We start from the raw sequence: 72,089 nt of genomic DNA, 5'->3' as shown, positions 1-72,089 counted from the left end.
CACATATAATTAGCGGGTCCGCAGCACAGTGACTTCATTGTGCTGCGGACCAGCGAAGAGGACACATCGGGGTGAGTATAGAGCTCTCCCCACCCCCTCCCCAGCACTGCACCCATCCCAGTAAGGAAGGGGGGTCACTTAACCCCTTCCTTGCTGGAATGGGAGCAATCTGACATCAGTCTGGCCCCCAAGGGGTTAAGGGGGATGCAATACATCCTCCCTTAACCCCTTGGGGGCCAGACTGTAAGCAGCGATCTGTAAAGATGCTGCATACTGTAAGGAGCACAACACCGCTCACAATGATGGGTGTTGTGCTCCTGTTTGTGTGTTTTTTGTGTGTTTCTCCCTTTTTGTTTTTCAGATATCGGTATCCTGTGGATTACGTCGGATTCGGTGGACTACGTCGATGACCAGCGGTTGTTTGGTGTGTTTTTTTTTATAAAATGGTCAATGAGATCCTTGCTTAACGCGGATCTGAAGATTTTTACTAAATTACTGGCAAATAGACTGGGGGCCCTCCTGCCGACTCTCATTCATAAAGACCAAGTGGGCTTTGTGTCCTCGAGGCAAGCAGGAGATAATACCAGGCGCACCATCGACCTTGTAGAGGTCCTTCACTAATCTAGATCATCGGGCCTCCTTTTAGGACTTGATGCAGAAAAGGCCTTCAACAGGCTGAGTTGGCCTTTTCTGCGAGCTACCTTGACAGCCTTTGGTATATCAGGGTCGTTTTTTACGGCCATTACTGCATTGTACTCTGACCCTGAGACGATGGTGCGTCTCCCACATGCGGTCTCTAATAGGTTACCCATCAGAAATGGGACTCGGCAGGGGTGCCCCCTCTCTCCCCTCCTTTTTGATTTATGCATAGAGCCCTTGGCAGCTCAGATTAGGTTATGCGCTGATGTACAAGGCATCCTAGTGCAAGATAGGGAATTTAAAATATCCCTGTTTGGTGACGATATACTCCTGACCCTGCGTAACCCCCATGTTTCCCTCCCAAACCTCTATAGGATTCTTGACAGCTATGGGAAATTGTCGGGATATAAGGTTAACCAGACAAAGACTGAAGCCCTCCCTATTAACCTACCTAAGGCAGTTGTAGAGACCCTTAAACGAACGTACCCCTTCACGTGGCGAGATAAGTCGCTTAGATACTTAGGGACAAATATCACACCTTCTTTTTCTACTTTATTCAAGGCCAACTTCCTCCCTCTTTTTAAGGAAGTCACAGGCCTTGTTACTAAATGGGCATCCTTACCTCTCTCTTTCTTTGGTAGGATTACGGCGGTGAAGATGTCCATTTTACCCAAGATACTGTATCTCATGGAGACCCTTCCGATTCCTATTGCTAGATCTGCCCTTAGGAGCGTCCAGTCCACCCTGTTCAGATTTATATGGAATAAGGGCCGTCATAGGATCCCTAACTCAGTAATGCTCTCTAAAACCACTAGAGGGGGTTTGGGAGTCCCTGACTTGTACCGGTATTATTTGGCTACTCACTTGCGTAGAATCCCATCCTGGACAACCCTCCAGGCCTTCTCGAGGTGGTTTGAAATAGAAAAACTTTGGATAGCTCCAACCCACCCCTGTGCTTTACTTTGGTCTCCCCTAACAGGAGGTTCTGGTCCTGCTCTTTTAGGCCCTATGAAGCACACTAGAGATGTGTAGGTTTCCGCTGGGCGGCTTTTCCCGTTGAGATCCTCCAGGACACCACTAGTCCCTATCCTCTATAACCCTAATATCCCTGATAGTATGCGGGGGGACATGATTGGACCCTGGCAAACAGCTAAGCTTTTCCACCTGGCGGACGTCGTGGACATATTTCAAAGAAAACTGTTACCTTTTGCAAATTTATGTGATAGATACCTTCTTCCACCACAGGTATACCCCTATTATGCCGTATTAGCTCGGTGGCTGGAGGATCTCCACGGGACAGAGCCGGTCTCCAAGCCTACCCCGTTTCAGTGGTTATGTAAATGTACGAAGTCTACTAGGGGTTTGATCTCAGACATATATGATCTTTTGACACCCTCTGCAGACGCTCCCTCTTCTAAACATGCATATATGACCAAGTGGGAATCCTATCTGGGCAGGGAGCTGTCCCCTGAGATCTGGAGTATTATTTGGTCTCGAGCAGCCAAATCGTCCTCCTGTGTGTCCCATAAGGAAAATCAGTTCAAAATTTTAATGTACTGGTACCATACCCCAGACTTACTACACCGCATTTTTTCTCAGGTGTCCATGACGTGCTGGCGTTGCTCTCGGGGCCGGGGGACCCTACCCCATATATTTTGGGACTGTGCTATCTTACAGACTTACTGGAGGTCAGTTAAGGAGGTTGTTCAATCGGTCCTATCTATAGATTTGCCGCTTGACCCGTTTCATTATATTCTTAATGTTCCTCCTAAGCACTTAAAGGGAACCAATCACCGGAAAAACGCATATAGAGCTTTTGAAATGTGCTGTTAGAGCACACAGCACATTTGCCACACGTGTTTCCATAGCCTCCGTGCCTTCCCCGTGTAAGCCGCAAAGTAACTTTATAAAACTGGCGCCCTGTATGCTAATTACATGAGGTAGTCACCTGGGCGGTGTTCGGCTAGCAGGTAGTCACTGTCCCCTGGGCGTTCTTCCGCTGTAATCACGCCCCTCTGGGCGTGATTCAAATGGCCGAGTAGCTGTGACATTCTGATGCCTGACGCCGCGGCACATGCGCAGTGCAGCCGCTTCCATTCCGGCGGTACTGCGCCTGTGCAGAATAGCCTCGAATAGCCTGTTAGCCGGAGTTCGAGGCTATTCTGCACAGGCGCAGTCCAACCGGAATGGAAGCGGCTGCACTGCGCATGAGCGGCGGCGTCCGGCATCAGTGCGTAAGCGCGCCGACGTTGGGCACGGCGCGCTCCCGAATGACGCCACAGCCACTCTGCCATTTGAATCACGCCCAGAGGGGCGTGATTACAGCGGAAGAACGCCCAGGGGACAGTGACTACCTGCTAGCCGAACACCGCCCAGGTGACTACCTCAGGTAATTAGCATACAGGGCGCCAGTTTTATAAAGTTACTTTGCGGCTTACAGGGGGGAGGCAGGGAGGCTATGGAAACACGTGTGGCAAGTGTGCTGTGTGCTCTAACAGCACATTTCAAAAGCTCTATATGCGTTTTTCCAGTGATTGGTTCCCTTTAAGCAAATTTGCGGCTAAGTTGCTGTTGCATATCCTTACGGCTGCCAAATGTTTAATAGCAAGTTGCTGGAAATCAACGGTCCCCCCGTCCCGAGAGCGATTGTTGGCTAAAATTGCAGATGTTCGCCGCATGGAATACCTGACTGCTCTTAACGAGTCTAGAATGGAGAAGTTTGAGAAGATATGGGACCCCTGGGATAGGGCCTTTCCTCTACCTATATAGTCTGGTGAGGTGTGAGCTCTTCCTACCCCCTTCCCCCCTCCTTATGTGTCCCCCCCTTGTCTTGTTTGGTTTATATGTTGTTGGTATGTACGGTTTTGATTGAGCTTTAGGCTCGAGTTGAGAATCCCTGTTCTTATGTTTTCTGATGTTCGTGTTATACATCAGTTACAGACGATTAACATGCTAGAGTCCCTCTTTCCTGGCAACATGTGGTTCATAGTGCATTGTTGGCGATATGTGATATGTGACTCATGTTTGAGTTGATTTTCTGTGATTACTCCATGCCTGTATGTTATGTGATTGGAAAATGGTAAAATTTTTTGAAAATAAACAGTTTAAAAAAAAAATGGTCAATGAGGGGTGTGGGGGTGTTTTTATTTGAATAAAAAAAAAATTCACTTGTGTGTTGTCTTTATTTCTTTACTTTATAGACTTAGTAGTGGAAGCCGTCTAATAGACGGAATCCATTACTAAGTCGGGGCCTAGTGTTAGCCGGTATAAAATGGCTAACACTAACCCCCCATTATTACCCCAGTACCCAATGCCACCAGGGGTACTGGGAAGAGCCGGGTGCCAGTGGTCCCGGAGCGTCAAAATTGGCGCTCCTGGACTGGGGCGGCAGCAGGCTGGTAAGACTTAGGCTGGGGAGGGCCTAAACCAATGGCTCTTCCCACCCTGGTGTTACCAGGCTGCTGTCGCTTGGTTTTTAACCCGGCTGGTTATAAAAATAGAGGGGACCTTATGCGTTTTTATTTATTATTATTTATTTATTTAAAAAAAACCGCATAGGGTCCCCCCTATTTTTATAACCAGCCGGGTTAAAAACCAAGCAAAACCAAGGTAAAAAGAAGAGGAGAGGAGTTGCCAGAGGAGCCCCTTGCCCAGTGTAGATCCTGTACTCTGCCGGAACTGTAGTGTAGATATATAGGTAGTGAAGGGATACTCATACTCATGTTTAGGCCTATATATGACCGCCTTTTGCCCCCTTGCTTCGTAGAATCTGTTCTAGGTGGGCAGCAAAAGCACGAGTTGTTGGTTACCTGGGTGTAGCAAGGTGCCCAAATTTTTCCAGTCGACCTGCACTGCGTAGTAGGATACAAAGACCTTTTGAATACTGGTAGCTCCATCCTACTGGGGTCGATTCCTTTGTTAACAGGATATCGCCTTCAATGAACTACATCATAGAACTAGTTAACAAGATATCGCCCTCATTGCATCATAGAACTAGTGTTTGTTTGTCTGAAGAAAGTAATCTTTAACTGACCTGATCTCTCACACATCTGTCCTCACGGACCTCCAACGACTAACTCTCTGCACTTCCTCCCACTTGGAGCTAAATCCTCCTACAGGGGGTGAGTGTGTGTGTGTGTGTGTGTGTGAGAGAGATAGAAAGAACAAGATAGGATAGAGAAGAAAGAGCATCTCCTAGTGATCAGCACAAAACACATGACACATAACAGTTAACCCATTACCCCCAGTTGTGCATAACAAAGATATATAAAAACAACAGTGACAACAGGGAAACAAAATACTACATCCACCACTGTAACCATGACTTACCGGGCATACATAACAACAACCATGGTGAGACACCACACCTGTATGTTTCTTTAATGGGTAGATGGGACCCAGTAGGGATTGTGTGTTGGATCACTTCTACTTTCTAAAAATCAATTGGGTGTTTGCTAAACGCAGCTTCATGTTCTTTAGCAACCTTCAGGACCCTGTCCTTCCACTCTGCAGGGGTACTTTGATCCTCAATGTTCAGTTGTTCCCACCAGGAAACCTCTGGACAGACTTCAGTTTGGCTGGTAGTGGCTGGATAGTCACACTGACCAATATCACAATTTTCAATATACATTAATTTAGCAACAGTCTGGCATTTGTTTAGCTGAACAGGTTTGTCACTAATATTTAGCATACGGATTGGCACCCTCCAATGCTTTACAGTGACTACACTGCGAGCAGGTATTCTTTGCCCCCCCCCCCACCAAGGGCCTGGTAAGACTTCCCACGTGATCCCATGCATGCTTTACAATTCCAGGCGGTACTCCTCTGCATGGATTACAACCCAGTACTAGTGTGCACCACAGAACAACACAATGCAAGGTAACCCTTAAAAGTATAATAAAGTAAGATAGTGATGACCTTCCATTATAGCGAATGTCTGCAAATGTCCATGATCAAAGGTACCCTTACTCCTGGGCACTACGGTGGCCTAGTGCAAGATCGCCAAGCAGATAGATGCTGGGGGTAGATAAGGGATCAATTTTTTTTCCCCTCTTGTGACAGTGTGGTGTCCCACCACTGGTGCAGTCCTGACTGGTAAGTCCTTCTCTCAGGGTAACAAAGTGAGAGATGTAGTATTGTATTTTCCCCATGAGGTGTCACCACTGTTTTTATGTCTTTTATGCACAGCTGAAGAGTTAAGGGTTAACTGTCTTATACCATGTGTGTATATGCTGACCAGTCACAGGTGCTCTTTCCTCTTATCCTATCCTATCCTTCTTCTCTCTCACCCACACTCAGCCCCACCACTCACAGGAGAGTTTAGATTTACCCCTGTAGGAGGAGTTAGTTCGGTGTGGGAGCGGGAAGTACGGGGAGTCAGTTGTTGAAGACCCAAGCAGAGAGGCGTATGGGACACTAGCTCGTTACAATGTTATCCTGCTATACACTAAGTTTATTATGCAGTGCTAAGTTCACGTTAGGGGAATGAAGCCACCTAGGATAACCCTTGCCCATGCCAGGAACCCTTCTAAAATGTGCAGGGCAGTCCCCTGATACCATAGGAACTGACCCCAGTAGGACAAAGCTACCAAGGAAAAGGTCTACGTATCCTACTGGGCGACTGGGAAGTCTCTGGAACTTGCTACACCCACATAACCGATGACTGGGGCTTGTGCTACCCACCTAAGACGGGTTCTATGCAACTAGGGGGCATAGGCGGTTCAGAGCCACAAGTGAGCATCCGTGAGTAGGAGTATCACTTATCTCTTCTTTTCCACACTCCTGTTACGGCAGGGCACTTATTTTACATTGGGCAGGCCTCCTCTGGCAACTCCTCTCCTCTTCTTTCTCTTTGCAAAGCACTTACTACTATAAAGAACCTACTTCAACAAAGTACTAGTTTTACCTTACTGTCAGCAACTACATTTCAGAGTCAAGATTTGCACTAACTGCACCTCAAGCCTTGCTCAGTAAAGTGTTATATTTATCTACTAAACGCACAGGACTCTGTCTTGTCTATCTGCACCTGCACCCACGCACACCACTGAACTGAAAGTTATTTTTCCCCTTTCTGTGAGTGGCGGTACCAACTACTTGGGTGGGTCTGTTACCACTACAAGTTACTGTGACAAGTGACCCTCAACACTCCCAGAGGTTACTGACCATTTGAGGACAGCAAACAGGTATCAACACAACACCTGTATACACCTACACTTGAGACACTAGAGTAACATAGGGGTGGCAACAGTACATTTGTATCTTGTCTCCTCAGTGAGGCAGTGGAATAGACAAGTCATGTGGGACATAGGCTTGTTTATTTTATTATGGACTTCTGCTTTTCCATGCTTGCTTTGGATTGGCGCATACACTTTTCTGTGGTGACTTCCCCTGCTATGTGAAACATCCATTAAGACAGCTCTATTGTCGCAGAGCAGTCCAGCACCTTCAAGGCATAAAGGGCAAAACCTGTCCAGTTTAGCCACCCAGAAGTTGAGCGGGGAACACCCATGGCTTGTTACCTGGAGAGTTGTGTACACATACTCGTCCAGGATCCTATAGGTTCCTACTCTGCCTCCCGCTAAAAGCGTCCTTATCACATGCAGTACATGGATGTTGTTAAGTACTCATAAGGGTGTTCCTCCCTTTCAAGTTTGTGCTGTTGCCCCAGCTGCTGTTTTTCCACTTCCTCCACCTGGACTTTGTGCCTCCACAGAGCCCTCGCTGTCAAACCTAAGGGACAATACAGCAGGATGGGCACCCAGTAATCAGCACTGCTGATAATGTGGGCAACTATGTGGTCATTGCGCAGGCACTACTGCATGTAGTCCCTGGGGTGAACCAGACGACAAGATGTCCTTTGTGTGAAATCTCTCCTCTGGGTCCACTGCATCCCCCTGAGCCACATTAAAGTCTGTTAGCTGATTTGGGTGCCATCCTGCTGTGAGGACAAATCCTCCTCCTCCTTTGCCTAATTCATCTAACACAGTCCCCTGGCTGGACAGGGATGTACATGCAACCCACCCTTCAAACCATGTAATTGTGGAAAAAGGTACCAATGGCCGTGTTCTGGGTCCTGCTGCTGTTTGCACACTTGCTTCAGCATTTTGTGTAAATCACATGAGTGGTGGGTGGGAAGGTCCAAGTTAGGCTGCAGTGCAGACAGGTGAGCAGCGGCAGTGTGAAAATATTTAAAATGTGTGCACACGCCAGGAACTTTATGCAGCAGCTTTACCATGTCAGCTCTCCATCACCAGCTTCTGAAAATGCTGCATGCAAGGGATGTGCGTCAAACAGGCTCGGCCCACTGCTGGTCTGAAGTCTCCCCCATTATCGCACTACCTTGCCTGCATTGAATTGAGCGATAGCAACCGATCATCTGTTAGCTTCACCGAGGTGTGTGGTTCGTCCCTCAGACAGATGAGTTTCAGAACAGCCTGCAGACACTCATCCACAACTGTGCTGAAGTTGGGGGTAGTACATCAGATATACTGAGAGCATGAGGAGGTGGCAGAGGATTGGTGTAAGGATTAATCTGCACACACACCTAACTATATAACTATACAAAAAAAAATTGAATATCGGCTGCAGAAAACTGACATGTCAGTTTCTTGCCACGCCGCTAGGGATCCCAGACGGGCTGTATACTATGTGTACCCGGGATTCCATGGAAGGCAGCACTACGTAAACGTAGTAATCACAGCCGTTGTTGCAAATCTGCAACAAGGGCCGTGATTCTTACGTAGCTTATGTAGTGTGAACATAGCCATGGACTGTATCCATGTTTTCTCAGAAACCCTGGGGCTGCATCCAACGTCTTCAGCCACCATTATTCAAATGCCACAAGCTTGGACTCGAGTATGCTCAAGTTGCGTCCATCTCTATTTGCCTGCAATTGTAATACAGGACTAGGTCCGATGACAATGCCCAACTCCTGCACTTGAATTAATTGAGCTGCTAAAGAGAAAGCATCTAAAGAACTTTTTTTTAGTCCAGTGAAACCCCTTAAAATGATTACTTATGGGGTAAAAGTCACTAGCTACTATACATTATATGGCAAAAGCATATGGACACCTCTTATTGAGGTGCATAAAATCAAGCACATAATAATGCAATTTCCATAGATGAACACTGGTAGTGCTGACGAGTTAATTGACATAGATATGGCTTTCCTTTGCAGTTCTGTTATGCATTGTGGAGGAATTTATCTAAGCATTGTGGCCAGTTTTTAGCAAAGCAATTGCCACTTTTTACCCATTTTAATTAAAGGGGTACTCCAGCGGGGGGGGGGGGGAATTTTTTTGCTAGGAGGTGGCTGAGGGAAACAACGTCCACTCACCTCCCCGGCTCCAGCAGCAGGTCCCGCATCTCGGCGCCCCAGCCTCTTCCTGGTGTCTGACTCGGGCCCGAGACGTGACGTCTCAGGTCCGCTCAGCCAGTCAGTGACGGACGCGGGATCCGTTTCAAGTCCGCTTAGATCCCGCCCCTGTCACTGACTGGATGAGTGGACCTGAGACGTATCGTCTCGGGCCCGCGTCAGACACCAGGAAGCGGCCAGAAACGCGATGCGGGACCCGCCGCTGGAATCGGGGAGGTGAGTGGACGTTGTTTCCCTCAGCCACCTCCTCCCTGGTCTCAGGAAAAAAATGCCCCCCCCCCCGCCTCACAACTCTTGTCACTCATCATGCATCTCTTACATTTGCACATCTAACTCCTATGTATTTTTACGCAGGAGCCCAATTTGACTGAGGTAGGTGAATATGTATATCATTTTTAGAATGTTTTAAAATGTTTGTCTATTTTTTATGCTTAGATATAAAGTTGTTATATTTATAATTTTATTTTATTTTTTTATTTTTATTAAGATTTAAAAATGACAATATATAAGCAACCCAGAGAAAGAGAGAAAATAACATTGTAACTTAAAGGGACCTCTGTAGAGTTATTTCACTGACATTGACAACATATAGTTTTTTGTTTTGTTTTTTACTTAGGTAAGATACATAAGACTGGTACACCATCCTTTTTTATTTTTAACAAAATGAAAACATTGGGGAAGATTCAAAATGTATTGTACAAGCTGATTTACACAAAAGTTTTGACTTTTTTACCCTTCTGTGCACCAGTTAACTTATGTGGGAAACGTTTTACTAAAGTTAAAGAGTCACTGTCGTTTTATTTTAATTTTTTTTGCAGAAATCAATAGTCCAGGCGATTTTAAGAAACTTAATTAGGTTTATTAGCCAAATCTGCCATTATCTGCATGTAAAAAGCCTTTTCCCAGGTCCCCCCCTCCTTCCTCTTTTTCATCCACTCTGAAAAATCTGAAAATTGTGACTTGTTGCAGGAGTCGTCCCCTGTCTGTTCTAGGGAGAGGGGAGGGGGGAGGAGGAAGGAGGGAGTTAGCCGCAGCAGAAAGCAGATAACAGAGGATTACAGGCACGGAGCTGGGTGACAGCTGTAATCCGAGCTCAGACAGGTCACTGGTGACTGTCACAGGAGATATCCCGTGAGGGATTTGTAGATTAACTCTTTGTTGTCCTGTTTTGGTCTTTTCTTTAGCTCTCTCCATAGGAGAACAATGAAGACAGGGGGGAGAGCTTCAAACTGCTTTATCATGATAAAAATGCATTTTTCGGATAATAAACCCAATTACAAAGTTTCTTAAAATCGCCTGGACTATTGATTTCTGCAAAAAAAAATTCACGACAGTGACACTTTAAAGCTTGGGTGCAAATGGGTCTTTCAAATGGTCAATGACTCGAAGTATACTATATTGATTACAAAGTGGCTTAAAGAGGTTGTCCAGGGAAAATTAAGTTGTCCCCTATCCACAGGATAAGGTACAAGTTAGAGATCACCAGGGTCCAACCTCCGAAGCCCCCGACGATCTCCGTGTTGGGCCCCCGGCTTCTTTGTTTTGAATAGAGCCACAGGTATGGCTTGTGACCCGTGGCTCTATTCATTCCTAAGGAGTCGCCAGAAAGAACTGAGTAACACCCATTTCTTTCCAGCGGCTCCATAGGAATAAATAGAGCAGCAGGTCACGTGTCGTACCCATGGCTCTATTGAAAACAAAGAAGCCGGGGGCCCAATATGGAGGAGACAATTTAATTTTCCCTAGACAACCTATTTAAAAATAACAAAGTCAATGTTTTGGAGTTGCCATCACAAAGCCCTGATCTCACTCCTATTGAGAATTTATGGGCAAAGCTGAAAAGGCAGATGTGATTAAGGTGGCCTAATAACATAGCTCAGTTACACCACTTCTGTCAGGAGGAAGCTTGTGGAAGGACATCCCAAAAGTTTGACCCAGGTCATACAGTTTGAGGACAATGGTACCAAATACTAATAAAATATGTGTATATATGCAGAAAAGAATAAAAATACCTTTAAAAATGATCTCTCATTATTCTGGCATTTGGCAAATATAAATAATTTTGGTAGTCCTAATGGACTAGTCCTTCATGTCAGATAGTGAGAAAAACATGCATATGTATCTTCTGGTTTACACTGTATGCGTGGCCTTAAAGGGATTATACAAGATGAGGAAAACATTGCAGCTTTCTGCAAAAACAGCACCACACTAGAGATGAGCTAACCTCCAGCATACTTGGGTTCATCTGAACCTAAACGCTCTGCATTTGCCAGTGGATGAAAAAGTTGGATGCAGCCCTAGTGAATGTGTGAATACCCCCGTAGGCCTGTATCCAACTTATTCAGCCACCGGTAATCATTTGCAGCGTGTGCTCAAGGTTCCCTTTTCTCTACACCACACCTGTCCTCGGATTGTGTGTGGTATAACAACTTGGCTCCATTCATTTCAATGGAATTGAGCTGTACTATCACACACTGAGTGCCATTGTTTCTGAAAGAAAGCAGCTGGTTTCCTAGCACTTAAAGGGGTAGTGCGGTGTTCAACATTTATTCACTAAATAACACACATTACAAAGTTATACAACTTTGTAATGTGTGTTATTTAAGTGAATGGCCCCCCTCCCTGTGTGCCCCCCACCCCGGAAGTGTGATGCCGTATACTCACCGAATCACTGTCGACCCCGGCAGCCATCTTGGGTCGAACAAGTCATCTTTAGGAGGCCGGCCAGACCGCTTCAGCCCTTCCTCATGCTGGCCCCCCCTCCAGCGCGCCATCAGCTGCTCAGCAGCGATTGGCTGAGCATAATTATGCTCAGCCAATCGCGGCTTCATCCCTCTCAATCTCTCTCCAGCATTTTATACATGGTACATAGTGTTTAAGGGGCCCTGTTAAAAATTTTGAAAGTTACACCTCTCTCAGGGACCCCCACAGGGACCCCACCCCATTAAAACTATCAAAGGAATTAATCCCTTACAAAAATGTAACATATGATCTGTACAGACAACACATCAGTAAGAGAAAAGAACAAAGGTATTTAAGTTTAGGAAAGTGGGAAAAAGACAGCTAAAACATGAAGACTGAGGACCCCATTACACGGGACGATTATTGTTCAAAAAATCGTTAGATTGTTCAAATTTAAATCATTATCTTTTCGTGTAATAGCAGGCAACGATTAAACGACCAACGAGAAATCATTAATCGTTTAATAGAATATGGACCTATTTTTATCATTGATGGTCCACAAATCGTTCGAACATCGTTCGGTGTAATAACACGTCGTTTGCTCTTTCCCTAGTCTTTCAGCCAGGAATGGACGAGCACAAGAACGACCATAAGTAACGACCATTGTCCTGTGTAATAGGGTGAACAATTAAGATTGTTCATCATAGTGGTCATTTGAGATCGTTAATCGCCAATAAATCGTCCCAGGTAATGCCACTCTAAGAAGTCCCTTCCTACCCAAATTTACTAAAAATGTCATTTTTTCTGATATAAATATTATTATAGACAATTGGCATAATATTACTGACCAATATTCCGTGAAATACACCCCACCAGAGGCAGCAGTGCTGTTTATCGAACTTCCAACTGAGGATGCCTAAATATGAAAGAAATAAGGGATTTCTTCACCATTAAGAATGTGTGTGAGATGTGTGTGATACAGATAAGAGTCAGCAGACATGAAGCTTAATATTACAGTATAACTAACGCCACCACTAATAGATGGAGCCATCTAGGATAAGCGGAGTGATCTCACAGGAGGTAGAGATCTGAGGAAAGGGTTAACAGCAAGGCACCCTTAGGATGTAATTAGAGGGACCTTGTTATAAAGAGGAGGAGGAGGAGGGGGCAGAGGCCAAGAAAAAGGAAACAAAAGGAAAGAGAAAAGGAAGGAAAGGGGGGGTACAGAGGGAAGGGAGGAGGGAGAAGGTGGCTAGAATAGGCAGAGGAGGGGAGGGAGGGTTTCTATTGTATTAATCTTGTTTATCCTTCTTCAGGGTTAACCCCCATCCCCAGGAGCATTCCATGCAAACAAGAAGGTATGCGAGGGGAGGGGAGATGAGCAGATTCAGGAAAAGATGGATGAGAGGAGGGGAGATGAAGGATTAGGGGAAAGCAATAAAAAGAACAGCCCCCCTTCCTCTCTCTCCTGTTAGCAGTCTCCAGAGTAGAGGGGGCTGGAGATACCAGGTCTGGATACAGAGGATGCAACAACAGCAGCATCATCATCCCCACCAGCACCAGTACCACCACAGTGCCTGGGTACCACAGCACCTCTCCTTCCCATACAGAGCTCAATGACTCCAATCTAGCTCTGCCACCAACCAAGCCTCTGAATAAGACATTCATAGATAGACAGCCAGGTTAGGCTTTTAATTGTACCTTAGCAAATGAAGGCATAGGGGGTGGCATAGCAATAGACTCCTACTACTGCACCCTATAGCTCATTGCTGTGGCGATGGAAATGCAAGTGTTGTGACATAGTTTTAGAATTGTATAGCTTTTGTTCATTTTCATACATTTCTTACAATTTTAAGCAAGGTCTAGTCGACCCTAGGAGAGCCCAACTTTGTTGGGATGGATCACTGGGGTGGTACATCATATCTATCTATCTCCTATCTATCTATTATCTATCTATCTGATATCTATCTCCTATCTATCTATCTATCTATCTATCTATCTATCTACTATCTATCTATTATCTATCTATCTGATATCTATCTCCTATCTATCTATCTATCTATCTATCTACTTATCTCCTATCTATCTATCTATCTATCTATCTCCTATGTATTTATCTATCTATCTCCTATCTATCTATCTATCTATCTATCTATCTATCTATCTATCTATCTATCTATCTATCCATCCCATTATCTATCTATCTATCTATCTATCTATCTATCTATCTATCTATCTATCTATCTATCTCTATCTATCTATCTATCTATCTATCTATCTATCTATCTATCTATCATCTATCTATCTATCTATCTATCTATCTCCTATCTATCTATCTATCTATCTAATCTATAGTCTATCTGTTTATCCTATATCTATCTCTTACAATTATTGCATATTCTCTCTATCTTCTGTTCTCTCTCCCTATCATGTATCAACTGTCAATTCTCTCTCGTCTATTGCTCATTATCATATATATATATATATATATATATATATATATATATATATATATATATATATATATTATAGTCTACTGCCTATTCTGTTGTCTACCACCTATTCTGTCCCTCATTTATCTCCTACTATCTCTCTATACAACCTATCTATCTCCTATCTATTATCCATCTATCTATCTACCTACCTCCTGGCTGTCACGTCTATCTACTGCCTATTCTCTTTGGTTATCCTTCTATCCATCTCTGTATTGTATATAATACATAGCCTGGGCAATATCAATCACAGCCACACAAGTGTGAGAATTGTGAGTTGCTGATCACGCCTATGTGCTGGTGTAATACAGAGTTGTGCTTTATCATGGACATTCTTCAAACAGCGATCACGTGGTGTTGGTGATAAACTAGCACTTGTACCACTTAATAAATTTAAATGTCTCTCTTGTTCGGTTTGGGGGCGCTAAGGCCATTGTTTGGTTAAAAAAATGGAGCGGCAGAGCTGAGAACAGAAAGGGGTTAAAACCTGCTACCATTCAATTTTGTACAGAGCCTCAATGGTTAAGCATCTAAGAGTCTGTGGCTTGCTTGATTGGCAGCTCGGTTACAGTCAGCCAATTGGAGAAAAACAAGCGAGGCCCACGTGGGCTGAGATGAACGATGATTGGTTGGAGGTGGCTTGGGCAGCCTGCAGGAGCCTGGACCCACGTGGAGCTGGCGGCTGCTGATTGAGCTGGAGGGAGGGGCAGCACCGAGCACCGGGAGACTGGGCCCGACCAGACGCCGGCTCCTCCTACCTCGGGGCCCGGTGAGAGCGGGGAAATCTGGGGGGCGAGGGGTCGCTGTTAGTGCGTGTGGCTAGGATACATAGGGAGAGAGAGGCCTGTGGTGGTCGAGGGAGGGATCTGCTGGAGAGGAGGACGCAGGGAATGGGATGAGAGGTAATGTGGGGAGAGGAGGCTGAGGTGGGCTCCTGTGGGGTGTATGGGGCATCACGGACCGGACCATAGTGGGGCAGGAAAGGACGGCACATAGCCGGGTGCACGAGAGGAAACGCATCCGGTCCGTAGTGTGGGGGTGGGCTGGGGGCTCCCCGGAGGCTGCATGTGGGGGGCTGGCTGAGAGCTGTGTGTGTGATCCCCGCCTGCTTGTAAGACCTCACCTCCTGCCGGGAGAACTATCTGTCTGTAATACATGACCCCCTCTATATACCATAATACTGTGCCCATACATGACCCCCATCTATATACCATAATACTGTGCCCATACATGACCCCCTCTATATACCATAATACTGTGCCCATACATGACCCCCATCTATATACCATAATACTGTGCCCATACATGACCCCCATCTATATACCATAATACTGTGCCCATACATGACCCCCCTCTATATACCATAATACTGTGCTCATACATGACCCCCTCTATATACCATAATACTGTGCCCATACATGACCCCCTCTATATACCATAATACTGTGCTCATACCTTACCCCATCTATATACCATAATACTGTGCTCATACATGACCCCCCTCTATATACCATAATACTGTGCTCATACATGACCCCCTCTATATACCATAATACTGTGCCCATACATGACCCCCTCTATATACCATAATACTGTGCTCATACCTTACCCCATCTATATACCATAATACTGTGCCCATACATGACCCCCATCTATATACCATAATACTGTGCCCATACATGACCCCCATCTATATACCATAATACTGTGCCCATACATGACCCCCCTCTATATACCATAATACTGTGCTCATACATGACCCCCTCTATATACCATAATACTGTGCTCATACATGACCCCCTCTATATACCATAATACTGTGCCCATACATGACCCCCATCTATATACCATAATACTGTGCCCATACATGACCCCCTCTATATACCATAATACTGTGCCCATACATGACCCCCTCTATATACCATAATACTGTGCCCATACATGACCCCCATCTATATACCATAATACTGTGCCCATACATGACCCCCATCTATATACCATAATACTGTGCCCATACATGACCCCCTCTATATACCATAATACTGTGCCCATACATGACCCCCTCTATATACCATAATACTGTGCTCATACATGACCCCCCTCTATATACCATAATACTGTGCTCATACATGACCCCCATCTATATACCATAATACTGTGCCCATACATGACCCCCATCTATATACCATAATACTGTGCCCATACATGACCCCCCTCTATATACCATAATACTGTGCTCATACATGACCCCCTCTATATACCATAATACTGTGCTCATACATGACCCCCTCTATATACCATAATACTGTGCCCATACATGACCCCCATCTATATACCATAATACTGTGCCCATACATGACCCCCTCTATATACCATAATACTGTGCCCATACATGACCCCCTCTATATACCATAATACTGTGCCCATACATGACCCCCATCTATATACCATAATACTGTGCCCATACATGACCCCCATCTATATACCATAATACTGTGCCCATACATGACCCCCTCTATATACCATAATACTGTGCCCATACATGACCCCCTCTATATACCATAATACTGTGCTCATACATGACCCCCATCTATATACCATAATACTGTGCCCATACATGACCCCCATCTATATACCATAATACTGTGCTCATACATGACCCCCATCTATATACCATAATACTGTGCCCATACATGACCCCCATCTATATACCATAATACTGTGCCCATACATGACCCCATCTATATACCATAATACTGTGCCCATACATGACCCCCTCTATATACCATAATACTGAGCTCATACATGACCCCCATCTATATATCATAATACTGTGCCCATACATGACCCCCATCTATATATCATAATACTGTGCCCATACATGACCCCCTCTATATACCATAATACTGTGCCCATACATGACCCCCTCTATATACCATAATACTGTGCCCATACATGACCCCCTCTATATACCATAATACTGTGCCCATACATGACCCCCTCTATATACCATAATACTGTGCCCATACATGACCCCCTCTATATACCATAATACTGTGCCCATACATGACCCCCTCTATATACCATAATACTGTGCCCATACATGACCCCCTCTATATACCATAATACTGTGCCCATACATGACCCCCTCTATATACCATAATACTGTGCCCATACATGACCCCCTCTATATACCATAATACTGTGCCCATACATGACCCCCCTCTATATACCAGAATACTGTGCCCATACATGACCCCCCCTATATACCATAATATATTGCCCATACATGACTCCCCTTTATTTACCATAATATAATGCTCATACATGACCCCCTCTATATACCATAATATAATGCCCATACATGACCCCCATCTATATACCATAATATAATGCCCATACATGACCCCCTCTATATACCATAATATAATGCCCATACATGACCCCCATCTATATACCATAATATAATGCCCATACATGACCCCCTCTATATACCATAATACTGTGCCCATACATGACCCCCTCTATATACCATGAGGCTGGGTTCACACTACGTATATTTCAGTCAGTATTGTGGTCCTCATATTGCAACCAAAACCAGGAGTGGATTAAAAACACAGAAAGGATCTGTTCACACAATTGTGAAATTGAGTGGATGGCCGACATTTATTGGCAAATATTTGCTGTTATTTTAAAACAACGGCTGTTATATTGAAATAATGGCCGTTATTTACTGTTATATGGCGGCCATCCACTCAATTTCACCATTGTGTGAACAGATCCTTTCTGTGTTTTTAATCCACTCCTGGTTTTGGTTGCAATACTGACTGAAATATACTGACTGAAATATACGTAGTGTGAACTCAGCCTTATACTGTGCCCATACATGACCCCCTCTATATACCATAATACTGTGCTCATACATGACCCCCTATATATACCATAATACTGTGCTCATACATGACCCCCTCTATATACCATAATACTGTGCTCATACATGACCCCCATCTATATACCATAATACTGTGCTCATACCTTACCCCATCTATATACCATAATATAATGCCCATACATGACCCCAATTTTTATGATAATACTGTGCTCATACATGACCCCCATCTTTATAATACTACTGTGCACATACATGACCCCTATCTGCATATGATGACACTTTGCTCATACATGACCCCCATCTCTATACCATCATACTGTGGTCATACATGACCCCCATCTTTATATAATACTGTAGTCATACATGAACCTATACATGATCTTATATATGATATTATGCTTGGTATACATGACCTCCACTTTGCATGATATTCTGCTTAAAGGACACCTGTCACCCCCCGTGCCGGGGTGACAGGCTCCCGACCCCTGTTAGATCCCCCTATACTCACGTGATCCCGCCGGGTCCCGCTTCCTGAGCCGGTCGGGTCACGGAGATATCAGCGCCCGAAGCCCGAGTCAGACGCCCATAGAGAATGAATGGGGAGTCCGATGCTCTGTCATTCTCTATGGGCAATGGACTCGTCTCTCAGCGCGCGCTTCGGGCGCTGAAATCTCCGTGACCCGACCGGCTCAGGAAGCGGGATCACGTGAGTATAGGGGGATCTAACAGGGGGTCGGGAGCCTGTCACCCCAGGACGGGGGGTGAAAGGTCCTCTTTAAATAGTTATGAACCTTTCATATGACCCCCAATCTTTTTATGAAAATTCTCTGCCCACACATGACCCTCTCCCTGCATAGTGATATTATGCTAAAACATACATGACTCCAATAGAATCTGATAATAATGTGATATAATCTGATAATTATATGATCATGTATTTATTGTACATGACTCTGACTTGATGCTATTATTATAAATGATGTTCTCCGTATCATACTTGACCTTTTACCTGACATTGTATTACTGTACATAACTCCCACCTTACATGAAGATACGTTGTCTAAAATACATGACCTTCATTTTAGATGTTGATATTCTGCTCAATGTACATGACCGTAATCCTGCCAGTTTGTGATATTTGGCCTATTGGACATGACCCTTACTTATCATGTTGGGGAGCTGTTTAAAGTGCATGACACCCCCCTTTAATTGACAATATTCTTGTCCTACGTGATCCTCATACATTGCAATATTGTGCTGCTTCCCTCACAAATTATACTAAATGTCAGAATTATACTATAGACAATGACTTATTTTAGCTTTTCTTTAATCACATTGCTGGTAACTGAGAAGTTTTACATATATGTGTTTAGTATTTGGTAGCATTGTCTTATTTGGGTCAAACCTTTTGGGTGGGCTTCCTCCTCAAACTTCTCACAATTCCTTCCAACATAACTGTTGTACTGTCACCAAAGAAAAGTTTGACATGTCAGGGACATGTGAAAGGTTTTTATCAGTTGGGGCTGTGTGTTCAGACTGTGTCCTATCTAGGGAACTAGCGGAAAGAGACATGCACTGCCCGGCGCCCCCTTCCTGTGTCCCTATGTCTATGTGATCAAGACAACCCCTAGATTACATTTTGCAGCTGTCTCTTGTCACGTGATACTGCGCCAGGAGAGTCTCTAACCCTTTAAAAACTTTTGATGTGATTGACATATCAAGTTTTTTTGTTTTGTGACAGTGGCAGTTTAAATTTTCTTTTGGATTGAGGTCACCTTTACTCAGGTGTCCATAAAGTCCAAGTGTCCAAGCTTGCATGGTTTAGTGATGTTAAAGGGGCATTCTCATCTCAAGTAACATGCCTGAAAAGGAATTGCCAGTTTTAATTTACGTTCCAAACTGCTAACACTGCTGTTAGTAGTTAAAGGGATGGGCCGGGGCATAATACTCTACCTTACCATCCCTGGCCCCCCATAGTGCAGCGTCACTGCTCAAGGTCCCCAGCTGGGCTCACATACAAGGAAACATATGGTACTTGTGTATGGTATCATGTATTTATTATACATGATATTCTCTGTATCATACATGACCCTTTACCTGACATTGTATTACTGTACATAACCCCCACCTTACATGAAGATACATTGCCTAAAATACATGACCTTCATCTTAGATGTTGATATTCTGCTCAATCTACATGACCGTAATCTTTCTGTTTCCAAGATGTAGAAACATGCTTTTTATTCAGTGTCACAAAGTGTCAGATGCTTTCCCAAGCTCCTGAATAGATGTAAGCTGGAATGCCTCCTCTCTCCCCCTCCCTGCTTGGTTGCCACCTGGAAGCTGAGCCCCAAGCAGGGTCAGGTATGGGGGGGGGGGGGGGGGAGTAGGTGTTTCACCTCGCAGCACTTCAAGAGCTCAGGAAACCTCTCTGACTCCTTGTACTATGTGGAAAAAAAGCATTTTACACGTTCTGATAACACGTGTCTCTGACCTAACGGCTATCTAACAGTGTCAGCACTTTGGAATGTAAATTGCAAGTGTCAGATTCACTTTAAGTTTGTAGAACACTTTAAAGAGGTTGTCCACCTTAAAGTGTACCTGTTTGTAAAAACCTTTGTTGTGTCAAAAGTTTTGATCGGTACGGATCTGAGTGTTCGGGACTTGTACCGATCAGGATAATGAGCTGGAGAGGTCCACCCCCGCTCTGTTAGTAGTTGGGCTCATAATGTAAGTCTGTGGAGCCCGACTGCAGCGCGGTCCTCTCCCCACTCGTTCTTCCGATCAGTTTGGGTCTTAACATTCAGACCTCGACCAATCAAAACTTTTTACATGTCTCTGACATGTCAAAAGTATTAAAAAAAAGGACAAGTACACTTTAAACTAACTTGTCTCCTATGTACAGGATATGGGACAAGTAGGAGATCGCAGACGGCTACTTTGTTTTGAGTAGAGCCGCAGGTACGGCATGTTAACTGCGGCTCCGTTCATTCCTATGGAGCAACCAGAAAGAGCCGAGTGCTATACTCTGCTCCCTCTGGCGACTCCATAGAGTATGAATAGAGCGGCTGGTCACATGCCATACCTACGGCTCTATTCAAAACAAAGTAGCCGTCTGCGATCTCCTACTTGTCCTATATCCTTCGGAGGTAAAGGGGTTATCCAGCGCTACAAAAACATGACCACTTTCTTCCAGAGACAGCCCCACTCTTGTCTCCAGTTTGAATAGTGTTTTGCAACTCCATTCCATTGAAGTCAATAGAGCTTAATAGCAAACCACACCTGAACTGGAGACGAGTCGCGTTCTCTGGAAGAAAGTAGCCATGTTTTTGTAGCTCTGGATAACCCTTTTAATTTAAGGTGGACAAGATCTTTAAGTTAAATATGTTTGCAAATACATTAATTTAGTCCTGTACTCAAACCTGGAATTCCTTTTCCTTATCTGGCCAATCGCTGGACAGCGCCTACTTCTAACAGGTTGGCACTGGGCTGGGGGGAGTTACAGTACACAAGGACATATAGTTGGGCATTTGGTTAGGACAGCAGTGACCATGTTGCCACAACTTTGGAATTCTGCTTGATACAGAACATGTTTTACTCTTCTAGATATTTTTGTACCTGTTTCCTCCAGCATGCTCACAAGGTTGTTTGCTGCCATTCTTGAACTGATTTGTGTTCTAGGAAACAGAATGGGGGATATTTATCAAACTGGTGTAAAGTAGAATTCTTAGTTACCCCTAGCAACCAATCAGATTCCACTTTTTATTCCTCACAGGTTCTTTGAAAAATGAAAGGTGGAATCTGATTGGTTGCTAGGGGCAACTAAGACAATTCTACTTTACACCATTGTTTTATAAATCTCGCCCAATGTGTCTTCCTCTTGAATGGACTAAGGCATAGTTGTCAAACTCAGGCCCTCCAGCTGTTCAAAAACTACAATTCCCATCATGCCTGGACAGTTAAAGCTTTGGCTTTCCAGACATGATGGGAATTGTAGATTTGCAGCAGCTCTAGGGCCTGAGTTTGATACACATGGTGTAAGGGCTTCATGGTCCTATGAAGTTTGAAACTTCTTTATTATTGTTTGAACAGATGAACATAGAACCTTCAGGCATCTGGATATTGTTCCCAATGATGTCCCAGACACCACAAATTCACACAGCAGAATCCATGCTGTTTTGGCACGTGTGAACATTCTCTAATATTGTGTAGAATATTTTTCATGTGCTGTATTCATACTATGGCTTAGACTCCTGTGGTAGAAACCTGTATTGTATACACAAGTTCTACACTGTATGATGATTTTGCTTCAAGAATTTTTTACCATGGCTCTGCAGCCTAACTGGGCTGTTGCCACCATGGTTTTGTGCTCCTGCCAGGCTCTGGTGTATCATTCCCAGCGGATCAGTCAGAACTTCTCCCCAAATCAATGGTTCCACCAGAGGGTAGCCTGTCATTAGTGATAAGCGAATGTCAGGAAATCATCCTTGTTTGTCCACGTGGCTGAACTCCAACAATCTGAATTTAACTCCAGAGAGGTTGGGTGCCGCCCTAGGGAGGCCTGGAAAATATGGATACAGCCATAGGTTATGTCCATATTTTTCTAGCAGCTTTTTTGATGTTCGCTCATCATTTCCTGTCCTATCTTCTCCCTACCTCCCAGGGTGCTTGCAGCTCCCTTCAATCACACACCTCTTTGTGTACCTGCACATGTGCACTCTACCCTTTGTTTCTGTACCTCTACATTTGCATTGATGTAGTTTTATGTGATGTGTCATTTGTATCAGCTGAATGTATGTTCTGACAGTTACTTTTTGTGTGCAGGAGAGGTCCTTCATTCACTCTGAGACAAGTCTTACTACCTCTTTTGAAGATGTTTCCACAGAACAGACCCCCAGTAAGTACATCAAGGCATACTTTGGTTATTCTTGGAGGAATCTTAGCTACCCTTGGTTACATGTGGATGGAACTACCTGCTGCTTTAGAAATCTTGGTATTATGTGTTTGGTAGAACTGTTCTGGCCAAAGGTCTCTAGAGTGATGACAGCAATGACACAGTGATCACTAGAAGAATATTTCTAGAAAGTGTTATTGAAAAGAATTGCATTGGATGAACAGGTTTAGTCACAAATGACATAAACATTCTGGATGTTTAGAAATTTCCATTAAGACCTTTCTTCTTTTCTGAATTAAATTCTCCACCTACCTTGGATGCAACCAGATCTTTTACTTATTCAGATTCTCCATGAAGATCATTGCATCGAAGAGAGAATACCACTCTAGAGCAGTGCAAGATTGAGGAGCAGAATGTTTATTGGACGCCATGTGTTGCCACACTGGATCTGTGCATCTGGCTTTGCAGTGTACATGGGGTTGAGGGCAATTATCCCACTAGTGTGTTTGAACTCTTATTGGCCCCATAAAAACGGTACTGGTTCTCAGATAGAGGCAGACTGCAGCGGGTTGTCTTACCGACTCAAAAGCTAACAAAAACTGGCATTATAGTTGGTTCACAACCAATGGTTCCAGTACCAAATTTAGGCACTCTCTATGTCTGTAGGGGTACTTTCACTGTGATTTTAACATGTAGCCCAGACTATGACCATAGGTTAGAGCAGTGATTGACAACCTTTTCAGCTTTCTGCAAAAAACCAAGCATAACTTGGGTGGTGTCACTTCGACAAAAAAAAATAATTGCTGTATTTATAGTTTAAATAACAAAAATGTACACCCCTAGTCCCCATCCCTTCACCAGCATACACCTCCAGTGCCCCCTCATCCCTTCACCAGCAACCTCTCTCTGCCATCCAATGAGAGGAGAACACCAGGAGCTTGCATCGGACGGGAGGTGGGGTATGTGGGGCGGGCCAGGCCTGGGAGCCCTGCCAAACCCTGGCTAATATAAATTTAGTGCTGCCAGAGCTGTTCAGGGCTTCTGTGAAGTCCTTGTCGCCACACCGCTGCATACCTCTCTGTATGTGGCTGTATGTCAGCTCAGCTTGGCTACACGTGTCAGTGCTGACAAACGTGTCATAGGTTCGCCATCACAGGGTTAGAGGATTCCTGAGATTTAATTAATAGGGGGTCACTAGGCTTAGGACATTGAGAAACACTGCCCTATAGCATCCTACCTACTGTAGGATTTGCAGTAAGGGGATGCTACATACTTGGGCTATTTGCTTTGGCATGTCATCAGCTTTGAAACAAAGTGTTTGTTGTGTTTACTATATGTTAACCTGTTTAATGTAATGTTTACCTGCCATCTAAATGTTTTATAGTTTTTATTGAGCTTTTTAACTTTCTTAGATGGATCCCTTTATTCCTGTGACCTATGGTTGCAGCAGTGCATCATGGTTTATAAAGTGATATTTTCCTAACCAGATAGTTGCGGCCCTGCCCAGTAGTGTGGGTGAGAGCTGATCATATTAGCTATGTCTTTGCCATTTATAATTGTTAATGCTGAGACCTACACTGTTAGATATGTCATTAGAACCAAAATGGAAAGACCTTCAGCATTATAACATCAGTATTTTAGTAATAGTTGTTCAGGGTCTCTGAAGCTGATAGCACATGAAATGTAAGTAAATGTAGATTTAACTACTTTTCCCAAATTGCCTTGAAATCTTAGTCGGAATACTGGCAGGGGTTCATGGAAAATACAATATAGGGGAGCCTTCGTGTTCTTAAGCTGCTAGGAGTAGAACAAGGCTTGTATCTTCAACCTGCAATTTTCAAGCATTAAATATTTCCATCCTTGTGTTCATAGTATTGATACCCTTATTTATATGTGTAGGCTTTTTGGAATTGGTCAATGTTTGCCATTGTACATTTTAAAGTGGATCTGTACTCCAGAGCTGTAAGCACTCTGTCATGCCTTAGTTGCGAGGCCTCTATAGGAGAGTATCTCCAGGTATATAGCATGTAGTACAGTCATGGCCAAAAGTTTTGAGAATGAAACAAATATTATATTTTTCACATGATCAGCTGCCCTCTGGTTTTTATGTGTGTTTGTGAGATGTTTTTATCACATAGAGAAATATAATTGCAATCCTATTATGAGTAACAAAAGCTTATATTGACAGTTAAAATGAGTTAATGCAGCAAGTCAATATTTGCAGTGTTGACCCTTCTTCAGGACCTCTGCAATTCTCCCTGGCATGCTCTCAATCAACTTCTGGACCAAATCCTGACTGATAGCAGTCCATTCTTGCACAATCAATGCTTGCATTTTGTCAGAATTTGTTGGTTTTTGTTTGTCCACCCGTCTTTTGATGATTGACCACAAGTTCTCGATGGGATTAAGTTTCCAGGCCATGGACCCAAAATCTCAATGTTTTGTTCCCTGAGACATTTAGTTATCACCTTTGCTTTATGGCAAGGTGCTCTATCATGCTGGAAAAGGCATTGTTGATGGCCAAACTGCTCTTGGACGGTTGGGAGAAGTTGCTCTTGGAGGACATTCTGGTACCATTTTTATTCATGGCTGTGTTTTTAGGCAAGACTGTGAGAGAGCCGATTCCCTTGGCTGAGAAGCAACCCCACACATGAATGGTTTCAGGATGCTTTACAGTTGGCATGAGACAAGACTGGTGGTAGCGCTCACCTTGTCTTCTCCGAATAAGCTGTTTTCCAGATGACCCAAACAATCGGAAAGGGGATTCATCAGAGAAAAGGACTTTACCCCAGTCCTCAGCCGTCCACTCCCTGTACCCTTTGCAGAATATCAGTCTGTCCCTGGTGTTTTTTCTGGAGAGAAGTGGCTTCTTTGCTGCCCTCCTTGAGACCAGGCCTTGCTCCAAGAGTCTGCATCTCACAGTGCGTGTAGATGCACTCACACCTGCCTGCTGCCATTCCTGAACAAGCTCTGCACTGCTGGTAGCCCGATCCCGCAGCTGAAACACTTTTAAGAGACTGTTCTGGCGCTTGCTGGTCTTTCTTGGGTGTCCTGGAGCCTTTTTGGCAACAATGGAACCTCTCTCCTTGAAGTTCTTGATGATGCGATAGATGTGCAATCTTTCTAGCTGCAATACTCTTCCCTGTTAGGCCATGTTTGTGCAGTGCAATGATGACTGCACATGTTTCTTTAGAAAAAAAAAACCATGGTTAACAGAAGAGAAACAATGATACCAAGCACCAGCCTCCTTTTAAAGTGTCCAGTGGTGTCATTCTTACTTAATCATGACAGATTGATCTCCAGCCCTGTCCTCATCAACAACCACACCTCTGTTAATGGAGCAATCACTGAAACAATGTTATCTGGTCCTTTTAAGGCAGGGCTGCAATGATATTGAAATATGTTTTGGGGGCTAAAGTTTATTTTCTAGGCAAATATTGACTTTGCAAGTAATTGCTGTTAAGCTGATCACTCTTTATAACATTCTGGAGTATATGCAAATTGCCATTTTAAAAACGGAAGCAGTAGACTTCGTAAAAATTAATATTTGTATCATTCTCAAAACTTTTGGCCATGACTGTAGAGCGTGCCATGTTTTTTTTTCTTCTATGACTCATTGATTGTGTGGAGTTTGATATGGTGATGTCCATGATCCCTTATATAAGTGGTAGATCCTGTTGAATTTGCCAGCATTTGTTTTTAAGGGTGCCTTCACACCTACCGGATCCACAGCGGATCTCACTTCTGCGGATTCAAAGCAAGAACCGCTGTGGATCCGGTATCAATTCACCCCTATCATAGCACATATTCGCAGCAGGATTGACATCACGCTGTGAATATGTGCTTTAACTCCCTGGTGCCCGCAGCCCCGCCGCCGCCTGTATCCCGCCGCCGCCAGCATACATTACCTGATCTGAGCGGGACCGGAGCCGGCAGCCTCACTGCAGCTGCGCCGCAGAGCAGGTACTGTATGCTCTCGGCGGCGGGATGCGGGCGGCAGCGGGCTGGGGATGGGCTGATGGGGGGATGTGCCGGCGGGGCTGCGGGCACCAGGGAGTTAAAGCACATATTCACAGCTTCGAATACGCAGAAGTGAGATCTGCTGTGGATCCGGTAGGTGTGAAGGCACCCTTAATATCTGTTACGTATGGCTAGCTTTTGGGCCGAGCTATAGAAATTCTTTCCCCCATATGGGACTGATTCTCCTCAGTTGTGGAACAAGTCAGGTTTTATATGGTTTATATGTAGATGTTTTTTTTAACAAGCCTGAAAGAGAGTGCCAATACAAAATCACTTTCAAATATTACAGATGAAGCTGCATTTCCTTTTAAATGCTCAGCGTGTCCACAAATCTATAGGGTATTCCCGTCTCAGAAAATAATGGCTTATCACTAGGATACTGTGGACCCCCACTGATCGTGAGAATGTGGGAGATGCAGAGCTGTTGTAGCACTGTATCTCCCATACGTAGGTTCCTTTGGAGGAAAGTAGAGACATGATCGAAGCCTTTAAATATGTTAAGGGTGCGTTCACACGTACAGGATCCGCGGCGGATTTGATGGTGCACATTTGATGCTGTGTTCAGTTATTTAGATAAAATCTGCTGCAGATCCGCAGCAGAAAATCTGCTGCAGATCCTGTACGTGCAAAGGTTCAGGAGGGAAGTGTTTTTAGAGAAAAATTTAACTCAAGAACAACATGACACAGTGAGAGGTTAGCTGGGGAAAGATCAGAAGCACAGTGAGAAAATTTTACTTTACTGAAAGAGTAGTAGATGCTTAGAACAAACTTCCAGCTGATGTCCTTGGTAAATCTACAATAACAGAATTTAAGCATGCCTGGGATAAACACATATCTATCCTAAGATAATAAGAAGGGAGATACTAAAAGGGCAGACTAGATGGACTCAGTGGTCTTTCCGCCAACAATCTTCTATGTTCTGTTGGACACCAACTACTCAACCATCCGGCTGCAGCACGGCCCTGTTTCAGTGTATGGAGTTGGCTGCAGTTTCCTGCATAGTGTACACTCACCGGCCACTTTATTAGGTACACCTGTCCAACTGCACGTTACCACTTAATTTCTAATCAGCCAATCACATGGCGGCAACTCAGTGCATTTAGGCATGTAGACATGGTCAAGACAATCTGCAGTTCAAACCGAGCATCAGTATGGGGAAGAAAGGTGATTCGAGTGCCTTTGAACGTGGCATGGTTGTTGGTGCCAGAAGGGCTGGTCTGAGTATTTCAGAAACTGCTGATCTACTGGGATTTTCACGCACAACCATCTCTAGGGTTTACAGAGAATGGTCTGAAAAAGAAAAAACATCCAGTGAGCGGCAGTTCTGTGGGCGGAAATGCCTTGTTGATGCCAGAGGTCAGAGGAGAATGGGCAGACTGGTTCGAGCTGATAGAAAGGCAACAGTGACTCAAATAGCCAACCGTTACAACCAAGGTAGGCAGAAGAGCATCTCTGAACGCACAGTACATCCAACTTTGAGGCAGATGGGCTACAGCAGCAGAAAACCACACCGGGTGCCACTCCTTTCAGCTAAGAACAGGAAACTGAGGCTACAATTTACACAAGCTCATCGAAATTGGACAGTAGAAGATTGGAAAAACGTTGCCTGGTCTGATGAGTCTCGATTTCTGCTGCGACATTCGGATGGTAGGGTCAGAATTTGGCGTCAACAACATAAAAGCATGGATCCATCCTGCCTTGTATCAACGGTTCAGGCTGGTGGTGGTGGTGTCATGGTGTGGGGAATATTTTCTTGGCACTCTTTGGGCCCCTTGGTACCAATTGAGCATTGTTGCAACGCCACAGCCTACCTGAGTATTGTTGCTGACCATGTCCATCCCTTTATGACCACAATGTACCCAACATCTGATGGCTACTTTCAGCAGGATAATGCGCCATGTCATAAAGCTAGAATCATCTCAGACTGGTTTCTTGAACATGACAATGAGTTCACTGTACTCAAATGGCCTCCACAGTCACCAGATCTCAATCCAATAGAGCATCTTTGGGATGTGGTGGAACGGGAGATTCACATAAATGGATGTGCAGCCGACAAATTTGCGGCAACTGTGTGATGCCATCATGTCAATATGGACCAAAATCTCTGAGGAATGCTTCCAGCACCTTGTTGAATCTATGCCACAAAGAATTGAGGCAGTTCTGAAGGCAAAAGGGGGTCCAACCCGTTAATAGCATGGTGTACCTAATAAAGTGGCCGGTGAGTGTATGTCCTGGCAACAAGTCGTAAGGAGCTCTTAACCCCACTGATCATAAAGTGATGGCATATCCCAGTTATATGCCCTTACTTAAAAATTTGGAAAACCCCTTTGAGGCAAGCCGCTATAAATACATATCCTTTTTTCCCTGCATGAATGAATTTGATTTACTGGGAATATAAATAGCGTAGGGGTCATCTCTATTCAGAAACAAAAAAACAACCTTTATGAAGGTCTGTCTTCTTTCCCTCCTGATCCTGTAGACCATGACCCCTCTCGCTACATCCACTATCCCTTTGACTGATCTACTTTATCTAGCTTGATAGCATCTAGTGTAGCTGTCCCCACAGGGGCTAGCAGTTACAGAAAGTGGAGCAGAATATCAAGTGCTGGTGCTGCAGTGGTTATGGGTGACTGGTCATAGTTCACTGTCCCTGGTGAAGCATTGCCTGACATCGCTTGGCGGGCAGCCAGTAACTGAGTGGTGACACGTGAGATGGTTGATGGTCTCTTAGACAACATTAAAACTCCTGTCGCTCTAGTGATGTGAATGTGTTGAAGTCTCAGTCATAAGGCATTACAACCTCATGCCATACTCCTAATAGTAAGACCTCGTATTTCCGGTTTTCCATTTTGGCAGTGTTACGTATTATGATGCCCCTGTTCTTGCCCTGTTTATTGTATGTGCATAGTTGTTGACAGCCCCATTCCTGGTAGGGATGAAGATTTGCTACTGTGGTGAATTGTATTGGCTCACTTTAGAGAGGTGTAGCTAACAGAAGACTGCTATTATCCCAAAAGTGTCTATATAATAGTCATATATGATAACTGTCAGCTGAAAGCTGATTCACCTCTTTACCCTTTAAAGGCTGTACTACATAGAGCACCCCCTAAAGGAGATCAGGCACTACAGTAAACTGCCACAAAGCAGACTGCATTTAGTTGTTCACAGGTATCTCTCTTGGTGTGAGTACATGTTTATTGTGAGCTCTATAGTTTATTGAATTCTTGCAAATTATTTAGGTGCCTGTTTTTGTCATTCTGTGTCAGAGTAATGCCACAATATGGAAAATGTGTGCATGCCCTCATTGCCAGAATAAAAATGGAGTTATGTCACAGACCCTGGCAGGGAGATTAGTGCCCCTGTGAGGGAGTTTTTTTTTTATTGTCTATTGCCACTGAATTGAATGTGTCATCTAGAGTGGACTGTTTTAAAGTTGTACAGTGTTTTGTAATTCTCTGCTGTAGCTTTTGTTCGCTTATTGTGAGGGTCCTGTAGATCAAGCTGGTGATGGTTATTTGGTGATGCAAGTCATGGCTTCCTCTTCTCTTCTGTCTTTGCTTTCTGAAGGTTGTGGCCATCTTGTGATCCCCTGAATGTCATCCCTTTTATAATCACAATGGCACCTTGTAAAGCTCCAATTTTCATAAACTTTGTTGTGCTCCTTTCTAATGTGTTTTAGTTCCAAACATTTTCAGTCACTGACAAGAAGCAGAGCTAGAGACTTGTAGCCAGTGCCCTACAAATTTGCAGCTCGTCCTAGCTGGCTTTCTTTTGCCATCTGTGAAAGGCCATGATGCACGCTGACCCGATCGGCATGCAGTCCATTCTGCCACTGAAAATCTGGGTATCCATGGGTACCACCACACCAGGTCTGTTCTGTGCACAAGCCCTATTGGATCAGAACTGGACATGAGCACAGTACAGACCTGGCTTTATCATATCCAAGGATACACAAACTTCCAGTGGCAGAATCTGCTGTGCGCTGATTGGGTCAGTGTTAATGTCTGGCATCTGGAATGCAGGAATTCACCTTCCCTCTTTTTTAGGCATATAACTATAAGCAGTGTATATAGAATGTGTGTGTTCTCTTCTCCAGACACACTTGCAAGCAGCTGGAGCAGCTTCAGGCCAGCCTCAAAGCCTGAAACTCACTTATCCTGAGACATTGGATCGTATAAAGGAAGAGTTTCAATTCCTGCAAAGTCAGTACCACAGGTAAGGTACAGCATCAATAATAGTTTCTATTCAGCATTCCAAAAGTACTGTCCCAACTATATAGTTTTGTATACCTGTTGTGCTGTAAACTAGCAGAATTCTGAATCCAGGATGAGGCCGTGTTCACACACTGTATTCGGCTTTTAAACAATGGCCGTTGTTGCAGAGTGCAAAAAACGGCCATTGTTTAATAGCACTGCTCAATTGCAAAGCAGTGTATGGTACAACGGCTGTAGTCTATACACCCTGTATACTCTGTGGGCGAGATTTATCAAACATGGTCTAAAGTGAAACTGGCTCAGTTGCCCCTAGCAACCAATCAGATTCCACCTTTCATTTTCCAAAGAGTCTGTAAGGAATGAAAAGTGGAATCTGATTTTTTTTTTTACAGTGTTTGAAAAATCTCCCCCTATGGCTGTAGTGTCTATTGAGAGGTCTATTTTGTACGGTCGGTATTCAGTGAGCAGCAGCCGTACAAAATAGCCTGTGCTCACAGTGTAAAGCAGGCTCTCGGCTCTTTTTTGCCACATCTGCCTTTTTTGACAGATAATCATTGTGTGTAATGGGACCCTTATAAGGTCAACTAACCCCCACCGACTTTAGCGGGTTTGGCCAGCTTTAATATAAAGTTTATAAACACCTTTTAGACCGTAACAGACTGGTTTCGGATGGCTAAGATATGGTAATAGTCACAATCTATAAATGCTCATTACCGATGAGTCTGCTGTTCTCTGATTGTGTGCAGTCTAAAGATGGAGTGCGAGAAGCTAGCCACAGAGAAGACTGAGATCCAGAGACACTACGTTATGGTGAGTTATCATGAGGATGCAGAATGTAAATGAGGTGTAATGCAGGCCTTATAGGCTTTACAGCAAGATAGTGGGTAGCACAGGGGCATTGCTAGGGTTTAAAAAGATCTAGGGCATGTTTTGCACCCTCACCCAAAAACAAAAATGTGTATATATTGAGGACTGTGAAAACAGTCATACCTACAACAGTCACTATTTTCTTCCTAAATGTTACCTTATATGAAACTTTGTACTGATAGCTGTCAGCCCTGCCCCCAAATTTTTGTGTGTGTGTTTAGGAAATTTGGCAGAACACAGCCACTGTGATTTCTCTGTAAAGGGAATGGAGAGAATGTGTATCGCTTGACTTTGCACTGCAGCCTGTATTGTGAAGCACAGGCCAAAGTTCTCTAGGAATGACTAAGCAGCTGAAGATGAGAAAGCAAATCCCAGCATGTCTCCTTTCACACTTGCAGTGTTACAGCTTGCTGTCTAACCCCCCCAATTTATTATTATTTTTTTCTGCCAGGGATACACACAAATATATAAAATGCATAGAATTACGGGTGTCCAGTAATAGTCTTTATTGCTGTTTTCTCAGTATGATGACTTTGTAAGCACAATTTTACTCACCAAATAGCTTTTCAAATGCAACCTATGTAATCTTATTCTCACTGAGCCCTCTGGCCATTCTTAAAGGCTGGAGGAATTGTCAGGGTGTGTGCCCCCCTGCAGCTCTAGCTACTTTGAATGACGTATCCTGTCTTTAAGGAGTTGCTGTTTCTAGGTTGCTGATAGCAGTTTAGTTATCCACTAGATCAGCTTTGTGAGATTGTTTGTCTTCGAGATGTGAAGATTAATAATGGTGCATATGTTTTTTTAGGCTAGGGATACACAGAGGCTTTGGTCACTTAAAGAAGATGCAGATTGTCAGTGTGGTTGACTGCGAACGCAACCACATGTTGCCCTAGTCTAAAGCTGAAATGCTGGACAGCACTGAGCTGTTGCTGGTTACTTTACTATTAATGCTTTAACGCTTCCTTTTTATTTCCCACAGTACTATGAAATGTCATACGGGCTGAATATTGAAATGCACAAACAGGTAAGCCCCAAATCACCATAAAATGACTTCAGTCAGTTATGAAGTTGTGGCTTGAGACTTTTTTTTTTTTTTTGCCTGTTTTATTCTGCTATCCTCCATTTGTACCTGCCGTTTCCCTTGCTGTGAACCACACCTGTTTGTTTGTGTTGTTTCTTCCGCCCACTCTTCCTCCTTCATGTTCTCCTTTCCTCGCTGTGGTAGCAGCTTACTCATACCTCATGCTGGGTGAGTTAAAGTAGCAGTAAATTGCACATTAATGAGCGAGGCCCTCCTCGCTCTGCAAGAAAGTACAATCCATCACAGCCCCTCGAGGCAGCTTCTTCCCTGCCGTACTCACTCAGTCCTGGCAGCGGTGCCATTAAGACAACAGGGAAGACGTTTGTGTCTTGTGGTGTCCTCTCTTGTGTCCTTCACATAATGCATCCCTCACCCGGTTAGGTGTCCCCCACCCCTCCTCTTTCCCTTTCTCACATGAAAATGCTGCTGTGATCTGGATGAGTCTTTGTGATTAGTGCTTTAATGTTGAGATTAATATGCACAGTATGGCACCAGGCTTTACCTATTATGTGCAGCATTGTCTATCTCTGTATACCTTCTATCCATGCAGACTGATAAGATCAGGTTGTTTAGATCACATCTTGGTTTTTATATTTCTTGTATAACAGAGATTTAAATTTTATACACCCTATATCTACTTTTTTGGGATGACTTATTTTAGTGTCTTCATTATTTAAAAGTGGCATCCACTGTGCTGTCCATACTACCGATAAAGCCATCCGGAAGCTCCCCACTGATCTTATCTTGAGCAGCCACAGAATTAGAATAGAGGCTGGGTGCCCAACGTATAGTATAGGGTATACACGCTTATATACACTGTGGTACATGTTAGGGGATGGCAGTTTTTATATACAGCAATGAGGCATCTGGGTGCATATGAACTGTGTTTACTGTTTATGGTTTATGAATTAGTATTCTAGGAGTGTCATTTTTATTAGTATTCTCATTGGCTAATTTAATATGCCTTGTTATGCTTTCTACATTAGCACTAACATTCTAGTTTACTCCAGGTTATGAGGCTGTATTATAGATCAGTATTATATTCTCTTCTAGACTGAAATTGCCAAACGCCTGAATGTTATTTGTGCCCAGTTGGTGCCATTTCTTTCTCAAGAGGTAAGGTTTTTTGTTTGTTTTCTGGTCAAAAATGTGTTTTTGTGTTGGGATGGCTATTCTCCCATAAGCTATTCTCCCATAAGCTAACTTGTCATTTTAAGCCACACTGGGCAGTTTTTGAGAAAACAGCCCCAAAACAGTGTAAATAAAAGCCCATTTAATTATATCCGTAGTTATGGGCATAACATTAAATAAAAGGGACCTCCTGTGGGCCATTTACTGGCAGTATTTTACGATTTTACTTTTTTCTAAACAGCCTGGAAAAAAAACAAATGGAAAAGAGCTCAAGTCTTCACATGTTGTTTTTTTTAGACTTAGTTTTTTTCAGGCTAAAAAATGTCCATTTTTACAGGCAAAACTAAGTGGGAACATAGTCTTATACTTGTTTTTCCTAAAATCCAGCATCAACAGCAAGTTGTCCAGGCAGTTGAGCGAGCTAAACAGGTGACGATGGGGGAGCTGAATGCAGCCATTGGGGTACGTTTTATCTCTGCTTTAATATGATTTTCCTGCTAGTCCCAAAGCATGCTTGTTAAAGAGAACCTATCATCTAAATTTGACTGTCCCTATTATAAAAGTTTATTTTTCCCTAAGTCTATTTATGAAGATACAGACTGCAGTATCTTATATTTTACCTAATCCTCTGTTTCGTTGCAGTAAGGCCAGGCGTCGCTATCTTGATTACATCACTCCAGCACTGGAACGCCAGTGACGTCCTCAAGATTGCAGTCTATATCTTCATGAATAGATAAGAAAAGGGACACTAGAAAATACACAGCGATCTCGCGATGTATAGCACGAGATCACTGTGTATTGACGGAGCGGCTGGCAAAGGGTCATGGGAACCTATCTTGCCGCTCTGCATGATGGAAGTTTCCCGTCTCGCACCGTCTATTTTGAAAAGAGCCAGCGCGAGTTGGAAGGAAGGGCGAAAAAAATAAAATCGCAGCCACAGTTAATTGATTATATTTACAAATGTTAATAAAAAGACATTTAAAGAGGTACTCCGGCCGTGCAGTATAATCTTTGTACGGCCAGGGAGGGGGTTGAAATAGAAGTTGGCGGTGACTTACCTCCCTGGTTCCAGCAGCGGCTCCCGGATCACGCCGCCCTGTACCCCCGTCCCGTGGCCGCTTCCTGATTCGAGCTGCGGCATGAGACGTCACGTCTCAAGCCGCAGCTCTAACCAGGAAGCAAGACGGGGCGTCTGGAGTGGCCGCTGGAACCACTGAGGTAAGTCACCGCCGGCTTCTATTTCAACCCCCTCCCCGGCCGTGCACAGATTATACTGCAGGGCAGGAGTACCCCTTTAAATTCAATGGAGTAATAAAAAAAATAAAAATCGTCCATGATTGGTTCTTTTTAAGTGCCTGCGGGCTGGCTGGTAGTTAAAGGTCCTTAAAGAAGTATTCCCTCCTCAACTAATAGTTAAACTTGTAGGGGTTGTCAAGTTACACATTTTAGTACATACATTCAGCAGATTGTTCGTTGGCTAGGTTAACCACCACTCGGTGGTGCTCAGTGGTTTGGCTGATAGTATACATAGTTGTGTATATATACACTATACATCTACATATATATTGTCAGCAGAGTGGTGGTCAATAACCTAGACAACAAGCTGCCAACAATTGGAGGGAAAGAATTGTCATATCGGGAGAAGTAGGCAAGTTTACTAAATGTGCCTGCAATAATATATACTTGCAAATCCTACAAGCCTAACTGTTGAGATGGGAATACCCCTTTAACCATAGTTGAGTTTTTAGAGGATCTAATGGAAATTAACCTTTTACATTTTACAAACCTTTTACATTCCAAAAGTAAGATTAAGATGTATCTGCTCTGTTTTTTTTTTTGTCTCTATATTTTCTTTGTGTCACATTATCTCTTCTTTTCATGTGAAAACCACTGACTGAATAACAGCACCAGTTACAAGCTCAGCACCTCTCGCACCACGCTCCTCCTATTCCACTAACACCTCACCCGTCTAGTTTGCAGCCTCCCAACCTGGCTGCTGCCACCAGTGCCTCCAGTCTGCTGGCCCTTTCTGGTGTCCTCGGCCTGCAGTCTCAGCTGGCCGCAAAAGAAGGGCTGATTGAGTCCGAGCACAGAGGTAATTCTAGATGACTCCCTTAATACCTATACACTACCGTATGCACCATGCTTAAACTGGGATAGCGGTTTGAGTGTTCATACTCTCACCAGTCAGATACTTATCGATCTTGGAGTAGCCCTTTTATGTGACTTATACAGGACAGTTTCAGGACAGAAAACATATGTTTTCAATGCTGAACAACCCTTTAAGCATAGAAGTGTACAGAAGAATATATCTTGAGAGGATCAAGAGCTAAGGACCTGGAAGTCGGATAGTAACATGTTAATGTGCATTGCAAAATTGTGTCGGCAAGGAAAACAAAATGAAGGAGAAAATGTTGGTGCAAAGGGAAATTTTAGTCTTGTTTTCCATTTGACGTGAGATGACTAATACAGTTTATTGCAGAGGGGAAGGGGATTTGCAGGGCTGGGGGTTGTCTGCAGGAGAAATGGGGAGATCTAGATCTGTAAGGAAGAGTGAGAGTTCTCAGTGGGAAAAAGATGATAAATTAATAATCTTGCCTGAAATTAACCAGATCTTTCCTTTTTCTCTCCTTGTGCGTTTCCATGGAGACAGACAGAGACCCAGGGCCTGTAAGTATAGCTGTGTTCTGTGTGGGCTTCTTGTGTGTGAGGGGATGTGGGGAATATTGTCTTCCTTAGATCTAAATCCTCACCCTGAGCACATGGTCCTGCATTTTAGGCTTCTGATTAAGCAGTGATGGTGCGAGGGCTGGGAATTTTGTGGAATAAATTCTAATTCTGAATAGCAGAATGCACAGATCAGTAGCCCTTTATTGGCTTCATCTGCAGATCTCTGCCTGGTTAATGTGCTCCAGTTTCCTTGCTTGTGCAGGTCTCTCTGACAGTCTATGGTCATGTTCAAGAGCATCTGTCACCAGAATGCAGTTTTCTTTTTTAGACCTGTCCTTTAAGAATGACACATTTAATGACATTGCAGACCTTGGTAAATGTCATTAAATGTCATGTATTGGGATTTGACCCTTGTGCGGCCCTCTTAGCATGTAGAGAAAAACTGCAGAGAATGTGGTTGGCACAGTTGCTACTGAGCTAATCTATAAAGCTCTATTGCATAGATGAAAAATACAGACTATTTCAAGGGAATCTGTCAGCTCTGTCATGCTCAGAGATCAAGTGTCATGGAGGCAGTACTATGCCACGACATGGATGTTTCCTCCCCTGCATGAACCGATTGCCATTCAGGGCTCAGTGCTGGAAGCCAAGTTTTGTATGTAATCAGCCAAGGCAGGGACAGCTGGTGAAGGAGTGCATGCTGCAGTTCAGCATTGCCTCCTTGAGCTCTGGGCATTACAGAGCTGAGAGATTCTCTTTAATGGTGCGTTCACACCTACAGGATCTGCAGCTGATTTTCTGCAGCAGATTTCATTTAAATAACTGAACACCGCATCAAATCTGCTGCAGATCCTGTAGGTGTGAACGCACCCTAAACCAAAAAATCCATATCATTGTATGCTCCAAATATGACAGGTTCACTTTCAGACCCAGCTTTTATGCTTTTTGTGGTAATTTTTTAAAAATCTTTTCCCTCCTCCCCCCTAAATAATAGAGCTGTGTTACTCTTCCAAATGGCGAGCGTGTACGAACCTTATCAGATTACCTGAACAGCAACAAAAAGCGCAAAACAGAGGAAAAAGACTTTGGAACGGATTATGTAAGTCGTGATTATTAATTGTATATCCTATAATGCTTACAAGAAATCCTATGGTGCTACTACTGCAATGTCAGAAGATGAGCAGGTTAGCTTCAAACACCCCCCTCCCTTTTTAAAAATCTTTTTTTTTTTTTTTTTTTTTTTTTTTTTTTTTTTTTAGGGTAGTGATGCAGATCGCAGTGAAGACAATCTTGTGGTTGATGAGGTAAGTTTCTTCTGTTCTGAGGCAGTCTTTTAGCATCAAAGAAAAATCTAATGACTGTAAGCTTCAGTAAGTGTGATTTTGTCTTCCCAGGACCCCGCTTCACCTCACAGTGTCCACTCGTACTCCTCGCGAGAAAATGGTGTGGATAAAAGCAACCTACAAAGAAAGGAGCCACCTCCAGCAAGTCCAAACTCTATGACCTCATCTAGCAGCGTATCCCCCTCCAGGAGCAAAGATCTTCCCACGGTACCTTGCATTCTGACTTCTGTTGTACAAGGGGTAGCACATGTCTAGTGGTTTGCAGGACATCAATACATTGGCCCAGATTTAACATTGTTTCTCTGAAAAAGTAAGTTACATAGTTACATAGTTAATACGGTTAGAAAAAGACACATGTCCATCAAGTTCAACCAAGGAGGGGATGGATACAGGGAAGGGGGAGGGGTGATAGTTACATAGTTAATACGGTTGAAAAAAGACACATGTCCATCAAGTTCAACCAAGGAGGGGATGGATACAGGGAAGGGGGAGGGATGATAGTTACATAGTTAATACGGTTGAAAAAAGACACATGTACATCAAGTTCAACCAAGGAGGGGATGGATACAGGGAAGGGGGAGGGGTGATAGGTTCTATACATATGCATTTATATTATTTTGGTCTAAGAACTTGTCTAGCCCTGTTTTGAAGCCCTCTACTGTTTTTGCTGTGACCAGATCCTGTGGTAGACTGTTCCACAGATTCACAGTTCTCATGGTAAAGAAGACTTGTCGCCTCCGGAGATTGAACCTTTTTTTCTCCAGGTTTCTCCATATAGGTTCTATACATATGCATTTATATTATTTTGGTCTAAGAACTTGTCTAGGCCGGTTTTGAAGCCCTCTACTGTTTTTGCTGTGATCAGATCCTGTGGTAGACTGTTCCATGCCTGTTTTAATGCATGACAATATCCTGCTGGCCTTAGAAGCAGCTGACTGACATTGTGTGCTGTTCTGTAGTCTATCTACAAGTACACCCAGATCCTTCTCTATAAGCGACTCTCCCAGAGTAACTCCCCCCAGGACATATGATGCATGTGGGTTATTAGTACCCAGGTGCATAACTTTACACTTATCCACATTGAACCTCATTTGCCAAGTGGACGCCCAAACACTCAGTGTGTCTAAGTCATCCTGTAACATCTGCACATCCTCCATAGACTGTACTGTACTACAAAGCTTGGTGTCATCTGCAAAGATAGAAACATTGCTGTTAATTTCATTCTCAACATCATTAATAAACAAGTTAAACAGAAGAGGGCCCAGTACTGACCCTTGGGGTACACCACTTATTACCGGGGACCATTCGGAGTAGGAATCATTGACCACCACTCTGGGTACGATTATTAAGCCAGTTTTCAATCCAGTTACACATTAAACTTTCCAAACCAATAGACTTTAACTTACCCATCAGACGTCATGAGGAACTGTGTCAAATGCTTTTGCAAAATCCAGGTACACGATATCCACAGCCGTGCCACCGTCCAGGCTTCTACTTACCTCTTCATAGAAACATATTAGGTTGGTATGACAGCTTCTGTCCTTAGTAAAACCGTGCTGGTTATCACTTATAATACTATTAGCCACTACATATTCCTGGATCTAGTCCCTTAAAAGCCCCTCAAATAGTTTCCCCACAATGGACGTTAAGCTTACAGGTCTATAGTTACCTGGGGAAGTTCGAGAGCCCTTTTTGAAGATCAGCACTACATTTGCCTTACGCCAGTCCCTCGGTACAATACCAGTAAGCAAAGAATCACTGAATATTTCATACAAGGGTAGAGAAATTACAGAACTGAGTTCCCTAAGAACTATGGGGTGTAATCCATCAGACCCTGGAGCTTTGGTTACATTGAGTTTATTTAATTTATCTTGGACCCTATCTATAGTAAACCAGTTCAGTACATTACATGTGTTAGCAGCACTGGCCCCACTCACCTCAGTACTGGCCCCATCCACCACAGCTCCATCCTCTTCTTTTGTATATACAGAACTGAAAAAGCCATTAAGTAACTCAGCTTTCTCCTGATCCCCAGTTATTAACTCCCCATCGCCATTATTTAGTGGTCCTACATGCTCTGACCTTGGTTTTTTTGCATTAATATACTTGAAGAATTTTTTGGGGTTTCTTTTGCTATCTATAGCTTCTTGCCTTTCATTGTGCATTTTTGCTGCTTTTATTAAATTTTTACAGGTTTTGTTGACTTCGGTAGAATCTTTAAAGTGATAGTGTCGCCCTCTTTGTGTATGAGGACTTAACTACACAGTTTGTGCTACATCCACGGCGGCACTTAGCTCCGCCCACATCCGTGTCTAGGCCTTGCCCCCTCAGTGGACATTGAAATAAGCCAACCTAGAGGGGATGGGGCCAGAGGACTATGAAGCCACTGTCGGGCATGGCAAAAGATAACGATGTGGGCATGGCTAAGTGGCGCTACGGACTTGAAGCCGTGCCCAGGTGGCACTAACCACCAGTGTTAAAAAGCATTTTTCACTAGACCAAGCACTAGGAAATCTATTATGAAGGTATGAAAATTGCAGAATTTAGGCTTTACAGCTGTGTAGAGAAGTCCTCATACAGAAAGGGGGTGACAGTATCACTTTAAGATGCAACACATAAATGAAACCACCTGAGCCTCTGTAATAGATCTATCACATTTTTAGACTAAGGTTACGCTATATAACAGTTTTAGTAATCCTATTTCTGTAATTCTATGACAGTTTAAAGGAAACCTCACAGAAGAAAGCAGCCATGTTTTTTTTTAAGCCTGAATAACCACTTTAAAGGGAAACTGACAGCATGTTTATGCTTATATCTGTGCTGCGAGTTTCCGAATGCCTAGCACACAAACAGTACCATACCTTTAGTAATGCTGTGCGATCTGGCATCTTTGGTAAAAATGTTTTGGGGTAGTGTATGTGCTCCCGCCCTGTACTCCGGCCGCCAATGTGTCTTCAGGCTTCCTCTGCATCCTCCAGAATGATTGACAGCCAGCTCATCTTTGGCTGCCTGGGATTTCAATGTGAGCTGGCCTGCCAATCATTCTGGAAAAGGTGGGGCAGCAGACTGAAGACACAGCAGCGATTGGAGAGCAGGGCAGGCGCAGATAGTTTTAGAAAATGTCAGATCGCACAGCATTGCTAAAGGTATGTATGTGATGCTTGCTAGCAGCACAGATAAACACACATCCCTCTTGTCACGTTCAGTTTCTCTAGCCCAGTGCTTCTCAAACTTTTTCTACTGGAGCCTCACCCAACAGACCAAGGCCTGGACCTCACCAGACTGACCAAGAGGGTACCTAGGCCTCACTATCTGTGGTGAAAGTCCATTTAAAAACTGAGATAATGCTAGGGCTAGCTTTCACCTGTCTCCGAAGCTCTATATACTAATAAATTAAGTACAAAATAAATTAATAATGTTGTTAAAATGGACATTTCTGCAAACAGCAAAAGGACTGTGCAGATCAGTTACTTCGTGAAAACTGGCTCCTCAGCTGGGCCTCCCCAACAACTAGGGGGTGCCTCACTGGTGAGGCCCGCCTCACAGTTTGAGAAGTACTGCCTGTCCAGTTATCCAGGCTTAGAAAAACATGCCTGCTTTCCTCCAGAAAACGTACCACTCTCATCTTAGGTGTAGTTTTGCAGCTCATTTTAAAGTACATGGAACTAAATTGCAAGACTGTGGGGCTACATGGTGGACTCCCAGTTGAACAACCAGGAACCACAATGTTGCACAACTCATTCGCTCATACAAGTGAATGGGTTGCTTTGTGATTCACAAGTAACCTAGACCCCACAGCTGCAAATAAAAAAACTGTCCTGAATGGAACCACAGTTTCGTGCAACCAGGTATCCCCAGCTTAAATAATACCTTATATATACACACGACTTGTGTTCTGTAGATAATGTTGGTGTGTTTTTTTGTTTTTTTTTTTTTGTAGCAAGTAGAAAAGGCCGGGACCCCAGGTTTAAAGTCTAGCACTCCGAACTCTCAGAGCGATATGAGCACACCTGGTCCTAGTGGAGCTAGTGCGTCCCAGTTCCGACCTCTCTCCAGTAAACCTGCTATTGATCCTCTATGTGAGTAGAGGGCATTGGTAGAAAAGATTAATGTCTTCTGTCTAGCTTGAAATTTAATGTTATCTTTATCTAAAATTATTTCACAGCCCTGGGGCTTCGGGCCCCCTTGGGAACACAAGGTGGCTATCCAGCTGCGTTTAGTATTGCTCATTCTTCTGTGAATGCTGAAGCAGCTGGGGCCTATGCTGGTCTTCACCTCATGTCTCCACAGATCAATGGGGCAGCTGCTGCTGGAACTTATGGAAGATCAGCTTTGGTAAGTGACATAACTGCTTTTGTATTAGATCTGACTTATTGCTCCTGCATTGTATGTTAGGATGGTTTATTTTCCCTTCATTGGCCATAGGGTGCAATATTTCTCACCATTATATTGCCCTTGCAGGTTGGCTATGACCCTCATGCACACATGAGAAGTTTGGGGGCTACTATTCCAGGGGCTGCATCTGGAAAACCGTAAGTGTTAGAGGTTTCATTTTTGTCCCCCTTTTTGTATTACCGTAGTAGTAAAGTTCTTCCTCTACTTCTAATAAATTGGGCCCAATATTTGCCTCATCACGCAGGTTTGCATTGTTACCAGACAGTATTCTTGTATTAGATCAGTTTGGTCATTAAATGACTTTTGGATTTATTATGTATCCTAAAAACTCTTCTATAGAATATATAAAGACATGGCATAATGCAGTTTCCCAATATAATAATAGTGGCTTCAATACTCCACAAATGGCATTACATCCCTAATGTTGGTACATGCAGCTTTTCTATCATTGTGCTCTACTTGTGTCAGCTTAGCAGCATGCTCTCCTGGATTAAGTGTGTTGAATACACATTGCTGCGCTGTGTGGGCAGCCTAATGACTAGGTCTAGACGAGGGAGGACGATACCAAGGAAATTGTACAGCAAATTCACACTTCTCCCCAGAAGCACCTTGTGCTATGCCATACAAAACTGCTTTGGTGTTTGAGGACAGAAACATCTACATCAGATAACCCAGAGGAATAGTCCTTTAAAGAAACCACTATTTCTTTTCGGCTTGCCTTATTTTTGAACTAAATAATCCAAAAGCTAGACACCTAAAAGTGACTCACAACAGAAAATGGTGTGGGTTTGGGAATAGGTACATAGAAAATAGTAATTGAAGATCCTAAGTCCGATGTAATGAAGTAAGTAGTATGCTCTTTTGATGTTTAGCTGTTGTTTCCTTTTGCAGAGCTTACTCCTTCCATGTCAGTGCAGATGGGCAGATGCAGCCAGTCCCGTTTCCTCCAGATGCTCTCATAGGTTCTGGAATCCCCCGTCATGCTCGCCAGCTCCATACACTAAGCCATGGGGAAGTGGTGTGTGCTGTGACTATAAGCAACTCCACACGTCATGTCTACACTGGAGGCAAAGGCTGTGTAAAAGTGTGGGATGTTGGGCAACCAGGCACTAAGACTCCTGTGGCACAACTTGACTGCTTGGTAAGGCTTAGCTGTAACATGCATGCTGGTTCTTATGGACATGTCCTGTATGTTGTTTTAGTTTTGTTTTCAAATTTATCACATTTTACTAATTACAGTCATTATATAACATTGAGGGGCGTGGGAGAAGGGAGGGGCATTGAAGATAATGAAGCAATTTTAAATTTACAAACCTAATGAACGTGCTGCAAGGTGCAGTTTTTGGTCCTCACCAGTGCTGCTTCTTGGGGCCTTACCCTCAGGCGATAGGATCGTCACTCCACCACGTGTGAAAGAACTGAGTTGGTTTGTTCTCACCCACGTGGCACCCTATGACCCCAATTTTTGCCACCGGGGCAGGAAAGCCTAGTCGCTGTTGGCTTAGTGACCAAAAAGCATTGATAACTGTAACAATTAGCAGTATCCTTAGTAGTCATGTAGCTGCCGCACCTATTTTTTATTTTTCATTTGGTGTTGACTTATGAACTTTCTTCAGATGTCCGTTTTATATGAAAATGCTAAAATAAAACCTGAAACATTTTACAATGTAATAAGTAGGTTTGGGATCGGGAAGTTCACCACATGCTCTGATTTCTGTGGCGTCTGCATGGAAACCCCATAATGGTAGCATAGAACTGAACGCACACCCAACACTCTGGCAAAACCCATGGCGTACTGAGTGAAAATTCACTGCAGATTTTTGCAACAAACATGTAGACCTGTGGCATTTTGATGATTTTGTTTTTAAGAATGTAAGTTATCATTCCCAGTTGATGTTATACCTATGCAGGTACCTAACTTGCAGCAATTTGTGACCCGTTTTGCAAAATGAGCCTCATTATTAAGTTGCAAGTGTTGTACAGTACATGACTTAGTCATTTTTGTTTTACTCCTGTACAGAATCGTGATAACTATATTCGCTCCTGTAAACTCCTTCCAGATGGTCGCAGCCTAATTGTTGGGGGTGAGGCCAGCACTTTGTCTATATGGGACTTGGCATCACCCACACCAAGGATAAAAGCAGAGCTCACCTCTTCTGCTCCTGCTTGTTATGCTCTTGCCATTAGTCCAGATGCCAAAGTCTGTTTCTCCTGCTGCTCTGATGGTAACATTGTAGTGTGGGACTTGCAGAACCAGACACTTGTCAGGTGAGTGATACCACCAGCATTCAAAAGTATTCATGTATCATGGTTACACTTTACAATTCCACCCAGACATATTGACCCTCTGCTTCATAGGCCAGTCTGACACGGGTTTTGAGGTGCTACTTGAAAAGAACTAATACATAAATTCTCTATCAGCACCTTTTATACCTGAAGCAATGTTATTTTAAAATGTGGTAAAACCTTACTGTGCTTAAATTCTTGTCTAAAATCCACTTGATTTACTTCACTCTTAGGCAATTCCAAGGACATACAGATGGTGCCAGCTGTATAGATATTTCTCATGACGGCACCAAGCTATGGACTGGTGGTCTGGACAATACAGTTCGTTGCTGGGACCTGAGAGAAGGCAGACAGCTCCAGCAGCATGACTTCAACTCACAGGTACTGGATGGAGCAACCAAAAATGGGTCTCTGTATGTCTCGAAAGAGCATTGTATGATTGTATGTATGTATGTAAAAACAAAGATGCACTTGTGTTAATGCAGACGTGTTCTCCTATACATAGATCTTTTCCTTGGGTTACTGCCCTACAGGCGAGTGGCTGGCAGTTGGGATGGAGAGCAGCAATGTTGAAGTATTACATGTTTCCAAACCTGATAAGTACCAGCTGCATCTTCATGAAAGCTGTGTCCTCTCTTTACAGTTTGCTTCCTGTGGTAAGTTTTAAGGATGGTTCTTATAATAAAATTGGTGATTTTAACATAACCAGTCTTTTTGCTCTGCTGTGAGAACTGTTTGTAGTTTCAGCTGAGCAATTTATGGACAAAATGGTTGACAGTTACTTATATATGTGTTGTCTAATTCTAAGTTTTATATATAAATGGATTTGTATGTAAATTGGGTAACATCTGCCACACACAAGGGGTTAGAGTAATCCAATATACATGGATAGCCCAGGTGTAGGTGCTGCTGGTATTAGCTCTACAGTATACACTTTGCTGCAGCAATAGGAATTGGAGATATCTCCAGTCCTGGATGTTCAACCTTTTTCAGCCCATGTGTATGTACTCCATAATGGCGCCATTAAAAGATTTAATCTTTCTACAAAAATCAAAGATTGATACTGCTATATCGATGGAACAAAAAACTTTATGGCTTCCAGAAGGCAAGAATAAAGAAAACAAAAATGTTCCCTAATTTTTAAAGCATATCTGTTTCACATAATATTATAAAGCCATACAAAGAAGTGTACATTGTGAGTCAAGCCCTGGGCATTAAATGTAGATTACAGGACAGTGAGCAGTGATGTCATTTCACAATTTGGCCAACATAACAAAATAATTGTGTGTGTTAGTGAAACAAATCGTTGTAGAGCTGTCATTGCAACACCACCCAATCAGAATTTCTGATCTGTCTCCTTAGTTCTTGTATTTGGCATCTCCTAAACCTAATACATTTATTAGAAACTGTGTCCATACAGCATATAAGAACCCCATACGGGTAGTGGCCTATCACTGTGAAGGTTACACAATTTTGTCTTTATGTCAGACATGTACCCATGTAATGACCCATAAAGAAATAGATTATTGAGCACCCTTCAACAGGATGTAAAATGTAGTCTGAGCACCATAGTTTATATAGGTGGCTTAACATTGCTGCTTATGTCTCTTCAGGTAAATGGTTTGTAAGTACTGGCAAGGACAACTTGTTAAATGCCTGGCGGACACCATATGGAGCAAGCATATTCCAGGTGAGTGTACTGTAATGGCTTAATACAGCCTGCTTTTAGAGGGGGTTAGAACCTGTTTCAGCTCTGTACAAACATCAGATAGAGTTGCTGAAGTAGAGGGAAAGACCTCACAGCCAAGTAGGGTACTTGTGGTGTGTGTATATGTGTGTGTGTGTGTGTGTGTGTGTATATGTGTGTGTGTGTGTGTATATATATATAATATATGCACGCATGCATGCATGCACCCTGCTATGGTGGAGCTATGTAATGCTACATTGACTAAAAAGGAAACTGACTGTACAAGGCTTCCCAAGTGATATCAACACATTGCTGCAGGATTAGAGGAACCAAAGTGGCCAAGCTGATTAACAGTATAGCTTTATTTTGGTAAAGTCTTGTCAGATAGGAGTTATGGTGGCTGTCCACATTCACTTCCATTATTTAAAGTATTAGATGTCAAAGATTTAGTATAAGAGTTATCTATTACTGTATAGTATCAGTACATAGGGATATAAGTGAAAATTGATTTGTGGGGCATTACTGTTGGTATCTTTAGCAAACCAAGTAATCAAGAAGTAGTAAGGTAAAATACATAATTGGTCCATACAGTGCTAAGTGTGAAGTGGCTAAAATTTGTTACTAGCACTCTTACAAGTGGATAACCTGTGTTTTTGAAGATTCAGATGCTGCAGTTAAACTTTCTGCAATATTTAATTGCCTTTTAGGGTCTGTTCACACGTACAGACTCGCTGCATAGAACTCGCATCAAACTTGCATGAAAGTAGCTGCGTTTTTTGTGGTGTTGAACTTGAACCTGTGAAAATCATGTGAAAATCAAAATTTAAAAATCGCACCAAACACGCAGCAAGAATACACATACATTGACTTGATAGCAATCAGTATCGCTGTGGATTTTTGTGCGAGAAACTCACAGCGATAAATACGCAGTGAGTCTGTACGTGTGAACAGACCCTTAAAGGGTTTTTCTGTGGGAAAAAAAAGTTTTGTTATGTACCACCTGCTGCAGTGTGTGTAAAAAGCCAGCATTTTTATCTTCACCGATCACCCATTTCTTTTGCTTTGAAGTCTTTCAGTCCCTACTATCTCCTCCTTCCGATAACCTTTTGTGCCTGAGTCCTGAGTGGACAGTTCTTGCTGGCACGAAATGCCTTCGGAAGTAGTAGTTCTTTGCGGGCACGGAGAACCTAACAGCAGCAGAAAACCTCTTTATGAATATAAAGTGAGGTGTGCGTATTTTAGTTGCGTATTACTGGCTGCGCCCTGGCCTGACCGCATTTTTGATGTCCTGAGACTTGTCAGACTGGGACATGTTGCCGTAATATGCTGGTTTTGAAATTTGCTTTAAAGTGGTTATCCAAGCTTATGGCTGCTTTCTTTCAGAAACAGCACCTCTCCTGTCCTCAGTTTGGGTGTAGTTTTACAGCTCAAATCCATTGAGTTCAAGTGAATGAAACTTAATTGTAAAACTACCGCAACCCTGAGGACAGAGGTGGTGTCGTTTTTGCAAGCCGTGCTTTTTTTAATCCTTAAACCCCTTTAGCCAGGTCATTGAATGAATTCTGTTAAAATGTAGACAACCAGTCTCATATCAATTTACATTTTTGTTTGTTTTTTTGCAGTCAAAAGAGTCTTCATCTGTTCTGAGCTGTGATGTTTCCACTGATGACCAGTTCATTGTCACGGGTTCTGGTGACAAGAAAGCCACAGTTTATGAGGTTATCTACTGATGGTCTCTGTCTTCAACTTGGGTTCCCCTTCTACTGCACGAACCCACAAAGGGTGATCATCTGTCCTTTGGGTTAGTTCTGTTTTTAGGTGTAAATTTTATCAGTATCGGCCAGCGTGTATTTAATAATAAAACTGGAGAAAATAATTGACTGTTGTCATGTTTAATGGATGTTGGTGTTTGCAGTTTTAAAAGATATGAATACTTTTGCACTTATACAAAGAGTTGTTAGTGTTAGTTAGTGTTAGTGTCAGTGTTAGGGTTCTATCAGACGAAACGACTTTAAAGATAAATGATTGCAAAGTAGATTGTTTATCGTTAAACGTAAATCGTTCAGCATAGCACACAGAACGATAGTCGTTAGTTACGATCGTTACTACAATCGTTTACTCCATCTGATCCCAGCAAAAGAATGAACGATGTACAATTACATTGAATGATTATTGAATGAATGCGGAACTACAGCAAACAATTAACAATGATTTTAGGGCCAGATCTAAATCGATGATCAACGACACATGGAACGATTTTCCCATCGTTGCCTACAATTACACCGGACGATTATCATTTAAATTTGAACGATTTTCCACACACTAATCGCCCAGTGTAATAGGGCACTAACAGATGGCAGGGGGAATTACCCATTGGGGGAGGGGTGGGGTTGCCTTGGAGGAAAGTTCAGGTAGGCTCTCCGGGGAAGACAATATAGGCTGTGTAAGTATGGAGAGAAAATAGTTTACACAGAAAGCTACAGAAGCAAACGTAGGCACATAAAGGCCTATGGAGAAATAGTTTTTGCACCATAATACATACAAAGCAAAAAATGCATTTTAAAGGTGTCCATTGCCTTTACATTAAAGGGGTTATCCAGTGCCACACAAAAATGGACACTTTCTTCCAGAGACAGCCCCTCTCTTGTCTCCGGTTTGGGTGGGGTTTGTAACTCATTTCCATTGAAGTGAATAGAGCTTAAAGGGGTCATCCAGCACTACAAAAACATGGCCACTTTCCCCCTACTGTTGTCTCCAGTTTGGGTGGGGTTTTGAAACTCAGTTCCATTGAGGTAAATGGAGCTTAATTGCAAACTGCACCTGAACTGGAGACAACAGTAGGGCGAAAAGTGGCCATGTTTTTGTAGCGCTGGATAACCCCTTTAATTGCAAACCACACCTGAACTGGAGGCAAGAGTCATGCTGTCTCTGAAGAAAGTGGCCATGTTTTTGTAGCCCTGGATAACCTCTTTTAATGGTTTTAGAACGGACATCCAGGTTTTTTTGGCCACCACCCTCCAAAACCTATGCATTTAACACCAGGTATTTACCAGGTCTTGTTTAAACATTTTTCACAAACGAGGATAACTGCAAACTTCTCTATCCTAGTAAAGCCGCAGTGAGATTTCATAAGGCGTCACTAAATCAAATTTATACATAATTCATCAAGTATTCTTGGAACAAACATTTCTATAGATGCATGACATGGACAATTATATTGTAGAGGGACACCGCATATTTATGTAAATTTTATTGGTATGCTTTTAATGCTTGACGCTCCAGTGGTCAGCATGTAGCAATGCTTTTGTCCCCGTAGAAGCCAGTGAAGATCCATCAGTGGCTATGAAAGAGCACACTGGTGGGTCTTCAGAAGCCCATTATAGCATTAGACTCTGCACTCATTCACAGGGTGATTTTTTTTTTTTTTTTTTTTTGGTCTACCCCCATTGGAAATTGACAGTGTTGCAGTTTCACTTAAAGATACTGTACCACCAGGCCCAGCCTTGAAGCACTGGAGGCGGTCCGATCCACCCCCAGTGGGAAGAAACCCCAGCCCCTCCATGACGTGACTCCATTAGAATCAATAGAACCCTATCGTATAGGGGCGGGGGTTTCCTCCCACTAAGGGTGGGTCGGCCCACCTCCAGTGCTTCAGCCTGGGCCTGGTGGTACAGTCACTTTAAAGTGACTCTGGACCCACAATCTGTCCCCCCTCAGCCCTCACTTACCAGTACATGCTGGTAAACCGCATTGAATTTGGTTTTTAGTTTCAACTCCCTCTGTTTGGGAGTAGGGCACAAATGGTGGCAGTGAAACTCTGTAAAAAAAACTATGGCGCATAAGAAGATCTTTTGACTTCAAAAGCTTTCCACTTGAGGGATGTGTGTGCCTCTAACAGAGTACTATAAGGTGCAGTGTTATAACAAGACATTCTTTCACACTATCAAAACTAAATCCAAGATGGAAAGTTCCTGCATGGATTGTAACAAAACCCTATATGTAGTAGCCAAAAAGTACACGAACACCAGAGGCCGAAATGTGAAAAGTGTATTTGAATGTATAACATCCAGTAAAGGGTGTATAATGATATGCTCAGCTTTATATCATAGACTACAGTCAGCCAGTTCTTGTCAGAATACTGTGATAGGAGCTGACAGGTTCCTTTTCTGTATATGAAATATAGAGGTGTAGGAACCTTACTGCTAAATTTCATGACTAATACAGTTCAAGGACATATGCAGATTTATGACACTTGCTGCTGTTGATCTCAGCAAATTCCACAAACTTGTTGAGGAACCGGATTCTCAACTTTACTTGTAGGTCTTGACACTTTAATAATTTTCATGACTACTTCATAAATATTCAGATTCTTATCCAGCTGTATCACCACATCAGTGGACAACCTGGCATTGAAAGAGTCTTGGTTAGTATTTGCAAGGCAGAACCAAGAGTGGAGCATAAACCTTGTATGATGGAAAGATTTGCACCACTTCTGTTTGGGACCTACTCCTGGCTTTTGCAACAAATACTGATGTGATCTTGGCTATGTTCCCACAAGTGTAGTGTGGCTCCATGCAAAAAAGCTTTCCAAAGATTTTTGGGAGCAGATTCTGTTCTCAGCCAAGAGGCTCTTTTTTACATCTATGTTTTAAGGGCTTGTTGCTTATGTGCACTGTAAGTAACAAAACAATAGACCCTCCAGTCGTAGCCGAGGGGTTGTTTAGTAATATATAATCCCAATCCATCAGGCTACCGCCTGGGGGAGGAAGGCCCCTTTTTGGGACCCGACTAAAACATAACTTTTACCATTTGGATATCTCTAAATTAAGGTATATAGAGGTACAGAAAGTATATATGAACCCCTTAAGGTCTGCGCCAATTTTCATTTTTGCACTTTTCGTTTTTTCTTTGTGTTTTAAAAGGCCATAGCGCTTGTATTATTTGCGTCACTAATTGTACTTTGCAATGACAGACTTTATTGTTGCATACAATATGCTGCGAAATAGGGAAAAAAAATTATGTAATGAAAATAAAACCCAATTTTATTTAACCTTTTCTGGACCGGGCTAATTTTCGTTTTTTGCATTTTCGTTTTTTCCTTGTGCTTAAAAGGCCATAGCAGTTGCATTTTTACACCTACAGACCCACATGAGCCCTTCTTTTTTGCGTCACTAATTGTACTTTGCAATGACAGGCTGAATTTTTGCATAAAATATGCTGCGAAACTAGAAAAAAATTTCTTTGGGGGGGGGGGATTCACTTTAACGCCGTGTCCCCTATGGAAAAGCTGGCATGTTATATATATTTCTCAAGTCGGTACGATTAAAAAGATATGTAACATGTATAACTTTTATTTTATTTGATAGCTTGTAAGAAATTCAAACCATTGTTAACAAATATGTTCCTTAAAATCGCTCCATTCCCAGGCTTATAGCACTTTTTTCCTTTGGTCTATGGGGCTGTGTGAGATGTCATTTTTTGCGCCATGGTGTGTTCTTTCTATCAATACCTCGATTGTGCATATGCGACTTTTTGGTAGCTTTTTATTAAAATTTTTCTGGATTTGATGCGACAAAAAATGCGCAATTTTGCACTTTGGGATTTTTTGGCGCTTACGCCAGGTACCGTATGAGATCAGCTGCAGTAAGTCTTCAGATGCAGCTGTCAACTTTGACAGTTGCATCTGAAGACTTAATAAGCGGGCATGGCGATTGGACCGTGCCCGCTAATAACTGCGGTACCGGGCTACATGCCGCACCCGGGACCGCGGCGGTTCAGAGTGGGGTCGCCGCGCGGGCCCCACTCTGGACTCACCCATCCGCGTAAAGACGTACAGTTATGTCCTCATGCGGAAAGGGGTTAATTTACGGGGGGGTTGTCATTTGCTCTAGGGTAAAACTGACATGTTTATGTTCCTTATGTCAGTACAGTAATACCTCGGTTTTCGAACGCTTTGGAACTCGAACTGCTTGGTATTCGAAAGAAAATTTACCCAGAAGTATTGTTTGGAATTCGAACTTTGCTCGGTTTTCGAACGTTTTTCGAACGTTTTTGCGAGCGTGGATGGTGGGTTGTACCATAGTGCTGTATAAGACTGCTGGAGTGCATATTCAGTGCAGTAGTAGTACAGGCAGTGCACCACTATCTCCCATACATTACAGTGCTTGGATGGGGGGGGACGCTATACAGTAAAGGATGGGTCAGGAGTTGGTGACTACTGTACTATAATTGCTGGTTCTTATGAACATTTCTTATGCTTAATGTCCTGTACATTATAGTGCTGTTCTGTACTGTACTGTAGTGATTATACTGAGCACTTATCAGTGTAATAAATGAGTATTGTAGGTAATTATTGGTGGCTGCTGGAACCAATTAATCACATTTACATTATTTCCTATGGGAAGACACTGCTCGGTTTTCAAACTGCTTGGTTCTCAAACTGCCTTCCGGAACCAATTAAGTTCGAGAACCGAGGTACCACTGTACGATGATATTTATATGTTACGTGTAACTTTTTGTAACTTTTAACTTTTTTTTTTTTTTAAACAGCTTTTAACCTCTTAAGGACATATGACGTAGCGGTACGTCATATGTCCTCACTTGCACTTCAAAGCGGGGCCGCGCGGCGGCCCCGCTTTGAAGTGCCGCGATCCCGGGTGCCGCGAGTAGCCCGGGACCGCTGCTATTAGCGGGCACGGTCCGATCGCCGTGCCCGCTAATTAGCTAATCTGAGGCAGCTGTCAAAGTTGACAGCTGCCTCCGATTACCGGAGGCAACGTTTCCCTGGTGTCTAGTGGGGGAGATCGCTCCTCCGGGACCTTGTCCCGGAGGAGCGATCTCCGTTACTGATGCCGGCCGGGGACGCGTCCAAGATGGCGCCGTCCTCGGCTCGGCAATCGTTCGTTTTCGGCTGCAGCAGCCGAAAGCAAACGAGTGCCGATCTCATGGATCTCTGCAGCATATCTATGCTGCAGAGATCTCAATGAGAGATCACAGTGTATATACTAGAAGTCCCCTAGGGGGGCTTCTAGTATATGTGTAAAAAAAAAAAATAAAGTGTTGTTTATAGTAAAAAGCCCCCTCCCCTAATAAAAGTCTGAATCACCCCCCTTTTCCCAGGTTTTAAATAAAAGTAAACAAATAAATAAATAAATAAACATGTTTGGTATCGCCGCGTGCGTAATCGCCCCGAACTATTAATCACATTCCTGATCTCGTACGGTAAACGGCGTCAGCGCAAAAAAATCCCAAAGTGCAAAATTGCGCATTTTTGGTCGCATCAAATCCAGAAAAAATGTAATAAAAAGCGATCAAAAAGACGTATATGGGCAATCAAGGTACCGATAGAAAGATCACATCATGGCGCAAAAAATGACACCTCGCACAGCCCCATAGACCAAAGGATAAAAGCGCTATAACCCTGGGAATGGAGCGATTTTAAGGAACATATATTGGTTAACAACGGTTTGAATTTTTTACAGGCCATCAGATACAATATAAGTTATACATGTTATATATCGTTTTAATCGTAACAACTTGAGGAACATGCATAACAAGTCAGTTTTACCCCAGGGCGAATGGCGTAAAAACACATTTCCCCCAAATAAACAAAATGCTTTTTTTTTTTTCAATTTCACCACACTTTGAATTTTTTTCTGGTTTCGCAGTGTACTTTATGCAAAAATTCAGCCTGTCACTGCAAAGTACAATTAGTGACGCAAAAAATAAGGGCTCATGTGGGTTTCTAGGTGGAAAAATGCAAGTGCTATGACCTTTTATGCACAAGGAGGAAAACCGAAAACGTAAAAACGAAAATGGGCCATGTCCTTAAAGGTTTAAAAAATCTTTTTTTTTTTTTTTTTTTTTTTTTATAATGTTCCTTATTTTGCTCTATGATAGACGCTGGATATTGAGCAGTGTGCTGTCGCTATTTAAATGTCTATAGCCTCTTTAACATGTTTTGCTGCATCCTCAGGAGGTAATGTAAGTACTTGCTTGCAGTGCTCCAAAGGAATAAAAAAAATCTAATTGTTAGTGGCAGAAAGCTGTACAAGTTTTTAAATTCTCTTTTTAAAAATTTAATCCTTCTAGTACTTATCAGCTGCTGTATGTCTTGCAGGAAGTGGTGTATTTCCCTGCTGCCACCTCTGTCCATGCCAATTGTCTAGAGCAGTAGGAAAGCCCCATAGAAAACCTCTCCTGCTGTGGACAGTTCCTAACACGGACAGAGGTGGCAGCAGCAAGCATGTGTCAGGCTGGAGAGATGACAAGTTTTTGAAAGCAATTATCATGACAAGATTTTGCTCACTAAGACCTAGAGGTATCCTTTTCCTCCATGACCACTGGCATCCATTGTCTGCATGAAAACAAGGCCTTCCTCTTCAGCTAAGTCAGCTTTGTTCATATTTGCTGCCGCATGCTTCTCTCCCAGCTCTGTGTCTGAGACCTAGGCAGCCCCATAAACCTGCAAAGTCTGTCTTGGTTATGTGACACAGAGCCAGGAGTGAATGTGCTGTGCTGTAAGTGGACATTTTTGGGCTTTTGAACAGATTGATCAAAACTTTTTATGTATAACAAGTTTTTTTTTTAGTTTGTTTTTTTATAATGCCTATGGCCATTTAAATATTTAAGACAAGATTTTGCTCACTAAAGGCCCATTCACACTGAGCAAAACAGGCTGAAATTCCGAACAGAACTCACGCTGCAGACTCCACTTATAATCCCGCCTGCCTCACTGTCAAATATGCATAAAAGCGGACAGTCTTTAGGTAGGCGTGCTCGAAGGAGGAGGCAGGCAAGGGAGCTGAGCTAATTTACATATTTAATTTGGATTAAAGTTCTCCAAAACAGTGGGACCTACAAAGAAAACAAGGCCTGCGCCAGGAAGATGAGGTAGGCAGCTGCAGGGAGATATCGGCAGGTTTGTTTGCATTTAAATGCTACGTAAGTGAGATTTAGTGGTAGCTGCCCAGGTTTTGTCTTAACTGTAACTTTTTGTTCCTACATGCACTTTTAATAGAACTGAATGTAGAGAGGATTGTTCAGCTGTAACTTTATGGCCATGCAGTTCTCTCTACAGTCTGGCATGGTGGCTCAGGAGTGCTAAGCCTAATTAAAGGGGTTGGCCACTGTCTTATCAAACATAAGAAAGGCATGTGAATGCTTTACTTATGTTTAATGTAGTCCTGATGTGCCCATAGCTTATACAGATGAACTCTTGCCCCATATTCAGAGCAGTTTGGACTGCAATCAAATTTATAAGATGGCTGAGCATGGAGGAGTATATGAACTTGCACCTTGCTTGGAATCCCCCGCAGCGCCTTTATCCCTAGCCCTGGTGTTTTCTTTAGCCTTGCTGCATCTTACCCTGGTGTCACCTGGCGCTTCTGCAGAATAAAGCACATCCTGAGCAGCTAGGGAGCAGCCCCTCGCCCTGGTACCGTCATCTGTGTTTGGTGGGGTGGTCAGTGCTGTGGCACTGCTCCTGCCTGTGTGGTTCAGAGTTCAGGCCACAGAGGCCGCTGACTGCTGGCTCCCCCTGCAGGACAGAGTGCAGAATTTTTTAGGGAAATCAAATTTGCAATTGAAAAAAAAAATTGTGAGGTCTTATTTACTTGGCCAATAATTGTTCCGTGTAATAGAAGGCAACGATCAGCCGTTGGTCTTTCAACATGTTAAAAAACTCATATAGCAGCGATCTTCAGCCGTCGCTCCGCTGAATAGGAGTGGCGGCAGTAGACAGTCGATTTTCTCCATGGGCTGCCCGGACGATCTAGCGATCAGCCAGGCATATATTTCTCTTACACCATATGCTCGATATGACCCCAAAGTGTTCCAAGCACATATTTCTGTGGTCAGATCATGTTTTAGCATTAAGGGTGTTTGGGAAGCATTTAATCTTCCTAGAGGACAATGGAAGCATAATGACAATTTGCTGAATGACGTGGCTTACACAGAAAATATTTCCAAAGCGATCTTTGAATTCCCTAACACCATGGACACTATTCTACAGGATGTACATGCTCAACTGCTTAATTCAAAGTTTTTGCAGCTTGGAGCAATTGGGATGCCAGTTCTCAATTTGTAAGAGTCCCAGTGGATAGGTGATAATTGGTTTCAGACCTCATAAAGGGGTTTGCCAATGGATACAAGCTATTCTCAGTCTAACTGCTGGATCCCCTAACAATCTCCACAATGGAGAACAGAGCATGCGCACCACCACTCTATGCTGTACTGCTGGGACCCCTTGCAATCAGATAACTTGTATGCATGGGCAAACCCTTTTTTAGCATACAATTCTAAACAATTTAGATCAGAAAACCTTTGTGCAAGATATAAACTGGGAAAATGCTTTTAGGAATATGAAGATGTGTGGGAGATGGCTCTCCGATACTGTTCACCCTAGGACTTTACACTATGTCTGTCTCAACTTTTTCTTAAAAAAATAAAAAGTATACCACCATAGGCAGAATTTTGACCACCTTATATAATGCACTAAATTAAAGTGGTTGCCCCGCATACAGGTTTTAAGAGAGCACGCATTCTCCTAACATTCTCCCTTGTAGGTATCCCTGTGACATCTTTGGGTCCCCTGCTGAACACTCCAGTTACTACTTTCAAGACACATCTCAGCAGTGACAGCCCGGTCAGCCACTTGACTATGGCAGGACAATGCTACGGCTAGTTATTGCCCAAGTGGGCTGTCTGTCAAGATAAGTCCATCTTAGAAGTAGCGGCCAGAGCGTTCAGCGGGAGACCCAAAGATTTCCCTAATTTTTTTCAGTTTGCAGTTTTGTGATTGCAGCAGGCCCCTGCATTCATTGTTTTTCCATAGTATTCTATAGAGGGTAAGGGCCCTATTACACAGAACTATAATCTGCCAAATCAGGCCAGTTTAGCAGAATATCTCTCGGCAATAACATGAAATCATGTGATGTATACTAAAAAAAATGCAGGGGATACAAATGTCTATACTAGTTTCCCCACTAAAATAAATAAAAAAAAAAAAAAAAAAGCTTGAAAAACGGTTTGAGTCTATTGGCAGTCTACAGTCATGCCTACCTATGCATATTCAATTACACATAAAAGTAGACATTCTTTAGGTAGGTGTGCACAAAGGAGAAGTGCAGCGGGCAGTGCACAGGGGAGCCTATCTAATTTACATATTTCATTTGGATTTAAAGTTCTCCAAAACAGCAGGACTTACAAAGAAAACAAGACCTGCTACATAAGTGAGATTTAGTGGTAGCTGCCCAGGCCCCAGTTTTATCCTAGCTGTTACTTTTTGTTCCTACATTCACTTATAGAGATGAGTGTAGACAAGGGATAGAGAGGATTGTGCAGCTGTAACTTTATGGCCATGCAGTTCTCTCTACAATATCCTGTCGGAAAACCACCATATTAAGTGGCCCTATAAGTAATGACAAGGGAAAAACCAAGGCCAGGGAGCAATGCACCTAGGATTTCACTGCATTGAACACTTTAACAAACAAGCAGTGATCTGTTTCTCTTCTCTCTCTGCAATCTGGCATGGTGGTTCAGGAGTGCTTAGCTTGATCGTTAAGGGGGTTGGCCACTGTCTTATCAAATATAAGAAATGCATATGAATGCTTTACTTATGTTCATTGTAGTCCTGATGTGCCCCATAGCTTATACAGATGAACTCCTGCCCCATATTCAGAGCAGTTTGGACTGCAGTCCCATTTATAAGATGGCTGAGCATGGAGGAGTATATGAACTTGCACCTTGCTTGGAATCCCACACTGTGCCTGTGCTACTTTTTTCATTATAGTTTATTCCTACAGAGGATGGCAAGTAACGTCTGTGTTACATGCTGCTCCAGGTTACTAGGTTAGACAAATTTAATTCAGTGTCTAGTAAGGCCATTTAAAGCACTGGGGGTGGAGCCCCGATCTGCCCCTTCTAATGATTGAGTGGAGCGGGCTGGCCACATAGGTTCTCCACCCCCAGTGCTCCAAATTACCTTACTAGATACTGAAGTAAACTACAAACTATATGGAAACTGTGCTGAGGATTGAAAGAAACTTACCTTCATCCTTAGTGCCCTGTGCACAATAGAGCTATCAGCAGGTGAGACAGTTAATTTTCAGCTGTTAAAGGGTAGGGATGAGCAAAGTTAATTTGTCCAGATTTGCTCCAAACATGACGGCTGTCCATGTTGGCATAGAGTTATTTGGTTACTCTATGGGAGAAAGGGGTTATCAATAATCCCTTTCTTCCACAGAAAAATATAATAATCGTTAGTCTCCGCCGTGTGGAGTCCCTGCCCCTCTCCCACTATACAGTGCGCGCCTGTTTCAGCAGACGGCACTCTAGCTTTAGGTAACGTGGAGAGAGGTGCAGGGAGAGAGAGCTCTGAGAAGAGATAGGGAAAGGATAGGAGAGGACAGTTTAGGTAGGTTAATTGGGTATAGTAGTTGCCTGTGGGTGGTGGGGAAATTCAGTGTGTAGCTGCTGTAACTGTGTCTCCAGTGAATCCAGTGTGTGGCTTCACTAAATAAAGTGTCTACTGTGTGATAAAGAGTCAGTGGGTGAATCTAACCCATTAACAGTGTTTTGGTGAAGACAAGCCATTATCCAGTAAATCCAGAGTGTTGCTTCAAGTACGGTGTGAATGACATCACCCCCCTGCTTTACATCATGCAGGCAGCGCTAAATAATGTCACCGCAGAGGTGACTCTGGGCAGTGCGACCGCCTATAATGTCCATCTGAGCCCGGAGATGGACCAATTGGAGGAGGAGGTATACCGCCAGGTGTTCCAAACACCACCAGTTACCATCTGAAAACACCAGAGGAGATGGAGGAATCAGTTTGGGAAGAGGATGACCATAGCACACCCTGGCATTACACCGAGGACACGGGTGACGAACAGCAGTCAGTCAAGCTCGTTCATGTGGCCACGTGCCTCTTAAAATGCTTGGGCTCAGACACACACGTGAAGAACATACGTAGGAGGGACAAGTTCTAGCTGGCCACTCTGGTTGACCCTCATTTACGGCAAAAAAATGCCAGATTTTCGGACAGGGTTGCAAAAGTCAAACAGTACCATCAGCTACTGCTAAGTTGTTTGGTTGAGGCCTATCAAGAACAACACCATCCTGTATGCTCAACAAGTCAGGAGGACTTTGTTCAGTCTACAACATCGACTAGTAGCACAAGCATGAGGGCCAGCAGTAGCCACGGGAGTCGTTTCAGCCTCTAAACCAGTGCTTCTCAACTCCAGTCCTCAGGCCTCACCAACAGGTCATGTTTTGAGGATTTCCTTAGTATTTCACAGGTGATATAATTATACTCCGTGCATCAGGTATTATCACAGGTGATCTTTGTATGGGGTATCCTCAAAACATGACCTGTTGGTGAGGCCTGAGCACTGGAATTGAGAAGCACTGCTCTAAACAATGCTTATTTCATGAAGCCACCGGAGAAAGAAACCCGGCAGCCCCAAACTGAGGTTACCATCAGGCAGCAGCTAAAACTCCAAGTAAAATCCTACTTTGAATCCCCCTCGACCATAAATATCTCAGACTTAGTGCAGTTCTGGGCAAAAAAAAAAAGGTCAGCCGGAAATCAGCATGTGCCAGGCTCTATACAATAAAACTCTCCAACATGATATGCACTTACGCCAAAACGTCTTAAAGGGGTTGTCCAGCGAAAATCTTTTTCTTTCAAATCAACTGGTGTCAGAAAGTTAGATTTCTAATTTACTTCCATTAAAAAAATCTCATGTCTACCCATAGTCATTAGCTCCTATATGTCTTTCAGGAAATGTTGTTTTATTTTCAGTCTGACACCGTGCTCTCTGCTGACATCTCTGGCGAGACAGGAACTCTGTCTCGGTTTTCTATGAATCCCCATAGAAAACCTCTCCTGTTCTGGACAGTTTCTGTCTCTGGCAGAGATGTCAGCAGAGAGCACTGTGTCAGACTGAAAATAAAACAACATTTCCTACATGACATATAGGAGCTTATAAGTATAGGAAGACTTGAGATTCTTTAAAGGGGTAGTGCGGCGCTAAACAATTATTCACTAAATAACACACATTACAAAGTTATACAACTTTGTAATGTATGTTATGTTAGTGAATCACCCCCTTCCCCGTGTTTCCCCCCACCCACACCAGACCCGGAAGTGTAGTGCTCTATACATACCTGCCTCTTGCCGACCCCCGTCCGCCATCTTGTGCCAATGATGTCATCTTCGGCCGGCCGCACCGCTCTGACCGTCCCTAGTGCCGGCCGCCCTCGGCCGTGTCATCAGCTGCTCAGCCGCGATTGGCTGAGCATAACTGTGCTCAGCCAATCGCGGCTGAGCAGCTGATGACGCGTGTCGTATCATCAGCTGCTCAGCTGTGATTGGCTGAGCATAACTGTGCTCAGCCAATCGCGGCTGAGCAGCTGATGACGCGGCAGAGGGCGGCCGGCACTAGGGACGGTCCGTGGAACAGGAGCTGTGGCAGCAGACCACCACTATCCTCTATGGGCTGCCCAGACGATCTAGCGATCACCCGGGCGGCCCCTCCCGCAATCACCCACTCGCTCCTGCCGCATGTAATAGCGGCGTCAGTGAGCGGGGAACGAGGAGCAAACGAGCGCTGATAGCGCTTATCTGCTCCTCACTGTCGGCCCGTGGAATAGGGGCTTAAGTCCTATTAGCATCACAATAGACAGGGTGTATCTGCCCCTGTGAGCCCGCATGATCAGAGGAAGTTAAATAATTCTAAACAACAACACTGCTTCCTGGGATATTTCCAGCCCCTAGATGCTCTTACCCTTTGATTGACAAGAAGTACTAAAACTAGGGCGGGATGCAAATAGGAAAACACATTAACATTCAAAATGTTAACTTTCTTGCCATCACATTAGAAGTACTTGGAGAGCCCTCAGATGCTACCGCACTTAATAGTCCCCTTAGTGGACTTTTACATACATACATACATTAGATTATATACACTGAACACTGCTTAGCCATAGCATACAAGTCTGCAATAAAACTTACACAACCCCCCCAGCGGAAGACTGACACCGTCAGAAATTTTTCTTCTTAGCTCCACTTTTAGGGGGTTGTTTTGAGAAACCTTTCCTGGCTTTGTAGGTGCTTCTGTCTCTGGAGGAGTAGCGGTTCTCTCTCAGCCAAACCGACTCCAAATTCCTCTGGCTCTGTGGAAGGGACCTCCCCTTTTTACCTGAGAGCTTCTCCATCAGTCAAGCTCTGTGCCAAACAAACGCCCTGGACTGTACTCCAGCTTAAAGCGACTGTACCCACAATCTGTCCCCCCCCAAACCACTTGTACCTTCAGATAGCTGCTTTTAATCCAAGATCTGTCCTGGGGTCCGTTTGGCAGGTGATGCAGTTATTGTCATAAAAACAACTTTTAATCCTGAAGCGCTGTGTCTAACGGCCGGGGCTTACATTTGTATGTGCATTAGGCTGGCACAACCTCTCTGTCCTTCCTCCCCACCCTCCTTATCTTTAGCAATGCTCCAGGAACATTTACTGCTGTTTGAGCTTTGCACAGGTGTATTAACGATCCAGCCCATGTTCAATATACACACAAGTGGGGAATAAGAAGCAATCTGTCTGGAGCATTCCTAGTGAGGAGGAGGGTGGGGAGGAAGGACAGAGAGGGTATGCCAGCCTAATGCATATACAAATGTAAGCCCCGGCTGTTAGACACAGCGCTGCCGGATTAAAAGTTGTTTTTATGACAATAACTGCATCACCTGCCGAACGGACCCCAAGACAGATCTTGGATTAAAAGCAGCTATCTGAAGGTACAAGTGGTTTGGGGGGGTCAGATTGTGGGTACAGAGTCGCTTTAAAAAAAGGTAATATTTGGAGTGACAGTCACCTGTACAGGGCCTTAACCACAAGGCTCTGCAACTAGCTGTGGAGAGTGACATAGACCTTGCAGCTAGCCTTACCTGCTGAGAAGAGGTGTGGTATCCCACTGCGGGTGTTGCTATCCTTACACCCCTCTGTACGTGTTTGTGGTCTTGTTGTAACTGTAGTATTGCCAAAGATGACCACTAGAGGTTGCTGTATAGTATAACCAAGGTCCAGAAGTTCCACAGCTGAAGTATCTCAAGGGTTATTTGTGTGTGTATGTACCAGATTCTGTTATCCAGTAGGATCACTCCTTTTTTTTTTCTATCCTAGTCTCTCTTTCTGTCCCTCTTCTGTATTGCACCCTTTCCACCCAACCACAGCGCATCTTACATGCTGGTTAGGAAGTTAGTCCCTTGGGTGGAGGAGGAGTTTTAGCCGAGCTTTGGTAGAGAAAGGACGCAGCTCAGATAGTTCTCCACCGTGGTTCTACCTGGGCCCTTGCCCTCTGCCAGGTCCCCTCTACAAGTTGGTTTTAACCAAGTCAACGTTATCACCTGAGTCTGTGATTATTCACTACCACCTGCACAGCACTTGCACCTCAACCTTAGGACATTTCCCCTTTCTGTGGGTGGCGGGTCCTACCACTACTCGGGAGGATTATTACACCACTCTGGCCATCTGTGACATAATCCCAAGGGACCCTGCAGCAACCCGACAGGACACCGATCACAGGGGAGAAGGGTACAACTGGCCCTATACTCAAACAGCAGGCGTGCCATCACACCTGTGTGCCCACCAGACACTGGCATCATATGACAAAACCCTTAAGATCCGTCTGTGCCTCGGCCATCCACCACAAGGAGTGGCGTCACACTTCCACCTGGCAAGTGACCAGCCGTCCCACCGCTACAACATCATCCAGAGGTGACCACAGAGGCATCACACAAGAAATCTATGCCCATGTTAATATGTTTTAAAGAGGACAATATGTTGTCTTTTCACCCCACTCTTACCCCACTATTCTTCTGGACTTTCATAACCACTTTCTGAGCATCCTAGCAACCTCAATGGAGGATATGGATACTGCACTCTGAGCTAAAGCTGTGGAGTATGCCCTCTTAAGTGATACCTCCTTATGACAATCCATAGGATCCTTTAGACTGGATCTGTCCTCCACTTGGACCAAAGTCTGTTTGGGCAATTTAGTTAAGGAAACGTTGACCCTGGGTGCCAGCATACAAACCCTGACTTTATCCTCCAACAATGTATAAAGGGAATATGTCGATAAGAACTGCTGTCTTTTCTGGTTTCTGCCACTCAGCCTTCATCATGTAGAGGACAGAATGCTCGACCTCGAAGCCTTTTTCCTTTAGACGTAGAAGGTTTCTCCCCGTCCTCTTCAGGCTGATTTTGAGCCTTGACTGCCTTGACCTACTTGTTAATGCAATATACTGGAAAGTAACATCTTCCAGCCTCTAACTCCTCCTCCTCAGAAGAGGAAGAACCCACTTCATCCAAGATCTTAAGGCCCTATTACCGTAACAATTATCGGCTGTATTCGGCCGATAATAGTCTTGTGTAATGCTGAGTTTACACGGAACGATTATCGTGCGAATTCGCACGATAACGATCAAATTCGAACGATAATCATACGTGTAAATACAGTATATAGTGTTGTCCAGGCCTTTTTTGTCTGATTGCTGTCCTCCCTCGCCATAGAAATAGGAAAAGGATTTTGCACTGTTTGCACTTTAACTGCTGCTGTTTACATTTCTGTATTTTTTGGCCATTAGACACTCTGTGTACTTTATATACCTACATTGGTGATAGCACGTCTGGCACTTCATGCTTGCAGCCTATGGGATGCCGGGGTGTGATCTCTACAGCAGGCAGGATGATGTGACATGCCTGCCAGAGGATCTGACCCCCGTGGCGCGAAGGATGAAGTCAGAAGAAGAAGAAGAGCTTCTTCCTGCATCCACACAGCCCGGATTAGAGTATGTTTTTTTTAATATATTTGTGCAAGGCAAGTAGGGAGCTTGGTAGTATGAGGGGCACATCATGGGGGACATTATTACTATTAGGGGCAGAGCAGGGGGTACATTATTACTGTGAGGGGGTACAGCAGGGGGTACATGATTACTGTGAGAGGTACAGTAGGGGATACATGATTACTGTGAGGGGGTACAGCAGGGGTACATTATCCTATGAGGGTGGTACAACAGGGGGTAAAATATTACTATGAGGGGCACAGCATGGGGTACATTATTACTAAGAGGGGGAAAAGCAGGGGGAACATTATTACTATAAGGAGACACATCATGGAGGCATTATTATTATGAAGAGCACAGCATGGGGAGCATTTGTGGTGACCGCTCTGCCGGTGAGCAGAGACAGACGGCCGGTCACAAGTTAGATGGAAAAGCATGCCTCCATGGGTGTAGTGGTTGACCGAGGTATAGCCCTGCTCGGTGGTATTTTGTTGTGACGCCAGTACCGGTTGGGCACACAGGTAAGCACACCTGCTTTTATTTTGAGTGGGCTGGCTATACCTTTTCCCCTGTGGACAGTGACCTGCCAGGCTGTTTAGGGGTCCCTTGGGCAATTGTCATGATGGTCCGGAGTGTAGTAGTGGCACTGCCCCCCACAGAAAGTGAAGATAACCCAAGGAAAGTGTGATTATTGTGTCGGTGCTTGGTAAAGAACCACAGAGTCCCGTTAAAATAAATATACTCTTGTTTACTGTAAAGATACTTGATACAGAAGAATACAATATACTTTCGTCTTGATATGTTACTTTAAAATTCAAAACAGGAACAGATCTGTACTGAGAGTGAAGAGAGTGATATAGCCATGCTGGCTAGGCTGCGTGTTGAGAGGTAGAAGAGGTTCAGAGGAGTAGAGAGGAGGATGTCGAGAGAGTCCCAACCCAAGTAGTACTGTGCTTTGCCAGAACTTTAGAGGTAGAATAAGTAGAATACTTGAAAGTAGAGAGAAAACTTGTGCCTGTGTTTTGACTCTTTGGTTTTTGCACCACCTATTGCCCACCAGTGTCGGGTGACCCATCCTAGAGGGTGACACAAGCCCCAGATCTTGTTACCTGGGATGAGCAGAGTGGTCAGAGTTGTCTGATTACACCTGCGCTGCAAGAGAGTGCTTAGACTTCTATCAACTTTGCGCTATCTGGATCAGTTCCTTTACTTCTTGTGGATACTGTCCTGCATTGTGTTACTCTTGTCTACAACGTAGGTTGGGGTGATCCCTAACTTGTCCTCTTTAGTAGTGACTTAACACTGCATAGTGTGTAATAAGGTTGCTTGAGGAAAAACTGAGTCTGTCTTGCGTCCTTCCTCTACAGACTCCAAGGCAAAAGACTTCACACTTTCTCTACCCATGTGACTTCCATCCTACAGCATGTGTAAAATGTGCTGTGAGTGGGTGAGGAGTGAGTGTAAGGTGTAAAGAGAAGAGAGATAGGTTAGCAAAAGAAAACTCTTATTGGTGTAGAGATCCATTTTGTACATAAGAAAAACAATAACCCTTTAGTTCCTACAGCTGTGCAATATCTAGGTACAGTTATACACAACAACGACATCTTGCGGTAAAACTTTGGTACTGCTACATTACTACTTACACTTTAAGTATAGGTAATCCAGCTTACCGCACCTGCATGTAATTCCTCCTCCTCAGGTGCACGGAGGTGCGAGCTTCACCAATTCAAAGCAACAGAAGGAAGGATTCCAGCACCAGAAAAGTCCATAACAAATTCTTTATTGTGACACCATATAAAACAATAAAAACCTGACGGTAGCTAGGCAGTAGCTGACGCGTTTCGATCTATACAGATCTTAATCTTAGCATAGGTATATACAATGTATTACAGCTTATATGGATAATGCAGGTACGCATTATTACTATGGGGACAACAGCCCGGGGGGGGGGGGAGGAGGATATTACTGAGGGGACCAGCATGGGGAGTATATTATGACTATGGAGGGCACAGCAAGGGGGACATTATTACTATAAATTTTTATTATGATCACAGCATGGGCATTATTGCTATATAGGGGCGCTTCAAAGGGCATTATTGTTGTATGAGGGGCACAGCAGGGGATCTTATATACCAGGGGGCAACCAACATACCTACTCGCTTTACTGCACATAACACCAAACAGCGCAATTACTAGAGTTTGGGAGCCTATAGGAGAGAGAGAAATGGAAGAAAGATGCTAGAAATGTGCAGAGCCTAAGCTGTTTGGCAGGTTCTGAAGAGAAAAGGGAAAGCGACGCCTCAGATCAAAGAAGACGTCACCTGTGAGTCACAGAATGGAGTTTTTTGTATTTTGTAGATCATTATATGGTAGGGGTGCCCTGAGGTGGAAAAGGTTGGGGAGCACTGCTGTAGACAGATCCACAGTGGTGCTACCTGCCTGTGCAGGCCCGAGGGTCCATCTAACAGACATATACTGTAGCTGCTCAATTTAATCGCCAGTCAACTAGGTAGAAGTCAATTGGTACTTGTAGAAAGAACCCTTTATGGTGTTTTCACATTTCAGGCCCCCTTTAAACTTCAGGAAAATCTGTCTGTTTTTCTTATCAGGAATGCAACCATACAGTTGCATTGAACACTGACACCCTTCAGAATTTTTTCCGTGTCCGTTCAGGAAAATAGGTCAGGAAATGATAGAACCTGTCCTATTTTCATCAGGATTTCCTGAACAGATGCCCATATGGAAGTCTATGGGAGCTCAGGAAACCCTGTTTCTTTTAGGAAATCCTGAAGACACTACTGATGGTTTCCTTAACATAAAAATGGATCACTGTCAGGAAATCATTATGGTTTTCTGAAGCCTTTTGAAGGCCTCCTGATCAGGATTCCCTGACAGTAAAAACTGACACGGACATGTGAAGAGGGCCTCAGGTTTTGAAAGGGGTTGGCCACTTTAGGGTCGGTTCACACGGAGTAAAACCGGTAGAATTCCATGGCGGGGAATCCCACCAGCCCCCTCTGTGCCATTTTTGGAGCGGAGTAGCGCAGAGAGAGGAAGCGCATGAGCCCTCCCATAGACAGCCTGTATGACACGGTGGCTGGTGGGATTCCGCTGGGGAGAGTTCCGTTGCTGAATTTCACCTCTTTTACAAGAGTAAGAAGATCCATTTATGTATATATACATGTGTATATAAGGGAACAGGATGAGTCCTCCATCCGACACCAGTGTGTATGTGGTCAGCAGGCATGAAGTCAGGTTAGTAATCGTTAATGAACCCAAGTAGTGTAAGATTAAAATATCAGGTAAGAAGGTTATGGTATTTATCTATTTTTTAATTAAATTTTTTGCAAAAAATGGATGCTTGTGTACATTCGTTTTGATGGTTTTTCCATTGACTTCCATTATAAAAAAAAAGATGGATCAAAATGGATTCTTTTTTTAAGGGACACAAAAATGAGGTCGACTGCGTTTTTGTGAACGTTAAAAAAAAACAGATCTTATTTGATCCTTTTATTTTTTTTATAATGGAAGTCAATGGGAAAACTGATCAAAACAGATGCACACAAATGCATCTATTTTTTGCAGAAAACCGATTGCAAAAACGCAATGTGAACCCAGCCTAAGCAGTATTTTACAGCTTGAAAATCTTTTTTTTTTTTTTTTTTTTTTTTACATTAAGAGCATTTTTGGCTTTTTTCTTTTCTTTCTTGGCCAATTTTTTACCTTATTTTCTGACCTGATTTTGGACCGTAGCAAAAAAATAAGCTAGAAGACGGCATATTCCAACTGGAGCGTATTTTGGCCGGTTTATTGCCAGAGTACAGCAATATGTCAGCGCAAAAATGGCTGACAAAAAGGGCCCAATGCTTAATAGGGGGAAAATGCAAATTGACGATTTGGGGCTGGAAAAGTTCTCTAGAAGAGGCCGGGTGTTAGAAGCCATCCGAATAAAGCTAGGCCTGCTGCAGGTTCTATCCGAGCTCCATCTTGTGCACATCCAGCATAGCATTGCCCACCCTGCTCACATACACTAAGCACAAGCATCTCCTCATTTCCAGGCATCACATGCTCCCTCCCATCGCCGATCTATACAATTAGTGACACCCTGACAGTCACCCAGGTCCCCCTTAACCCCCACCTCAGGACTACTGTGTGAAGTCTCCCCCCTCAATCACTGCACAATTGGTTGCAGCTGCCAAAGCGAACGGACCAATAATATGGGAAGATTCCACGTGGGGCAATGACGCAATTATTCAGTGAGCCAATCAGGGGCCATCAGCTGTGAAGCTTCCCCTCACGGCAGGGGCTGATGGGAGTTGCAGTTGCACACTGCTGCCAGGCGTGTTCTATTAACCCCTGCACTGCCTTGGCTGACATTAAACAAAAAACGCGCTATAAGGAAGACAGGAAAATTAGCAAGTGGCAAATAGGCGGCCATAAGTGTAGCACCCGTGAGAATGAAAGGCTGTTGAGAACGAGCTGCAGACGTCACTGTCTTCGGTAATCCACAGTATCGTACATTAGTAGCTCAAAGCCTGCCGTGCTTTGAAAGGGTTAATACACCAACCGCATAACGAGACCGCAATTGGTCACATTAGGAATCCCACAACGCCTTGCGAGCGGCTTTCCCTGGACCTGTCAATCAAAGTAACGTGGGCTTTTCCCCGCCCCCTGCTCTAAATGAGGCGCGCGGCTCCGCTGAGCAGCTTCTCCGGCGTAATTAACCCGTGCGCGGCCGATCGTCGCCAGGGTTAACCCCTTCCTCCCTGGCAGGCCTTCATTTTCACCTTTAATGAGCGGCGATACTGAGATTTTTCTAGGTATTGGAATCGTTTGCTATTGTGCCACAGCTGGATGACTGGTGCCTGTAGAATGACGGTGCATCTCGGTACTATAGCGGGTGGTAGGGGGTCGGGGGCCGCTAAGCAAACCGCCCCTGGTTTCACCCCCCCATAGTCCTAGTTTTGGCCTGTTGTTTATGGGCGCACGGTTTGTCAGGTAAATCACTTGGCCATTCCAAGCGTCCCTGTGTGTAGTGAGGACAGGAGAGCCAGAGACATTACATGGGCAATATAATCACCGATCAATAATGATAAATAATACAGTAGATCATTGCAATTACTTCATTTATTTCTTGCTAATTTTCTATATACATTTACATTCAGCCACTAGGTGTCTCCCTTACTGTAAAACAGCAGTGTGGCTCTGTCACTAAGGCCACTTGGTCTCCAGTAACAAAAGACCAAATGCAGGAAGTGCTGTCAGTTGTCCCTCTGCACAGACGGGCCCAGTGAGGATGAATGCCGCACTGCTGCAGATAAGTATGATTGGCTGAGCGGGATGTCCACACACTGGGAGTCCCAGAAGCAAGCCGGAGCGTGGACCCGGTAATGTATGCTCCGAGCTGCCTGGGGGGTTAGGGGGGCTGCCTTTTACTTTACTTGCAGCGGGCTGATAATGCACTGTGAGTATGTAATCCAGTTAAGGGATTCACAGCAGATTTTGATGCAAACTCGCAGCATGAAATCCACTGCGGATCAGTTATGTGTGAACCGCCCCTTAAAGGGAATCTAGCCACAGACATATATCTTTAAAATTAGCCAACTATTAAAGCGGCACTATCAGCAGTTTCGGGCCAATGAACCTGCTGATATCACCCAGCTGCTGTTTACCTTAGGACCGCACTACAGGGCTGTATTAACAGCTGCTGCTGCCCTAGGCACTAAGCCTGAAGATGCCCCATCTTCACGCACCTATTGGCGATACCAGACCTGACCAATACCACCATACCCCCCACCCCCCTGGAAAAGACACCAGATTTACTGGCAAGTCTGAGCGGGAGGAGGGAAACGTAAAAAATAAAAACAAAAAAATAGTTTTTTCTGTCCCCCTGCAAGGTGCTGCCCTAGGCACCGGACCACGGGTGCCTAATGGTAAATACGGCCCTGCCGCGCTACTGTTAATGTTATTTCTCTGTATCCCGGTATAGTGGTGCTTTTTGATCATTTCAGATGTGCTAATCCCCCGGTTAGGAGCATTCTGGGTGTTGCCTGTCCAGCTGGAGCACCCTCTTGGCCCGCCTAGCCTGCCCACTATGCATGTTCATATATGCATAGTAATGCCGCTTGTTACCGCGCATGAACTGAAAGCAGCTTGTAAGAAGCGGCATTACTATGCATATATGAATACATATAGGGGGTGGGCCGAGGGGGTGCTTCGGGTGGATGACCAGCACCCAGAATGCTCCTAACCTGGGGATTAGCATATCTGAAATTATCAAAAAGCGCCACTATACCAGAAGACAGAGAAATAAGATTAACATCAGTGCGGTCCTAAGGTAAACAGCAGCTGGGTGATATCAGCAGGTTCATTGGCCCAAACATGCTGATAGTGCCACTTTAAATTACTAATGTACACTTATTATGGGAAATGCACATATAGTGCTATTTCCCTCAATTTAGTAGATCATGCAGGCTTCATTTAAAAAAAAAAAAAAAACGACCCAATCACGACCCAATCGATAAACCTGAAGGGTCCAGCAGGAGGAGCAGTATATGTAGAAGTATAGAAGTGGAAGTATATGTAGAAACTATATGTAGCGCAATCATCCTCTTCATCCCTGGGCTGCTGAATGATCGCACCAGCCCCGTTACGTGCAGTGGGGTGAACTCTTCAGTAACCATCTATCCCGTTCCCTGCCGCCTCCTTCCCACCCTGTACTGCCAAGTGCCTGTGCGCTCATCTGCCTCCCTCCCCGTGCTGCCCGCTGCCTGTGTGCTCATCTGCTTCCCTGCCTGTGCTGCCCGCTGCCTGTGTGCTCATCTGCCTCCCTCCCACCCCGTGCTGCCCGCTGCCTGTGCACTCATGTTTCCCTCCCCGTGCTGCCCGCTGCCTTTGTGCTCATCTGCCTCCCTCCCCGTGCTGCCCGCTGCCTGTGCGCTCATCTGCCTCCCTCCCCATGCTGCCCGCTGCCTGTGCACTCACCTGCCTCCCTCCCCGAGCTGCCCGCTGCCTGTGCGCTCATCTACCTCCCTGCCTGTGCTGCCCGCTGCCTGTGTGCTCATCTGCCTCCCTGCCTGTGCTGCCCGCTGCCTGTGTGCTCATCTGCCTCCCTCCCACCCCGTGCTGCCTGTGCACTCATCTGCCTCTCTCCCGCCCTGTGCTGCCCGGTGCTGTGCACTGGGGTTAGCTCTCCTTATCTGCCTTCCTCTATCAGTCACTACCGGCTCTCTTCCGCTGTAGTAATTGATCAGAGACCTCTCTCTTTGCTGCCGCTCTCCCCCTATCTCAGGGACACCTCCCCCGGCATGCCTGCTCCCCACCCTGCCCCGCGGGACCTGTTTCGATGTTCACCTAGCTGGTGCCCACTGATGCAGCCACCGCGGCTGCTGTCTCTCTCCTCCACCCAGGACTCCACTCCTCACATCCCCACACTTTTACACCTCACTCTTTCTAGCACTTTATCCACCAATAGGAGGTTAGTCCCGGTCACCCTTATGGAGGAGAGTTAATACCTGGTGGGTGGTCTTCTTTAGTAGATGTGAGGAGAGATAGACACACACACAGAAAAAGTTCCTGCTAAGA

At 44.0% G+C, this 72,089-nt stretch overlaps 1 protein-coding gene across 2 annotated transcripts; it reads left to right on the top strand.

Annotated features, from left to right (window-relative positions):
- The first annotated feature begins 14,830 nt into the window (after positions 1-14,830).
- Positions 14,831-48,543, top strand: LOC138785903 (transducin-like enhancer protein 1). 2 transcript variants are annotated; one of them, XM_069962368.1, is made up of 21 exons: positions 14,831-14,956; positions 22,904-22,976; positions 31,090-31,208; positions 31,954-32,017; positions 33,054-33,098; positions 34,209-34,271; positions 34,674-34,715; positions 36,192-36,381; positions 36,940-36,956; positions 37,951-38,055; positions 38,216-38,260; positions 38,351-38,506; positions 42,240-42,378; positions 42,465-42,634; positions 42,761-42,831; positions 43,586-43,835; positions 44,715-44,962; positions 45,214-45,361; positions 45,486-45,636; positions 46,594-46,670; positions 48,290-48,543. In XM_069962368.1, the coding sequence occupies exons 2-21, from the start codon at positions 22,953-22,955 to the stop codon at positions 48,395-48,397; spliced, it is 2,232 nt and encodes a 743-aa protein (XP_069818469.1). In that variant the 5' UTR covers positions 14,831-14,956; positions 22,904-22,952; the 3' UTR covers positions 48,398-48,543. The 2 variants fall into 2 exon arrangements, with proteins under 2 accessions (XP_069818469.1, XP_069818468.1); XM_069962367.1 differs by having other exon boundaries at positions 14,832-14,956; positions 34,674-34,748.
- The last annotated feature ends 23,546 nt before the right edge of the window (positions 48,544-72,089 follow it).

The sequence above is a fragment of the Dendropsophus ebraccatus genome, chromosome 3 (genome assembly GCF_027789765.1).
Source record: "Dendropsophus ebraccatus isolate aDenEbr1 chromosome 3, aDenEbr1.pat, whole genome shotgun sequence".
Lineage (NCBI taxonomy): Eukaryota > Metazoa > Chordata > Amphibia > Anura > Hylidae > Dendropsophus > Dendropsophus ebraccatus.
Note: the sequence above shows the minus strand (reverse complement) of the source record. Positions and strands in the feature narration are given on the sequence as shown.

What these genes read in the sequence shown, in the direction of transcription:
- LOC138785903 (XM_069962367.1), top strand. Translation starts at nt 22,953, where the DNA reads ATGTTTCCACAGAACAGACCCCCA. An exon ending in TCCAGAGACACTACGTTATG is followed by an intron (nt 32,018 to 33,053) that starts GTGAGTTATCAT and finishes TATTTCCCACAG; the next exon opens with TACTATGAAATGTCATACGG. An exon ending in ACCTGCTATTGATCCTCTAT is followed by an intron (nt 42,379 to 42,464) that starts GTGAGTAGAGGG and finishes ATTATTTCACAG; the next exon opens with CCCTGGGGCTTCGGGCCCCC.